Below are 72089 nucleotides of genomic sequence, written 5' to 3' on the forward strand. Positions count from 1 at the left end.
TTGCAGCTCTTTTGGGAATACAACTCAAGATGTGTTCCTTTATCAACCTCAGCCAACAAGTTATAGAGAGGATTAACGGTTTGCTCAAAAGTAAGTTGTCCAAACTGTGTGTTACACTGAAAAGGAACTGGGTCCATTGTCTCCCTTGGCCTTGTTCAGTTCGAGGACCTAGCCCTGTAAGGACCATCACCTCTTCCTTCATGAGATTGAGACGTGGAAATGTATGAACATACCACTAACTCCTGTGCGTAGTGCTTCAGATGCTCACAGGGCTGTGTCAATCCTGGGGCATGAATTCCATTCATATTTAACTCAGTTAACAAAATGTATTAAATTACTTTCTCAACAGATTGCTCCAAGGTGGTCAGAAGTTGACAACACTGCTGCATCGGAATCTGCAAGCTTGCCACCATTGCAATTGTTCCCAAATGATAAAGTATATGTAAAAAATGTTGATCATAGGTGGAGTTAACCCCGAAACAATGGTCCTTACACGGTGGTGTATGGTACTCCCCTTGCTGTCAAAGTGAAAAACTGCGATATTGGGTGCATTTGTATGATGTTAGAAAAACACAGCAAACTTTGCCCCCAACTTTAAGCATTTTGGCAGAGTGTTTTATTAATGGTATCATCAGGTGATTTTGTTTAAAGTGCTGACAGCAAGTACATAAACCTTTGAGAGGATATTTTTGACTGTTATCTGTGATTTTATATCTGTAAACATTTTTACTATGTATTTTCAAAAGACCATGTTAATGAACAACGTTAAATATATGTGTTCCAAATATAGTTGCAGTACAATTCTGCTTCCGCTCATGTGTGGGCTTTCTTTTGGTTTGTTTGTATATATGTCTAGTGAGATTATATGAGTAGGTTATGTAAAGGGGGTGGGAATGTAGTAACTCAAACGGGTGTACATATGTTCAACTTTTTTGACACATTTTTTGAAGCCACAACACCAAGTGATGAACCTAACCACAGTGGTTCATTTTAAGTGAATGAAAATACAGGATACTTTCCTATGGAATTAAAAAATGTGAGTGAGAAAGGGCTTGGAGGAAGAAAAGGAGTATGATCAATATAAAGGTTTAGTGTTTGATACAATGTCTAATGTGCACCACCCAGAATTTAACAACATGGAGTATAGAACTCAGTGGGTAAACAGAGATATAACAGGAGTTGTTATGTCTGCTCCCTAATCCCCCACATGTCGGAAGCATCCAAAATGTTAGTACCCCAGGAAATATTGCCCTCAGAGTCCCAGTGTTTGGTACACTTAGCACTGTGTCAGGTCTGTAGTCTATTCCAGGGGCATGCAGTACAAACTGTACTAATGTACAAAGACGGAGAGAAATGTGCAAAAGATAACAGTACCCTCCAATATAAGCCACGGCCCATGTATCTCTCCAGCTCTGAAATCTCTGCACTGGCTCCCTTTGGCTGCAGGAATCAAATTCAAGACCCTTTGCATCGTCCACAAGGCTTTCTGGGGCCTGGGACCGCACTTCTTCCAACTTTCTCTTTCTAAACATCTTCCTATTCGAGCTCTCTGTTCATCCACCTCCAATTCTCTGAGGGTCAGACACTTTTCCAAGCAGAGAATGTGGGACAAACCTCTTTCCTCGGCTGGGCCCTCCCTCTGAAACAGCCTCCATGCCTCTCTCAAACATGAACAGAGCCACCTCCGGTTCTGGGAGCAGCTCAAGACCTTCCTTTTGCTTCCACTTTCTCTCTTCCTCTCCACAGCTCATGTCCCTGATAGCTGCACACACTGGTCACCTGGCCGCCCCTGAACTTGGGCCAATGCTCCTGAATGTCCAGTTGTCCTTGCACTGCCTCTGGGCTATCTCAGCACTTGAGAGTCTGTATCTCTAACCCTACAGTCCTTTCTCTTTGCACTTAAGAGCCACCTTCTAGCAGCACTTTCATCTGCACTTCTCCGCATCCTCCCACCCCTCCTTAGCACTTCTTCCCTCCACTCTTCCCCGCATTTGCGCGATCTGAATTGACCCAAGCCCTAGTAAGATCACTGTTACTCCTCCTTCTGTTTCCCCCTCCTTGTCTTGGCACACCTAGAAACAAGTGTGTACAGATGTGTTATAAACGACTTACCATATCATATATATTATCATGTTAAAATTGGAAGGTGTGCTGTTCATATCAAACCGATGGGAGAAGGCAATGGTGAGCTGTGCAGCAGAGGGGTTGGCACGGTTTGGAGAAGAAGTTATATGGAACATTAACAAGAACTGTTTTGTGATATGGACTGCATATATACCTAAACTAACATGGATTGAAGCATGTGGGACTCCAGTAAAAGTACAACCAGGAGATGAATATCAGTTTTGTTTCTGAGGGCACAGAACTTTTCCAGTAGGCACTAACACGAAGTGTAACAAGACACTGTTAATTCCAGATTTTGCAAAAGGAGCCGCAGCATTAATGGACATGATTTGGGTATGTGGCCAACAAGTATACCTTAATCTTCCAGCTTCTTAGCGAAGTACGTTCACATTAACAACCTTGCACTAAGCTATCCCTGTGGTGCCAGAAGTACATTTCAGGATAGCATCTAAACCTGAGGTTTGGCAATCCATCTCTTCTTCTACCCTTCTCAACCCCCAAATGACAAAGGAGATGTGGTCGGCGAAGTTGAGAAGGAAGAGATCGAATTACCTGTCGGAAGAATCGTCTCACTTGCTCACAGCATTTCCAGATAAATACTGGTTGTACACTAATCCTGAAATATTCTTTATGCCCCTTTTCACCCCAGGAATACAGGCTGCTGTGAATGCAAAATGGTTGCTGATTTTTTGATGGGAGGGGATCCAGTTGGCAAATGACATTGAACAAGGCCACAATGCTATGAAAAGTGAACTGAGGGTAATTCGGTTGATGATGCTTCAAAACCGGAATGTCTTGGATCTCCTGATGCCGATGGAAGGGGGTGTGTTCAAAAGGATTGGTTTGTTATGTTGTACGTATATACCCCCAAATATTGTGGAGAACAGGTCCCTGACACACATCATATGGTATTTGCACAAGCTGAAGACTGGCAAGGAAAAGGAAGATGGTTTGCAGGCTGGGGATTGGTTCTACACATTGTTCTCATGGGTGCCGTCCTGGCTTGGGGCACTGATGAAGATACTGGTTCTGATCAAGGTATGCCTGTTAGTGTTGTTTTGCAATTGCCAGATGATGCTTCGATGTTGTGCCAAGACTATTCAGAGCAGTGCAAGAATGATGGCTACTATTGGCGTTGGGATGCCCGGGCACTAATCATGGGCAAGCTCAAACTGAGGATCCAAACATGTATGGTCAGAATTGAACAAACTATCCACCCCCCGACCCCCAAGTACATTTAACATCACCACCACCTGAAAACTACAATGAGCACTGAGTAGATTTAGCGGGTGATGGGGATTGTACATATCTTACCTGTACCCCAGAGAAATATGCACAGGATGGGGATAATTTGTGTCACGTGTGCAGGGCATTGGTTCGTAAGAACGAAGTGGTTAAAAAGAGTGAAAGGGAGAAGTTAGTTAATGAAGGGTTAACTAAAGGGGGGAATGTTGGGATGCAGGTTCAGATTGCAGTCCCTCCTAGACGATTTAGATTGCAAAAAATATACTGAAATAGGGAGAGTAAGTACAGGACGGTGTAGGGGGAAGGGAGTTGCTTCATGGGAATAATTGGCAGGAGTGGGAAATCACACAGGGACGAACTAATCAGTAGCTTCCCAATAGAATTAGGTAGGATAGAGTATATATTCATAATAGTCATAACATGAAGTAGTGCTGCATTTAATAGTAGGCCTAAATCCTCACAGGCCATGTTTGAAGACACAGCACAACATGGCCTCATCCAACACTTGACACTCACATCCGATCCCCAGGTGCAGCAAGGAATATGCACATACACCCACATCAGTTAGCCTTTGAACAAATTAGGCAGGAATTTTTGCAGCTGAGTAGGCGAATGGCAGCAGCCCAGTATGAAAGTCAGATTCCTGGGAGTGAGTCAGATGTCATGGGTTGCCAAAACACGAACCATGATTTAAGACACCAGCACCCCCCAGAATGTCAGTCATTCTATTTGAACTACCAGATGTGCAGAGAATTGGGTACAAAATCCTTTGCAAATTGGATTGATTAGTGGGACACTAGGTTTTCTCTTGGGGAGGATAACTGATAATGGGGAAAGCGGGGAACAAGATGATCTATGATTTTTGCTAGGGAGAGCTACAAATGATGCCCATACAGTGAGGGGGCATGATGGAGTCACCAAGGCTATTCATTCTGGTGTAACTGCATTGAGGTGTATAGAGGTTTGTTCATGCTTTGTTAAAGTACCACTGTGACTTGACCCCTGACAATCAGGGCAGTGTATAGAGAAATAGGACTGTGCAGAGCACCAGGGCAGAAGTTATCTGATTTGAGTTGACATTGGATGTGGCATTGTTTGTGGAAGTCAAGCAGAAAAAAGGTGAGATATTTGCCCTGTGCAGAGAAAGATTTACAAAGTTGCAAAAAGCAATTCGTAAAATGAGCAATATATGAGTTAGTGATGCCAAGAACCATCTCCTAGCTAAGTTATTAATTCAGGGTGAATGGACAGAAAAAGAAGCTGAGAGCTGGCAAACTTAAATGGTAATCACATTAGTACAAACTGGTATTTGACAGACTAATGGCCTTTTTCATCAAGCTTTAACAGAATTCTGTATGACCAAAACTATTTGGGACAAGCAGATTAAAAGGGCCGAACTCACATCTTATGTATATTTCCATTTGCAATTAGTGGAAGATCGATTTCAGAATAAAGAGGCTTGTGTGCAGAATCAGACTGAGGTCCTGAAAAGGGGCCAGAAAGCACTCAACAGCTAGAATATAGAGCACAGCAGAGTCAAATTGTTTAATTAAAAGATGAAAGCCTCATTGAGCAACTTCAAAATGATCTAAAAACACAGTAGAAGGAGACTGCAGAGCGAGACATAGAGTTTGCTGCATAGCAAGATACATGCAAAGAGAGTGCAGAAACTGTGAGCCACCTTCAACACAAACTGAAGGATCAGACTATTCACAATACAGTGCTGTTATATATGATTATGGTCTTTAAAAAGACCATACAAGAATTGAAACATGAAAACAGTCAGTTCATCATAAAAGAGATTGGGCCTCATTACGAGTCCGCCAGTCCGGATTTAACGTTGCCGGTAAAACCATACCAGCACCGTTTACCAGACCGGTTAATTCAGACCTGCGATCCCGGAAACACCATCAGCTCGGAGGCACTCCCGCAGTGAAAACGTACCCTGAACCAGCCTCGGCGGAAACAGCATCTCGATACACCGACACACCACTAGTTACAGGCAATGCGTAACACCATGCGAATTACGAGTAGCACAGACATGGAAAACCCACAAAATAAATGGCAGAAACACTGTGAACATCGTGGTGGTACCGCCGGCATCGCGGTTATGGCGTTAAACAGTGGCAGGTGAACTGAATCAGGCCACAGGTGCACAAAATGAGGCCAGCTGCAGCCTGCAGGCAACTGGGAGCCTACAACAGGGGCACACCCACACCTAGGCCACCTCCAAACACAACCATGCAGGCAGCCACTGTAGCAGCATTTGGCCTATTGAACCTACATGCAGCACTGCACATTGTGGCAGCAGTGGGGCAGAGGAGGAGGAGGTGGAGAAGGCACAGGCGGCAAATTGCAAACCCTGTACCCATATCAAACCCTAATGTGCAGCCGGCATAACCCCGCAGGCAGCCTGCAACCCCCCGCATCAAGACCTCACCGTGGAACCTGAACCCAGGGCAGATACTCACATTGTACCAGCATGACGGTCTAACTATCATGTCCATCCTCACCATGATAGAGGATAACATCAGCAGCCGCATTGGCATCTGGACTGCAACCCCTCCCCCTGCTGAAGGTGTTCTCGGTACTGCATTTCCTTGGAACTGGAACATATCAGCACACTGTCGGTGAGCTGCACGGGCTGTCACAACCCTGTCTCTCCAGAATACTAGACCAGGTACTGGATGCTCGGCTGCACCATGTGTCAGAACACATCACCCTCCCCCGTACCCTTGGCCAGGTCATTGCCACCAAGTTGGCCTTCCATGCCATTTCTGGCATACCAAATTGCATCGGTGCATTAGACTGCACCCACATAGAGCTGACAGTCCCACGTGCAATGGAGTTGGTGTACCGCAATAGGAAACAATACCACTCACTGAATGTTCAGATGGTATGTGACGCTGGACAAGTGATAACCCATTGCTGTGCATGTTTTCCGGGGTCAACACATGATTCGATGGTCCTGCGGAATTCGACATTGCCTGGCTACATGGAAGGCTATGCAGGACAAAGCACATGGCTATTGGGTAAGTACAACTGCCAATAGATGACCCCTGTGCAAGGTAGGTGGCAAATGCAATGTCCTGGACATTTGGGATGGTACAACTGCCAATGCATGACCCCTGTGCAAGGGGGGATGGCAAATGCAATGTCCTGGGCATTTGGGATGGTACAACTGCCAATGCACGACCCCTGTGCAAGGGGGTGGGGGTGGCAAATGCGATGTCCGGGGCATTTGGGATGGTACACTGCCAATGCATGACCCCTGGCCAATGGCATGGATTGTCACCACACCCCACACATTGTGTTGCTATACATAACGAAATGCCACAGTGTGCACGTACCCACCGTGCCAACGGAGAAGCACACCCTAGACATGTAGTTTCAGCACAAGCAAGGCCGACATGAGGAAGAGATTCCAACACCCGCCCAATGCTCCGGTGCTCCCACATTGCACATGATGTGTGCCTACCCAGCATTGTGAATTGACCACAAATTCACAGTGACCATTGACTGACAGCACCATGTGTGGACATCACTGTACAATGCCAAACTCACCAACCACACATGAACCCATGGGCATCAACCTGTGCACATCGAGCCGTTGCCCAATATCAAAGCACCAATTTGAACACCAATGGCCCTGGAATGGTATTGTCCTACAAGTCAGATCATAGGATGCCCATATGATCAATGCATGAACCAAACATGATTGTACTGCATCTGATTCACAAATGGAAACCACGAACACTAACATGCACCATTGCTTCAAATCCCATGTAGGTGATGCAGGATATGCACTCACACCAACACTGATGACGCTCATTCAAAGGCCAAGGAACAGGCATTAGGAGGCCTACAACAGGGCACACATTTGCATACGTGGCATGATAGAGAGAACAGTTGGATTACTCAAGGTCAGGTTCCGTTGCTTGAGCCGATCTGGTGGATCATTGCTGTACATGCCAAAAAAGATGGTTAAAATAGTGCTTTTATGTGCCATGTTGCACAATATGTGCATGATCAGGAACGTTCTTCTGCCCCAGACACAGAGGATGATGGTGATGACGATGATGGTGACGGTGATGAGGATGGGATGGGTACACTCCCTGGCAGGGGTGCCTAGGATGGACACCATGCATGGGCAGCACTCATTCACAATTTCTTCTGAGAAACTCTACATGCACATCATGGCAATATGTAATGTTGTACGACATTAAATGGAATGTATGCACATTGAATCAAGGATGTCCACTTGTCACGTCTTTTTCAACAATGCTTTATTTTCAACAATACAGGGATGAAGGTGAATTGGAAGGGAAAGATGTATACCTGTGCTCACCCACCTCCCCAACGTACCCACCCCCAACCAGGCCCAAAGCAACTAACCCCATTACAGACTTCTCCCACCTCCCCAACGTACCCACCCCCAACCAGGCCCAAATCAACTAACCCCATTACAGACCTCCCCCACCTCCCCAACGTACCCACCCCCAACCAGGCCCAAAGCAACTAATCCCATTACAGACCTCCCCCACCTCCCCAACGTACCCACCCCCATACAGCCAACCCATCCCAAATGTGCAGACGACAGTCAGATGATCATCCCACTTTTTACATCCATGCTTGTGTGCGGATGTGTCTTTCCCAGAGGGTCTGGCCAGCCGGCTTGAGCGCCTCCACGGGCTACTCGCAACAAAGCTCGTGGGGGTGGTGCTCATGGACGCAACTGGTGTTGTAACAGCTGGCGCATTGCCAAAATATGCCTGCTGCGCCACCAACATTGACTCCGCAATGGAGGACGTTATGTTATTCCCCTCCCTCACATGTCATGGCAGGTCACGTTTGTAGTGGGAAATCCGCCTATTGCCCTCGACAGCCGTCGCACAGAGGTGGTAGTACTCTCCCTCTGCAGCCTTGCCTCCTCGCGCTGCATCCTTGTCTCCTCCCGCTGCAGCCTTGCATCTTTGCGCTGCTGCCTAGACTCCTCCAATTGTTTTTCAATGAGCTGTGTGAGGCTGGCCTGGTGTTCCTCTATGCGCTGGAGGCATACGCTCATTTTGGCCATCAAGGGTGTAGGCGAATGCATTGGGCTGTGCATTGCTGAGGGGCTGAACACCAGGTCAGGTAGGGGACTGATGTCGGCCACGTCATCCTGCTGCTGTCGTGCAACATCCTATAATACAACCGGTGCACTGTTGCTGCTTGATTACTCCTCCGCCCTGGCAACAGGGCGGACACTGCTTCCTGCGGCCATTGTGGAAGCAGGTGTTACTACTGTGGCAACAGGCAGCACTGGGGTCTCTGCAGGGATGGAGGCATCCGTGCCCAATGTTGGTGGTGCTGGTGGCTTTCTAATGATGGAGCTTTCAGAGTGGACAAGGCCAAACACCTTACAGAAGTAGAGGTTGGCAACAAAGAGGGAACTATCGTAATAGATGTTCACAAAGAAGAGGAGGCATGAATAACCAATATAACTCAGGCCCACAACCTCAACAACAACAACCCTCCACATCCACTGTGTCTTTTTTGGATGAGCGCGGGACAGCGAACCAGTGGGAATGAGACGAACGCAGAACCCGGAGCAATCATCCTTATTAGTAAATCTGTCCAGCTACACTCCGAATTCCATAGAGGAGACAGTTTTGAACCATAGATTAGGTTTTGTACCCACTACGCATTATGACAAATTTCAGACGAGGTTAGAGATTGAACAATTACTGCGTAAAATTCACTTGAAACAGTTTTTTATGCACAAAGAGTTTGAGAAAACTGTCAATGAAAGCGGCCTAGAGAAAAAATCTAATTTTGATCCTCCAGTAACTAGTTACACTCCTGAGGCCATAGTATTTGCTAAGGGAGTATGGCATGATGTGCACAGCTTGGAAAAGGCAAGTAATCCTTCTAAATTTCAAAATTTGAGTAATGCTGAAAGGGATGCAATGACTTCTTTGGCTAGGAATCACAGTATCATTATACTCAAGGCTGGCAAAGGAGGCGCAGTGGTCATCCAAGACAGGGAAGCCTATATTGTGGAGTGTAAACGACAACTTGACGACAGTTCTTACTATCGCAGGCTAGTGGTTGACCCTACTGAAAAATTGGCGCCTGTCATCAAAGATAAAATTGAGAAGGCATTTGGAAGAGAATGGATCTTTAAACAGGAATATGAATATCTTATTGTGCCTAGACCTACTATCCCGAAGTTTTACACATTGCCTAAAATACATAAGTCATTGCTCAATCCTCCAGGGTGCCCGATTGTTTCGGGGACAGGGTCGCTGTTGGAACCACTGGCTAAATTTGCAGATAAATTCGTTAAACCGTTTGTTTTTAATATGTTCTCGTACATACAAGACACAACAGAGGTTATTAATTGCATTGAGCACATGACTTTTGATCATGAAACTCATGTATTAGTCAGCTTAGATGTAATAGTACGTTATACTTGCATACCACAACAGGACACACCAGAAGTGCTAGAAAATGTATTACTTGCCAAGAGACACACAGGGGTGACACCAAATAGTTTTATTCTTTGGTGTGTCGAAATGGCCCTAACGGAGAATTATTTTGTGTTTAACAATGAATTATACCATCAGATTCATGGGCTCTCCAGTGGCACCAAAATCAGCCAACCTTTATGTTGAAAACTTTGAGGTACAACACATTTATCAGACTACAAACCCATATTTTTCAAAGATCGCCTTATGGCGTAGATTTATTGATGATATCTTGATGATATGGGAAGGAACAGTGAGCTCTTTTTTGGAGTTCTTTGAATGGATTAACCAATGGAATCGATATTTAAAGTTTACTTGCACCTACAGTATGGAGAAATAGACTTTTTGGACATCACGATCTGGGTTGACAGAGTGAACAAAATATTGCAAGTGAAGCCTTTTCAACAAAGAAACAGATAAGAATGCTTTGCTGAGTTTTAACAGCTTCCATCCCAGGCATATACGAGAAAATTTGCCTTTTGGACAGTTCCTCCGGTTAAAGAGGAACAGTGCATTGAATTCCACTTTTCATGAGGAAGCTGAACAATTAAAAACAAAACTGATAGCAAGGAATTACCCAAAGAGAATTGTCAAAAGAGCATATAAAAGATCGATAAACAATCATCGTGATTGGAATACCACCCTAAAAATCAGAACAAAAACGATATGGTGTTTGTGAGTACTTTCAACGAGAGATCCAATGAAGTTATTAAAATCATTAAAAAGAATTGGCATATATTGACAGGCAGTGAAGGTCCATTGGAAACCCCACTGTGTGCCTACAAGAGAGCTCCTACTTTGAAAGAATTATTAACTAAGAATGATATTGCTTCTAAGTCTAAAGAACAAATCAGTATCACGTAATCATGGGGGCTACCCACAGTAGTAGGGCATGCCCCGTGTGGTAAATGCGTTAACTGTAAATATAACCGGAGAAGAAAGGAGGTGGATTTGGGACTTCCGAAACTGTGGCAACAGACTAGGTTCACCAATTGTGCTCATGCCCGAAAATATACATAGGCATGACTGAACGAAAAGTGACCACACGGATAGGTGAACATAGAAGCTGCATCCGTAAACAGAATATGTTGGCCCCAATGGCAAGTAATTTTGCCATGATGGAACATGATTTGGAAGCATTGAAATGGACAGTCCTGTGACAATTACAAAGAACTAGTAACAACGAGGCTGATTTAAAAAAACTACAGTATAAGGAACAATGGTTGATTTTTTTAACCGACTCTGCAACCAAGGGACTGAATGAACAGGTCAACTGGAAGCACTGATAGTGCACCCAATAATGATTGGACACAAGGTTGTGTGGCACTTACCCTTTGTACATGAGTCCTCCGTTGTCGAATGGTGAATAGTGGGGGTGCATAACAGGGAAGGATTTTACCTGTCTGAGCTCTCCCACTGGTTGTTTGGTGACTAGGTCCAAGGGACAGTAGGGCGTTGGGTCGAAAGTCTAGTACTGACAGATTGGCTGCCTCAGGCATAACTGTAGATGATATCCTGCGAGATCAAGGGCTCAATCGACAGCATGCACGACCAGCAGTAATTGTTGAAGCCCTGGACTGGATTGTGCAGCTTTAACACACGGTGGCGAGGGAGTCTAATACTTGGAACCCATGACAGGAGTCAGTGACGCGAGCCCCGGGAAGTATGGAGTTAATAATCCGGAGAAGCAAACAACACTTGATATTCAACACGTGTCCAATACGTAAGCGCTCACGTGATATAATATACGGGCTGAATACATTCCGGACCGAAAGAAGCTGTGACTGCAAAGGCGAACGGTGGAGGGACGCGGAAGACTAACATTGCGAAGTCGGTAAGTGTGTGTTTTTTCGTCACTGAACGGAGATTGCAGCACATCATGATTGAAAGCCGCGATTATGGATCCTGGATTTCTTTTGACTGCATCCAGTCAGTCATTTGAATGGTACGGCTACCGCGGGTGAACAGAACGAGTAAAGGAGGATGAAAGCCTCGAGTATGGCGGCAGTACAGATACTTTTCTGATGCATAGGAGTGACAAAGCACCTAAAAAGTGGAGGTAAAATTTGGTCTAGGCTATATGATGCAGACTATGGAATACAGCACATTAGACTGTGGAGTATGGTTATAATTTACATATACATAGAGAGATGGTGGTGTGCGAGTAGTGTGGCAGCTAGGCAGATGGCGCAGAGATGACATAGAAACAAAACAATGGTTTTGTTTACATTTTTTTTTAAAAAAATGTGAAATACCGTAGTATAGTAAAGGTAACAAACAAACGAGTTCTAATACAGGATGTTGACTACCTCCATTTCCGATTAGATACCATCTTAGTTGCCTCTCCCGTTTGTGTTTTTCAGAAATAGAGTGGTCCGACATAGGTGTTGTGACTCTCCCCTTGCACCGTTGTCAAGTGACTGTGTTGAATTGATATATGGTAAGCCTTAGCTTGGCAAACATAGGTGCTGGCTAAGTAGAACAACAGGAGAGATATATAGTACTGACTGTTGTTTCTTGTTTTCTTCCCCTGGTGTTTGTCTCCCCAGGTCGAGAGTTGTGCTTAGTAAATTCAGTTTTTACTGAACCAACAGCACACTGAGTTGTGTTACAAATAGTGTTGAATCACCCTTGCAATAAGAGAGAGAAATGAAGGGTACATATGGTCCTCCTGATGAAGTTCAGAAGAATTGTGTATAACAATATTGTGTTGAATGAAACATGTTGGGTTGTGAAGATAGAGTATTGTGAGTTATTAACAATACGATAGACTAACATATTGAGTTGAATTAAACCCCAGGGTAGCAAGAAATGGGGATGAGGTTTACTCTTCTCATGGTATGATTCAGATGAGGTATCCGAAATAGAAGGGAACCCATGAGCTACTGACCATTGTGTTCCTTTATGTACTACTAGTGTGGTGTCCATAAAGCTGCTGTATGATATGATATGATATTTTATTTATATTGCGCTGATACACAGGTGTTTCAGAGCGCGTACATCATTTAGTTTTGTATAGGCAGGGTATTATAGGGCTTTTGCACATCATAGGTTTTTTATAAAACTATAACAATTTTCTACTTTTCTACGTGGTGATGTATTTGAATTTTCGGAATATTTTGTAAAAGGTTTTAGAAATATTGAAATTTTACATTTTTTTATTCTAATGTATGAAATTGGTGTATGAGTAATTGTGATTTATATTAAATAAAATTGTGAATATATATTTGTGTTATGGTTATTGTTGTTTGATTTAGTACCTATTTGTTCAATGTACTTTGTTGACGCCTACAGAAGGGAGTAACAAGTGGACGTTTTTGACCTTTTGTTTAGGGGTTGTCCATAATTTGTTCTAAGGAGCTTGGTCAAAATGCCCTTAAATAGCTCCACGTCTCTGTTTGGTTTTTGTGCTGATGGCTGTGTACCAGAGGTGCTGTCAGTGGCATCCTGTGCAGTATGGCGATGTCGGGTATGTGCAGGAGGACGTGGCGTAGCCTGTTGCGTTATGTCACTGTCGGTTGACGTGCCTCTGGGGGAATAGAGGGCATGCTGTTAGATGTGTGGTGTGATGTGAATGGGTCAATCACATACATGCAATGCACTACACAATCTCTGTACACTTGCATGTACACACATTTGACGGGTGATACACTCAGGTGTGTGTGTGTCTCAGCTTGTCTGCATATGCAGGGGGCATGTCTCATGTGCGTTGTGGTTGTGGTCTGGGTCATTGGTGGATGCATTGGGTCAGTCCTGCCCTGGCTGGGGTGGTGAATTGGTCATTGGTGGATGCGTTGGGTCAGTCCTGCCCTGGCTTGGGGAGGAATGGGTCATTGGTGGATGTGTTTGGTCAGTCCTGCCCTGGCTGGAGGGGGAATGGGTCATTGGTGGATGCGTTGGGTCAGTCGTGCCCTGGCTGGGGGGGGGATGGGTCATTGGTGGATGTGTTGGGTCAGTCCTGCCCTGGCTAGGGGGGAATGGGACATTGGTGGATGCGTTGGGTCAGTCCTGCCCTGGCTGGGGGGGGGGGAATCGGTCATTGGTGGATGTGTTCGGTCAGTTTGCCCTGGCTGGGGAGGGATGGGTCATTGGTGGATGAATTGGGTCAGTCTTGCCCTGGCTGGGGGGGGGAGGGGTTGGGAATGGATCATTGGTGGATTTGTTGGGTCAGTCCTGCCCTGGCTGGGGGGGGGGCATTCACACTCATGGGGTTCATCTCTGTGTACTTACTAGCAATCGGCAGTTGGGCTGACTCCTGCCTCTTCATTGCCTACGCCTTGTATACCTTCGAGGTGCAGGACACTGCTACCCCTCTCCTCCCATGACTGTAGCCTCAGTGGCAATGCATGCTCTCCACCTATGCCAGTGCTGTGCTGGCGGTGTGCTGTAATCAGGTTGAGCACTCGCAGCCGTAGATCATCCCACCTTTTGTGGCAATCTTTGACCATGCGGCCGGTCACCCCGGCAGCGGTGCACTTCTGTGCTGTTTCCGCCCAGACCTCCTTCCACTGCTGCTAGGTGCTGTGCCTCTGGTCAGTGCTGAATAGCATGGGGGCATGTTTCACAATATGCTCAACTAGCACCATCAGCTCTGGCTTGCTGAAGTGTGGCTTCCACTGTCTGGTGGCAGGGATGCGAGATGCCATCATAGTAGTGGATTTTGGCTGTTCCCAGAGGTGATGTGTCCTGTGGTCTCAGAGGATGGCAGTGGATTGTAGTTTAAATAATGGCCCCTGCTCTGCTTCTGGTTTTCGCGATCACAGTGTTTCTGGATCCAGTATTTCCGTTTCTGTGGCCGCAAGGCAGATACGGATATACCACTGCTGTGGTTCATGGTGCATGCATGTCCGTGGGTGTTTTCGTGCCGGCAGAGTCGCCGTTTCCGTGATGGTCTGCTGTGTGCCACCGACAACCCATAATCGCACCTTATTTCCGCATGCTTGGGGACGCGGTAACAATGTCACCGCCGTCACGGAAACAACGGATTCTGGACCGGCGGACTCGTAATGAGGCCCATTGACTCACAACAGGAGTTTGATCAAAAGCGTCTGGATTTAAATATTCAGAAATGACAGCTGATCAAAGATGTTTCAGAAAAGGGTCAATCAGGTTCTCAGGAATTGACCAGAATTAGGGAAGAGAATATAGAGCATGTGGAGCATGTGAAGCAAGCAGAAGCTGTCCTGTCACTGGCCGTGCATTGTAGAGACACGCAAGAGAAAGAGCTTGGTCTTTTGAAAGAAAAGATCTTCTAATATGAATGCACAATGCAAGTCTCCCATAGAGAAAATGAAGCATTTCAGGATGAAGTATGGGAAATAAAGGATTGGTTAGTGACTCAGAGCAGGGTGCTCAAGACCAGTCAAGTCTTGGTGTCAGAGTTAAAAATTCACCTCTCTGAATACCAACAGGAAATAAGGACAGAGAGAAGCAGGTGGGAGAGTTTGACAAATAAAATTGAGAAATATAAACAGGCATTGAGGTACCCTGACCAAGCAGGGTATGGGAAAGGTCCCTCTAATCAAGATGAGATGTCCCTCCCATCAGGGACCTTGTGCCAGTTATCCACAACTACATATGTACAAATGGGAACTGACCTGAAGCAGAGAACAGGGAAACATAAGGCATCTAGATTTCCTCAGGCCTAGCCAATCTGATAAAGAAGGCCAGTTTATGTTGTGAAAAACCCCAGGGTCTTTTCGCCTTTTCTGTTGAGCTGAGGGGGAGCTCGCGACAGAAATTCAAAAGAGGAGAACACCATTAGGTGAGACAGGGTGTTCCCCCTGCTCTATTCAAATGTCCTTGCCTGATGTGCCCTCAGCCTTTGTAGGATGCTGTCGTTCTACCTCAACCTCATCCCAACCATGTCCTTCTTTGAAATGGAGAACCATCCCTACCAGACCTCTTGACAATAATCTACCTGACCTCTACCGTCTGAAAGTAACATCCACTGGAAGGAAGGAAAGACGATCAAGGAAAGGGAGAAAAACACAAAACCTCTCTACTTTGCAGTATACTTTCCCTTGCCTCTCTGATGCAACTACTTTTCTACCTACTGTACCCCCCAACTGTTTGCTTTGTTTAAGCACCATAGTCTGACTTTGCCAGAGGAGCACAGCCTTCTGCTGCACTCCTCTGGGCTTTTCGCTCACTTTGTTATGGGTAAACAGACATACCTTTAAAGACAGTCAGTAATGGGAGACTTTGTTTCGCTTTGTCCATGTCAATGTTGCAACTTTTCTGCAACATGTCACAAGTGAACAAAGTACCTTCCAGTGTAGTGCACTTGGGTCTTCCTATCTTTTCTAAAGTCCCTAGTTACTCTCGAAGAATGTTTTAGGAGCAGTGCAGATGTGCCTTGGACAGGGCTGGTGGCAGCTTATCTTTTCGTGTATTTTTAACCCTTTCCTGACAGGTAAACCACGGTTACTGGGTTTGGCGCAGTTAGGTGGCCTGGCTCCAAAATTGCCATGCCACGAGGTTCTTTGTCCTGTCCTTTGGCCATCTTGCCCTTTCACCTTCCCCAGGTCGGTCCTTATTTGGGCATGAATTCTCTGGCAAAGCGCCAAGCTTTCGCAGGCTTCTGGATGCCTTGAGTGTGCACCCCCAGGACGTGGACTGGACTGTATAGTTCCGATATAGATCTTGGGTGCGAGAGAGTCTGGTGTGCTGTGAATGCCTGGGACCACCGTGGTTCATGATGGGTCCACGTATGGTATGCCTGTATGTAAGCAGATCTTCCATTAGGTCCTCTTCGTTTTGGTGTGAAGGAGATTTTGGATAAGAGAAGGCTCCAAACACCAATACCATGTCAATCTCTGGAGTTCTCACTGAATGAAAGATGGGCTTCAGGTATCCTGAAACTAAGAAGCTAAGTAGAGAAACATCTGATGACCCGCTGGAAGGTTTTTCACTCTGTGCCCACTGTCGTTCTGTGGGACCCCTCTGCATCTGGTCCTAGAAGGTCTGCGAAGACGCTGCAACCCATTAGAATAGTGGAACAAACTATTCTCGGCAGCTTCATCAAAACCTGCAAAAAAGCCTTTTTGCGACTGTCCCTGGGCCAACCAGTGGACTGATCAGATTGCACAGGACCTTTGCCCTGATACAGCCGCCGTTTAGAGGAGGCCCTTGAAACTTGGTAAATCGCAAGCTCTGTGTTCACAGCACTCTCACACCGAATTTCATACACTTGCCATTCCCAGGTCTGGAATAAAGTGAGTGCGTCCGAACCAGCGTATACGCGGTTACTGTGTCGCCCTTTTCTAACTTTTCAAGTTCATTGCAGCTGGTCCCCTCTGTGCTTTGAAGCCTGCTACAGTGGAACTGGCCTGATCCATCTACCAGGAGTGGAGAAATCGCCACTGTCCCGTTTGGGAATGAACATTGTATCTTCATCGCTGAAAGCCACAGAGCCGCGAGATTGCCACATTTGAACCTGCAACCGAAGTGGACTCAACCTATGAAGTTTGGTCCGGAGTGCGCCGAGGGTCGGTGAGTAATTGCAACCCTAACCGATGGCCCCTAGCGCATCCATCCATTTTTACACACGAGTGGCCCCTGAGGGCCCCTTTCCTTTCCACTGCTAGTGTGAACTAGCAAACTATTCCCGAACTCTGGAACCTGCTCTGCCCAGTCGGGGAGACCCTCCATGAATAGTGGGAACTTATTCTGCATCATCCACCTTCCTTTGCTGCTACAGACCCTACAAAAGACCCCGTTTTGCCCATCTGCATTACCGCGTGCGCTTGCATTGCAAGTACATTTGAGCAATAGGCTCCACTCTTCTTAGGGATTAGACTGCCTTTCTGTTAGGATTGTGTTTGATGCAGAAGGGCCTAAAGACTATTTGCACTACCTGCTTCCTTCCTCCTTTTAAAGGTTGTGGACCCATTTCGTGCATTAACCCTTTAGACCCCATTGGTCTTGTATATATGTATATTGATAGGATTGTGTTGGCTAAGAAGTATTACTGTGATATTCTTTGTGTGTTGAAACTCAAAGGCCTTGAAATAAATGTATTCGTATTTTTAATATATCTACAACTGGCTGGGAGTGATTTGTAAGTGTCCTTTACTCTGTGTGTTCATTGTGGTCTTTCAGTCACCCTCACCCCTCCTGAGACCTATTCTTGACCGCCGCCAATGCTACCTTGATTGGTCTGGCTTGTCCAGAAGGTTACCCTGTTCCAAGAAACTAGGCTGGCCTTCTGAACCTCTGCCCACCAGGTCAGAGTTCCGAAATCTGTCTTAACAACACCCACATCCCAGTCATTCTTCTCCCCGTACCTCTGATTATTATTTTCCGAACTCCCAGTCTGCTTTTATAGAACACTACAGTTCCCACAATCCCCCTTATTCCTTTCATGACCCAGATCCAAAACCCTGAGACAAAGCTAAAAGAAATAACTCTGGCTTTTTTCTGTGAGCCTGTCCCGCTAATGAGATCAGGCAGAGTCAGGCACTACACCTTGACAACACACACCTGACTTCCATTTCTCTTCCCCACGGGGGATGAAAGGCAGAGCACCGAAGCACATGCAGAGCAAGGCAAAATGCACACGAAAGCAGTAATTTCGAGATGGCAGTTTAAACTGTGGAGAAGGGTGGCAAGACCAGAGAGGGCTGCAAGGAGGGAATTACCCATGACCTTTTCAACGAAGAATCGAGACTTTCAAGAGGCCTCTAGTAAACGAAACATAAGACCGTGAATTGCAGCTGAAGAATGGTGCAGTGTGTGTAGAAGGTAGACGGGCCTTCCTGCATTGATAGTCAATGCAGGGAGAAGTGATTGCTGCTGTGGTACTGTCCTTGTCTCCAACAAGAAAGCAGCACCAGTGAAGTCAGCCTAGCTGGTAAGTCGGAGAGACTGATAGCAGACAAGATTATGTCACACTCCAGGTTGTAAGCGGCAACATTGTATGAAGAAAGATGAGGTGTATGTCATTGAACTTTATGAAACAGAAATAGGTACCAGATACAGAGTGGTCTGGCACCACGTGGGTGCTCACTCTAAGGTCTCTGTTTGGTATCCAACTGAGTGTGCGAGAATGATTAAACTGTGAAATCAAAGTGGTCCTGCAGCGGGTCAAGCTAAATCCTGTGCACATTCAAAAGTCTTCGACAGCCCACAGACTGAAATTGGCCTGAGCCCAGCTGAGGGAGACTAATTGTATAAAGGGGATCTGAGCCTGGAAGAAGGGGATCCGGAGTAAATTGTGAGTCACCCGAGAAGATATTGCTGTCGCAAATGGGAACCCGAATGAGGGATGTCTGCAAACTAAACTTGGTGTGAGCCCATCTGAGGGAGGCTAATTGTATAAAAAGGATCTAAGCCCGGCTGAGGGGGATCCAGGGTGAAGAGTGAAGTGCCCGACCCGAATGTTTGGAAAGGATATTTTTTATTTTTGTTTTGGTACATCAGGCCCTCTGAATCAAGAGTCTTTGAACGTAAGAGACTTGGGCACAGAAGGCCCTGATGTTGGTAAAAGGGACTGTGTCCTCATGACGAAGAAGCCCAAGAGTGTGCTATGCTCGAGTGAACCGCCTTGTCCATTCTAAAAACGTGGGGAATGGGGGCCAATGGCCTGAACATCCTGACTTTTTTGTGAATGCTTCTTTCTTTTTCATGAACACTACCCCACACTATTTGTAACTTAACAGTAAGAATTGGCAATATTTTTTATCACACCCTTGAGAAAGTTCAACAAACACCCTTGAATTGTGGTCACTTGCATCTGTCTTACTTTGATGCCATGCCTTCCTTACAGTGTCTGACATGGAGGAGTAGTCATCTTTACCTAGGGAAGGTGGCAGGAACAATGCAAACCAAAAAGAATCCATGGAGTACTTCTGACACTGAAAACACCCATGGGAAGAAAATCAGGGAGTCATATTTGCAGAAGATGAGATTACAAAGACCAGTTAGCCTGCTACGCTGGAGGAGAAAAGCCAGAGCTTCAGCCTAAGAAGCGCATATTAAAAACCTCTGTATATTGAGTGGACAGGGGGGATTTCCCAAGATTACCTGGAAGGAGGGATAAAGAGTTCTATCCTGTGCCTAAGAGTGACAACAAGGAAAGTGACCCTGAGAGACTACCCAAGTACAGGCCGGAGGAGGCCAGATCATATGAGTCTGGGAGGTATTAACAATCTTACAGAGATAGGGAGCACCTAAAAAATAGGAAATTGAGTCCAAATAGCAGCTCTGAGTCTGAAGGTGAATGGACTCAGGTGAAGAGAGGAAGAAAGACAGCAAAACAGTGTAGGGTTTTGTTAAAGACACAATCAGACAATTCAAGGCCATATAGAGCTTTCCGATCCCATACCATAAGATTGGCAAGTATTCAGTGTCATCATCAAAAAATTAACATTCTTCCATGAGTACTCCAGATTCTTTGCAGAACTGGAGGACCAGGATTATTAGAAATGGTCCACCTACCAGGCGAATATAGTGAAACATTTTTCTACGCATAGGAACCCACAAGAGGACTACAAGGCTGCATATACCTTGCAATGTGTGGAAGATCAGGCGCTTAGGGTGTTTCTGAAGGAATTAAAACCTGCTTTTCACAGGCTTAGAGGCAGGTGAACACAAATAGTAGGGAATTTGTGACCACATATTTCTATGCGCTCCCCAAATACATAATTTCTCAAGTTAGTTTGTGGTGCCTCATGATTGCAGAACACTGGATTGGGCAATAGAGCAAGCCACTGGGATATAAGAGGTCCAGAAGCACAATGAAAATAAAAAATAACACAAAAACCACAAAGCCATCTACCACACCTGCAGCTGTGACAGTGGCAGAGGTGAGAACTACCTCTTCTTTGGACCTGGAGAGGGAGGCCTAAAAATATCCTCCTGCCAACAAGCAGAATGAAAGGCAGAGGGGACACCCGCACCGGCCCAATTGAACTGTAGTCAGGCAAGGTTCCAAAACAATGACCCCTCTGACCCTGCCATCTATGTGAGCCCTAGGCATAAGGGTACAAAATTGATCCTGGGGTTTGTGTACACACTACCAGCACAAAGGTGGGGGGCACACCAGGTAAGTACTTCCCCAGGAAGCTTTCCTCCAAAGTTCCCTCAGGAGAAAAGTACCACTCCACCTCCCAACCATAACTTTTCAACAACAGGTACCCTCCGATTCAGAACTTCCAGAACAATCCTCCTCTTTCAACCAGGTTCCAGGACAATAGATCCCTGAACAGAGGAGAACAGAGAATCAGGATAGATAATTATTGGGGAAATGTCCCATCCCTGAGCTACTCTGGGAGAAGGGACTGTTGCCCTTTTTGGGAGCAGCAAAGGTATGAAGAGAGAACTCCCTCCAACCTAAATAAAATTCTCACAGCTGGAGTGACAGATCCAGCAACTGACAGACAACCTGGGGTGCATGCTGAGGGCTCAATCAAACCCTGCTTCCCAGAATTCCCCAACCTCTGGTCTGAAGTTCGGACAAGCAACAGGTTCCTGAGGGTGAGGCCTAGGTGGAAGAGAGATGCAAAGCCCTAGAGGACGCTTCCTTTCTCAGCAGGACAAGTAGGAGAAGTCAAAGAAGAACCCACTTTTTGAAGGAACACACGATAATCCACTTTGAAAGAGAAGAATCCCATAAGGATTCAGTTAAGCAAATCTGCTCATTCAGGAATGGGGGGTCCCCTCCCAAAGAAAAAATGTGTCCCAAAAGACCCTGAGTTTGACAGGGTAAGTATGGAGACCGACCTAGAACAAGAAATTATTAGTTCTTAAAAATGCGAGCCAGATAATACAGAAACTGAAAGGGTCCTCCCAACAAACAGGTTCTGAGAACTGTCCTCAGGTAAAGGGGGACAGCCAAGAATCTGTGGAGAAAGAGGATCCCCCAACTAAGCAAACTGCCAAAGGTAAAGTTTTTCTTACAGATTCTTGATCTCTGATACAGAAAATTCACCCAAGAGTACACAGTGTCTGAGTCCATAATCAAAAAAATGACCACTGAGCTGGCAAATAACTCACACTTTCTTTGTACCTTTGAGGAGGTGTTATGCCCCTGTCAAGGTGCAGGGACAGTGTGAATTATCAGCTCTGATGGATACTGGATCACAGTGCAACCTCTGTCCAAAAAGGCCTTGACTAACTAATCTCAGGAAGGGGGGAGGTCACCAGATTCCTCTCATACCCCTTTCTGAACAACTCCAGAATTGCGATGGGAATGACATTTCTGTCGAAGGGACTGCCGGTCTGGAAATAAAAATTGGGTGGCATTGGTTAAAACATCCAGTGATATTCATGACTCCAGAGGGCACACTTTGTTTACTGAGGAGCAATCTCCTGAGGAGGGTATGACCTCTGATCAACTGTGTCAACAATGTCCTCTGGACCCAGATTAACCGGCCTAACAAATTAAAAATGAGTACCAATTATGTAAGTTTGAATGGTACCTATCATTTAATTGAACAACGGTCTGAGAAAGTGGAACTCCATTTACAGAATAACCAGGTCCAAGGCATTACTGTCATCTATGTAGGAGAACAAACAGGTGATGGGAACCCCTCTCAATTCTTAAAAATCAACCTTCCTCCCAGTTTTAAATGGCACTCCACCCTGAAGGGGGAACCCTGGAATGTTAGACTAGTCCAGAGTCAAAGGAAACTTGATGAATGGGAAGTAGGACTGGAAACCCCAAATTCCAAACATTTCCTGCAAAAAATGTCTATTTGCAGCAAAAGCATAGAATGAAATTGTTTGGTTGTGGGAGAGGGGCCTTCCACCTTCATTTAGATAGTGGCAATCTCAACCTATTTGCAATCAATTTGAATCTAATTAATAATAAATTCTGGTCACGACTGGGGGGTAACACATTGGGCTTTGGCAACAACGAAAAAGCATTCCCGTCAGCTCCGTTGCTGCCTTATGTGGTTGAAGTTCAAGTGTGAGAAGAGATTCTCATGCCAATTCACAATTACCCTCAAAATTAAGCAAGAACAGAACCTCAAACATCAGGACGCCTATATAAATTTGAATTCCCATCTCCAACAACAAGGTTTGTATATAAAGATGACACCTCTAGTGGATCTAGAACACAACACCATTTGATTATTGGTGCATAACAACAACGCTCAAAGAATCACTTTGAATGCAGGCCCTGTTATTGGAATAACAGTTGATGCTCAACATTATTCGATTGATTTAGGTAATGAAATCATCGGACCAATTCAAAACAACTGTTTCGACAAAAAATATGTTTACCCATCATGGGAGGAATTTCTTAGTGTACTCTTCATGCCTTGTGGTGGAAGAGGTGACCTGTGACATCAGGAAGGATGAGATGGTATTTAGAGTGAATAACAACTACCTTGAATTCATAGAACCACCTGTCCAGGTTAACAGCATAAAAAGAGATCTCTCCATCCAACTGGAGGATACCACTGAAATTTCCATGCCCAAGTTCTTTCAAGGTTTCAACAGATGTTCGAAGGATGGATCGATTCTGCGAATGCCTGTGAGACTAAGGTGTAGAGGTGGAGCCAAGTACCCCCACCTCAACCACTTCATCTACATCGCCTATGTTACCTATGGAGTGGAAACAAGAGTATGAGACCTAAACAGAGCAGTTGAATTGACAGAGGACAGACTATGGACTCTGTGCAGTACCAGTAAGAGTACCAATACCGAAGAGAATCTGGGTGACAAGGTTCCCATTAAGGAAGCCATACCTGCACACGAGAAAGTATGACAGTCGTCTAAATGAGATTCCTGAAGAAGTACAGCAGACAAATGACATGGGTGAATGGTGACCTCACACAGAGTCGAGCTGACGTGTATAGAAGAGATGCAAAGACCGAAGAATGCAGAAATTCTATAAGGCATCAAGAAAGTATCAAGGATAAGTGACATCTTGCGATCAAGGTGAAGAAGTTTATGCCACAGACACAATGAAGATATCGAGTTAGTTTACACATGTATAGATGCAAGAAACGCAAGAAGCAAAGTAATCATGAAGCTAGCCTTATGCTTTATAGATGAGTAGATTGTGGCAAACGCCAATATATTCATATATGTAGACAATTAAGAAAGGATGGATGTTTCCACTACGCATTATAGCAGTGCTGAACAGTAATGAGAAGGCCTCATTTAAAGTATGTCGCAGTAAAAAAGCAATTGAATTTACAAAATTAATCTCGGCAGACAAAGTCGGATGAGCCAAGGAAGCCAAGGTCTTATTAAACTGGAGTAAACTGACATTGGATACAAATCGTGTGAACGAACAGAACACCTGTTCAGAAGGCATGGACAAAAACAAAAGATGTCAGAGGTCTATTAAGAAAAAGTATTTTAAATCTATCAGAAGCCCGATTTCATGGTGCCTAGTCATGTGGAAGGATGAAGTTGGACGAACGAGGTAGTCACACCTACGCACGAAGACAGACTGTACTCTCACTCTAAGTACTCTAAGAACACTCTCAAGGATGAACTTCAAAGCCCTAATTGACACTGGACGATTGAGGTGATGAAGGATTGATATGCTAATTGGTGGAAAGCTGGTATGAAAATGAGCTCTCTAGCACCTGGATGTTCAGCCTGCCTGCTGCTAGACATAGGTGGAAAAGTACTAAAGGAGGGTAGAGTGCCAACCAATCTTAGGGGACTGCGCAATTAAGGGTCCTATAGTTTTGTAGCCAATGGGACGTCATACATTTAGGAACGTTCATGGTGACCATTTTGAGGGGAGGGCTTAGTTGCCCCACCTGAGGTTGAGTACCCAATTACTTTCATTCACTGGCGCATGTTAATATGGAATGTATACTTAGATACTCATTGAGAGCCTATCATTATGGGGCATCAGTTTTTGTAGTTTGCCATGTAGGATGATGTTGGCAGTACACAAGTTAGACGTCATTGATGATGCTTTTTCTGTATAAGAACCCAGTTTTTTATAAACTGCTTTGAGTTAGAGGATCGAGCAAGTACGCTGATGTTCGTTGTGCTCCCTGTTTTAGGCAATTGAAAATAAAACAGCGGACCGTTTGCCAAATTACCTGAGCTGTTTTGATTATTGATGTATGAATCAAATCTGCATCCCCATCCATCTCCAGGGTATTGCTACTCATCGTAAAGTGCTGGGGATTTACTCCAGCGCACTTGGTAATGGAGAGGATGGTTTTGTAAAAAATCCATTGCCATAAGTAAACTTTGGAGTCCCGGCAATATTGCACATCCTTAGCCATTCGGCTGACAGGATGTGAAGCTCTCCGTAGATAGTGGCTAGCATAATTACTAAAACCCTAAAAGGTAGGTGTGACGGGTCCCTTGCTTTCTCCCAGAATTCCCCTCCCACATCTAAGAGTAGCGGATCGGAAAGCAGTTTGAAGAGGCGTACGATCCTGAGAGTCGGAAGAGGACAAAATGCAAATGTGAGTAAAAACTAAGGAATATGGCAAATTGATGCATGCAAAGTGAGTGAAAGGAAGTATTAAGGAAAAATAAGAGTAACGGAAGGAGGCGGGATAAATATGACGTAAGAATTGAAACAAATAGAGTTATAGAATAGATAGTGACTCGAGTATTGCTGAGTAAGTAAAGAGTAATCGTGAGTGAGGCCATGATAAGAGGATACGCCCTGTTCATAAACTTTAAAGAGTGTTAGCAGAAACCTTTATCCAGAGTCCCACAGTGGAGCATTTAGTATACGGGACCGATTAAAGACGGTCCAGAAGAGATAGGTTTATGTTCCAATCGGAGCAATTTTAGAGGGCAAGGCAGACCTTTAGAGGGCAAGGAAGGGCTGTAGAGAGAGAATATATATGACCAGTCAAGTGGGTCTGTTCGTCTGTTTGTTTTTTGGATTTATGTGTTTGTGATGATGTTATAAGTGAAAAATTGGTAATAAAAGAGAAGCACGAAAGTGCAAAAGAAATTCATTGTTTTTAAAATGTTATTTGATGGTTGTTTTTTACCAAGATTAAAGTAAAAATTGTGATTTGAAGGAATTGGAGCTGTGACGATTGATGCACGCTCATGTTGTGTTAAGCATTGAAGCAATGCTTTATACCTTTGACACAAGTAAATGAAGTAATCAAGAGTTAAAGAGTGATGAGGTTAAGTATGGAGGAGACTACTCCACTTGTGCACTTCTGTAAAAAGATACCAGAGCATGTACATAAGCTTAGACAGTGCAGTACAGAATGGGTTAAAGGAAGGGCCACAAGAAGGGTCACTATCGAAGACAGTTTTTCATCACATGAAGATATATTTGCATGTTGCTTGCATTAGGAAGAAGCTAGGCAAGCGATTTGCCAGCTTAGAATTATTGAAAAGAGATGTTAACGTAAGACAGATGAGTAGCGTCCTTTTGAGTGTTCACGAGGTGTATGCAAAGAGGGGGGTGTAGAGCCCTCAGCTCCACCCTTCTTGAATGAACTAGGCAACGAGAGTCAGAAAGACAATGGGCCTCATTACGAGTTTGGAGGTAAGGGATAAACGATGCCGGTAAAGGGTGGTCAGTCAAAATGTCGAAAATAAAATGTAGAATGACAATAATGTCGAAAAAAAATGTAGAATAAAAAAATGTTGAATTCCCTTTTTTTAATTATATATTTATTTTGGGGTCCGGGAATAAAAAAAAAAAAGGGGGCTGGGGGGCAACCCCCCCATTTCGAATAGAAAACGTCATAAAATAAAATTCTACATTTTTTTTTTTCTACATTTATTTTTCGACATTTTGACTTTCTACATTTCGTCTTTCTACATTATCACTATAAACCCCGGTAAAGGATTACCGGCATCGTTTACCGCTTCGGGCCATTACGACCCACCAACCCGCTATTAGCAGCACCATAATTAACGGTGCCTCTAATAGTGCCATGGGCGCGGGCACGTGACCTCACATGCCGGCAATAGCGGCATGGTGTAAACAGGAGCCGAACACAAGTAATGCGGACATGCTAATAACGGCCTACAGAAGACAGAAAAGTACCTTACCGGCATGGAGCAAATACCGGCATCGCGGACCACCCGTAAACGGCCATGTGCAGTGTTCACAACTGCCACAGGTGCACACAATCAGCACAGGTGGAGGCAATATAGACTGGGCCAGCACAAAAGGAGCACACCCCAACCCTTCCCACACCCAATCACACACCAAAATGATTCCAATACTACTAGCAATACTGGGGCTGGAGGACATAATTGCAGTGGAACCTGAGCACCAAAAACTACAACAGGCAGCACAGACGAGACGCAGGAGGAGAAGGAGGGTGAGGCAGGCCCAGCATGCCCCACCAGTGCAGCCAGAGGTACCACGCAGGCAGCCCCCAATCCCTCGCATCAGAGCCAGTCCATTCAACCTAACCCCTGAGCAGATCCACACCCTGTACCGTCTGGACCGGGACACCATCACCACCATTGTGGACATGATACATGACGACATTGTCAGCCTGATTGAAATACGCACCGCCATCCCACCTCTACTGAAGGTAGTGTCTGTGCTCCACTTCCTGGCCACAGGCACCTACCAGCACACAGTGGGGCACATGCATGGCATATCACAACCATTATTCTCACGTACGCTGAACCAAGTGTTGAATGCCCTCCTGAAGCACACAGGCGACCCCATTTTCCTACCACAGACAGCCCAGGAGATCTCCAACACCAAAGTTGGTTTCCATTCACTAGCCGGCATCCCTGGTTGCATTGGCGCCATCGACTGCACCCATGTTGAATTGGTGGTCCCACATGCCATGGAGGTAGTGTACCGCAACCGTAAATTATACCACTCCATCAACGTGCAAATGGTACGTGACTCAAACAAGATCATCACACATTGTTTTGGCCGATTTCCTGGATCAACCCATGATTCAATGGTCATGCAGAACTCCACGATACCACGCTACATGGAGCGACATGCAGGGCTCAAATCCTGGCTTCTTGTGAGTTGCATGTCAGGCTCATGGCATCGCGATGTGGGTAGGTGATTGGGAGTGAGATACATACTTCACCTGGCTGAGATGGGGGGGAGGAGATGCATACTTCACCTGGCTGAGATGGGGGGGCAGGGAGAGAGATGCATACTTCACCTGGCTGAGATGGTGGGGGGGGAGATGCATACTTCACCTGGCTGAGAGTACCTGAGAGGATGGACCATGCTCATACCCCAAAGCAGGCCAGACCGGACCTGACACCTGACCCCAAAATGCAAGACGTGAGCTGCCCCACCATGAAAACGATGCAATGCTACAACCATTCCATAGCCATCAACATGTTCACTGTACAAAATCAGACCATAGCCCCGTAAACACAATGCAGCTACAAGCAAATAGTATGACCAATGCACAGCACCAAATACCATCAACAAAAAGGACAGTCCTCCATTACTGCGTACAAAGGAGTCACATGAGGGCAAAATACATTAAGACACTACTACACTAACACAGAGGTCCACCAAAACAGCATGTCACCATTTGTCGTGCACAGTGAGATCATCATGAGGCTGCCATCAACGGTGACAGAATGAAAGAATACAAATTACAGCACATCACCCAGATCATGGGAACAACCAGCGTGGACTACCACAGTGCATGAGCACTCACAAGGAATAGGACCCCCCTGCACCCACTAGACGATGGCACATACACCTGTCGATAAGAGCAATACACACATAGCAGTCACATCATGTGTCTTTATTCATGCATGGATATGTGGGTGCAAACAGGAAATAAATGCATGCTATGGTGTCATTGATACAGATCCCATATGATCTGATGACTCACACATAATCATTGTTGCCCACATACAGGTGATGCAGGCTATCCCTTGAAGAGGTGGCTCCTTACCCCAGTCCGGAACCCGCAGAACAGGCACGAGGAGGACTACAATCATGCGCATACACGTACACATGTGGTGATTGAGCAGACATTTGACCTCTTGAAGGCACGGTTTCGCTGCCTCAGCAGTTCTGGTGAGGCACTCCTGTATGGCCATGAGAAGGTGGCCAAGATCGTCATGGAATGTGTCATGCTACACAATATGTGCATCAGACGGAATGTGCCTCTGCCCCCTGACGCTGAACTGCAACCACCCGACGATGAGGATGAGGAGGGTGGAGATGGGGCTGCACTTCAGGGAGGCAGCGATGCACAGAAGGGATGTGCCATGCATCAGACTCTGATTAACCAATGTTTCTAGCACAACCAATGTTTCTAGCACACATGGATGGGGAGTGTGACATGGAGGTGGGCTCAGGGCACTGGGTGTGTCAGGGACATGGACACTGTAGACTGTTCACCAATAAAGCACACTTACACAATAAGTAATGTCTGCACATGTGAATTTTGATTTCACAACAGGTGTATTCAAGAAATGCAACATATCAAGTGCACAAGCCCTCCACCCCACACACCCTCTCTCCCCTCCCCCCTCAACTCCCCCACACACCCTCACCCCCCTTCCCCTCCCCCCTCAACTCCCCCTCCACTCTCTGCCCCCTCAACTCCTCCACACACCCTCTCTCCCCTCCCTCTCCCCCTTCAACTCCCCCACACATCCTCTCCCCCCTCCACTCACAACTCAACTCCCCCACACACCCTCTTCCCCTTCCCCCTTCAACTTCCCCACACATGGTGTGCACTGGCATGCACTATAAGTCTACATGAGTTCAGAATGCCTGGCTGAACCTACACCCCTTCTCCTCTTCCGGCATCAGGTGGACCCATGTCCAGACCTACGCAGGGGGCTTGACTTAGTGGAGCTGGCATTTGAGGATGTGCCTGGTTGTTCTACCACCTGTGCCGGACACATGGACTCCATTGCTGCCACCATTTGGGTGAGGACCTGCCTCACAGCTGCCAATTCACTGCATGTGTCTTTTGAGGTGGTCTCAATTGCAGATTTGAGGGATGCTGCGCATTCCCTTATTTCCCGCCTTGCCTGCCCACATTCGGAGATGTGCTGTGTCAACAGCCCTGTCAGCTCCTCCTGCCACTGTTGGATTGCCTTGATCCCCTCCTGGCTGTTCCGGACACTGGTGGATGTATTAGGTGCTACCGACATGGTTGGTTCCTCATGCATGCTTGGCGTGGGGCTTAACCTACAGGGCCATGACTCCCCAGGAGACAGCTCATGGCTGTTGCTGTTGTGTATGCTGGATGGGGAGAGGTGTGGTGACTGCGGAAGGCCTGTAGCGGTAGTTGTGCCATGTGCCAGACTATCTGCCTCGTCATCGGACATGGCTGCTGTGGCAGCTGTCTCCCCAACAGTACTGCTGGCAGCCGATACAGTGCCTTCAGCCACTGGCTCCTGTGTGTTGGTGGCTGGTGTGGGTGCTGTGGTGGTGGCCGTAGTGCACAATGGTGCTGTAGGTTCTTGGGTTGTCTTGCCCTTGCACGGTAGTCCAGGCTGCCCTCTTCCCCTTGATGTAGAGGGCCGGTTTCCTCCCTCCATGCCCCTGGCCTTCTAGTGTGGTGTTGCAGCATCCTCCCTGTGGTCCTGGTCATCGCTGTCTGATTGTGTGCCTGTGGGGGACCAAGAGAGGGAGAGCATTAGTGATGGGTCTACATGCATCAAGCATGCATTTGGGTAGCTGCATTTCTATGGAATGGCAGGTGATTTGCATTGGGGTAGTGACATACGGGTTGCTTGGCTTTTGGGTGGGTGATGCAGGGATGCGTCTGGGATGAAACATATATGGGGTGCATCATGCATGTGGACAAGATGGTGCTGTGCACTGCCTGTAGGCAGTCTTGCAGAAATGTGTCTGGTAGGCCCTGCTTTCCATCATTGCACTGTCAGTTCAGGGGGACATCATCGTGTAGTTCTTTACAGTGTTTCATTTGGGACACCTACTTGCATCAGCCGATGACGGGGCTCCTCGCTCCATGTCCCCCACTCCCTCGATAGCCTCCATCCCGATGGTGCTTGCACAGATCTCCTCCCAGGGTTGCATCTTAATGGGGGAGTCCGCACCACCACCTGTTGCCATCCCCTGGTTACAGTTGGCCGAGAGGATGTTTCGGACGCATAAGCGCAGGTCGTCCCAGCGCTTCTGGACATCTTTAGATGTGCGCGGTGTGGTGCCAACGGCACTCACTTTCTGCACCACCTCCGCCCATATCTCCTTCTTCCGCTGCACTGCAGGTCGAGACATGTTGGTGGAGAAGACGACATCCCCATTTTCTGCCAGCGTCTCGGCCAGCATGTTCAACTCTTCTGGTGAGAAGCGCTCCTTGAGCAAGCGCTCTGCACTTTTTTTGAGTGCCATGGACATTGTGATATGCTGCAGGTAGAGGTAGAGGTGTGGTAGATGTGTGGTGGTGATATGGGTCCTGGTTACAGAGGATGGCAATGGATTGTGTTTTTAAAGATGGCCACCGTGCTTTTTCCCATTCCTGTGCGATGACGCTACTTCCGCTTCCGCTTATTAGCGGTAACCGCCAATTACGGTTACCGCTAATAGCGGTCACCGCTAATGCCGATGGCTTGGATGGCAGTGGAGCTATCTGCGCTTCACACAATGCCGGTAAGGGCGATTTTTCGCCCTTTAACGGCAGGGCGGTAAGGTCGTTGCCGGCATGGCGCAAAGCTTGTGCCCGCGTACTCGGAATCGCCCTCTAATAGCGGCCTTGTAGCAACACGGACATGGTATTTGCTCCATGCCGGTAAGGACCGTAACTTACCTCCAAACTCGTAATGAGGGCCAATGGGTCATACCCATTGAGGGAGCTTAAAGCAGTGACAAAAGTTTGAAGAACAATACGAAGAGAGATGTAATCTCTAAGGTCCTGAGGGACTTGGAGAGACGCGAGAAGGAAAGGAACGATCTAGCAAGCGCCTCTCTAAAAATGTAGGAAGAGAAATAAAGAGATGGAAGGGAGAAGAATATGACTGACGAGTTAGCGATTATACAGAACAAATGGATGGGTGGTGAAATTCTGCTTAAACCCAATGGCAAAAGCATTAAGGATGGTAAGGCGAGGATCCAATTGAGATGGACAAGACAAAAAAAATAAAGAAAGGGAGCAAGTGCAACAAAGTGGAGATGAGTTTGCCCAGAGTCAAATGATGTAGCAGATGTAAACGCCGAGAACACGGCAAGGCTTGCAGATACAGCAAGGAGTGGTCAATCCGCCATAAAGGCAGTTGCAGTAGGTATTTATGCAACATCAACAAAACAAGAATACAGGATAGTTGCTAACTCCTAGGATGAGAGATGTGATGTCACTGTGATAAAGAGAATTTCTTTATGAATAACGAAATGGGGATGCACCCACAACAGGATAGTTTGTTAGGAGACCTGATGTGTTTGGCATTAGTCACAAAGCCAAGTCCTTGTAGGGAACCAAAGGGTGACGTCAGTATAGAAGATAAACGTTTTCTTGATTGTAATAATACTCGGGTGCAATGCGCTCAACTATACAAGAAGGAAAGCTTCAATGGTTGACGGAATCTATTGATATTTAGAGTTTTATATAAATTACAAGCAGAGTTCTTCTGTTTGAAGAGTTATTAATTTTTATAAAAGAATGTGATATATTAGTGCCATTGTTAGAATTGAAGTATTTCTTAAAAATGTTGGGTTGAGGTTTAATAAACAGAACTGAATGTGACACGTTTGGTTGTCAACCAAGATGTAGTGTGAAATATTGGGAATGCATTATTTAAATGTGTGTGAATTTGTTATGACGTCTGTAGGACAAGTTGCCATGAGAGAAACACCTATAGAACCAGAAGTTTTATTATGGAGTGTGAATTTTGTTTACATAACTGCCAGATTTAGTGGACAGTACAATAAGAATATTTGATGAATTTTTGTTTAGATTAAGAATAGCGTGGACTGAAGAGAGGGGACGAGTTTTGCCCTCAAAATTACAGAGCAGCCATAAAAATGTAAGGGACGGTGGTGTGTTTCAATGAAAGCAATGATGAAGGCAGATGGTATGCAGCAATCACCATTGGAGAGGATTATAGATTAGCTGATGTCAAAGATACAGAGATATTTAGAGATCATTCATCTAATGATGATGTGATGTTTTAAGATGAATATTATTCATGGGGTAACATTAACTAAGAGAGAAGCTTCTCTGAAGATGGTGATAGCACGACTGTATCTTGAATATTTTGATAAAAGATATGGCGGAAAGTGCCAGTTTCATTATGGACCACGAGCCCCCAAGACGTAGGCCTATTTACAAACGGTTCAATTGGAACTAGGAACAATTCTTTTTTGAGCACGATAAATATCGCATGTTGAATAAAAAGGTGTTGTACACAGGTCAATTGATTTCACGTGAAGGAAAGAGGATTCTTCTAAATGAGTGATGGTTATTTTCGGTGCAGGCAATTTTAAATTGCCGCCACGTTTGCCAAGGAGAAGGCTGGAAGTGTAGTGATGGAACGTTTTATGACCTTATGTATTGAATATGCATTATTTGCTATTTTGAAATAAACTAAAAGGCTTCTGCCTATAAGGTAGTTATGTTGAAATCCAGCAATCCAAACAGTTCAATGGAAAGACAGTGAAGTTTGCCATTTTTATGGCTGAGCAAATGACAGAGGGAGAGCTTGTGTATGATTGTGCAAATTATGAAGAGTTACATGATGAAATCCTTGGGGTAAAGGCAAACGCTTTAACAGGTGGAGAGATTGTTTTTATAACGGTTCTTTAAGGATCGATGAAAAGAATGAGTAGAGATATACAGGTGCCGCTGTGGTAAAGCACACGGCTAATGGGGAATTTTGGGTGCTTATAAGTACGTGATTACCATTTTATTATTTAGCACAGGTTGTAGGATTATTGACGTTGATATTCACAATCGAGAAACGTGCAAACTGGGATGTAACAGGATACCGCGGTTCTGTCTGTGTGATGTCAACAGTGCACGCAAGGCTGGTAAATTGAAAAAGGAGGGGCTACCTCCAAGCGGGCGGCGCTACAGTGCAGCACGCAGTTCTATTGGATACGTTCAGTAAGGCACTACAACTCCCAGTGGGCATAGCAGTCATCAAAATGCAGGGCTCACACTAAGGGAGCAGATTTTATTTCATGTGAGAATTAGGCAACAATTATAGACAAGGTAATAATGAGTGTGGAAGTATATGATATGTATAAAAAAGTGAATGTTATAAGAACTGTATTCGAGGGCTTTAATAGCTTGTTAAAAACATAGTTAGTGGAGATCCGAGGGGAAATACTTAAAAAATAAACAAATTTGTGGATATAAAGGGAGTGTTTTTAGACCCTTCTGAAGGATTATGGTGACGGAATAGCATTGATGAGCCAGTGATGCCTATAGCCTTATTAAGGATGGTTGCATTGCCTATCACTAGCATTGTATGCATTGAGAAATCAACCAGGTTTTTGGACTGCCCTCTTGTTTTTTATGAGATGAGTGACATGAAGGTGAATGAACATGGTTATAAAATGCCCTCATTTAGAGGTTAACGTGATATTCAGTTGATGTTGGAGCTAATAAAAAGATAAAATTACATGATTATTTGTATTTCATAAATTCAAGTATCTTTTTTATTTTTTTCTATCATTTTAGGTCGAATACGTTGAAGAGGGTGTGGGGCAGTGCAGAACACAGAAGGAGATGCTGCAACAAGTGAATCTTCACAATTATGTTTTTCCTAATTATTCTCCAGTGATGCGGTCCTAAGCCACAACAATCCAAGGAAGTGGGACAAATTCCTCTGCAAAAACTTATTCAGTTTGGAAGATATTGCACCGTCTGCAATCAGAGTTTAAGGCAGACGTATATGGACTTTTATAAGTAGCGTCAAAAGTCATACTAGAGAAACCCCACTGCCCCTCACACCCATCGGAAGCAAGTACAGGCTTCGGGCAAGAACCACAGCACATGCAGATAAGGTCCATGACGAGGAAGAAGGACGCAAAAGCTGACAATTGGACAGACTAAAGAGATTTGTTGAACTGTGGCTTGGTTCGGGACACTCCCTTTAAGTTATTCATAAAAGGGTTAATGAAAATGAATTTGAACACTCTGTGCATATCAGTTGCAGAGTTAAGGGAAGATCCACATTCATAAAGCCACAGAAGTATGATTGAGTTTGGACTGAGGTATGTTTAAGCCTTGATAAGAAGAGAAAGATTATGCCAGATTTTGATTGAGGTTTTGACAATTGGAAGAGAATACAGTATCCCGATTCCTTCCATACTGAGTTCCTTGTTCGATTTGCCCATGGTGTTACACAGTGACGACCGTTCTAGGATGGTGCTTACTTATTTCGAGTTGGTGTTGCGCACTTTCCCTTCGCTGGTGGAGAGAACTACTCGCATTTGAGCTTTTATACAAAATCCTAAAAATGAAGAAGTTATAAGAAGATCACTGAACAGTTCTTGCAGTTACCCGAATACAGTGAGGAGAATACAAATGCCCATATCAACTGATGCTGCATGCAGACTTATCAAAATAGTTCTCTTCCGTCTCATTAAGGGTTTCGTCCTTGATCAGCCAGGATGAAGGGCTGAGTCAAAGTTAACAGTTTTAAGAAAAGGATCAAAAATGGTGAAATAATAGAAACGTTTTTTCTTCCTTATATATTAAACAATGGGAATAGATAACAGCAATGTGGTTATACCTGATCGAGAGAGGCGTCCACGATGTTCGCAAAATAGATGCTATCGGTTTTCTTACTTATGCATAATCTACTTTGTATTCTATTCATATTTGTATTGCTTTCACTGACAGTGGGACATCATATTACATTGATGTATAAGGAGCTAAAACTACAGTGAATTATAGTGAATAGGTTATGACTGTGGCAACTACTAGGCAGCCGAGATCCTATGTAGTCATTCCTGTTCCAAAAAAAGATGATGCATTGTCTGAGTCTGGGATAAAGGATATTGATAGTTATTCACATGCAAAAAAGGTCTTGGAAGTTATTTTTGAGTTCCAGAAATAGGCCTTGCAGGAGAAACAAAGGTAAGAATTGTTAGAAAATAAGCCCACAAAAGCAATTAATGCAGACACACCTGGTCCTGTGATACATGATATTAGGTCAAACCCTAGAAGAAAGTCACATGGGGAGGTTTTACGAGACATTTTTATGCCTAAATGCGCTTTTGAGCAGATGAGACGCTTTGAACTTTCTCCTACTCAAATGATGCAGAAGAATACACCCAGACCAGTGATGGATGTTCCTATGATTGGTCCAATCAGAAAGAGCTATGCTGAAGTCAGGGCTTTAAGTGGGCCGGGGCCTGCTGGGGCTGGGACCCGGCAGGCTCCGAAATTTCGTTTTGAGGCGGGGTCCTGCCGGGGCCCACTAATCTCCCCTGGCAGCCCCGGCCACTACATGAAAAGGCATTTTTTTCTACAGCCTGAAGCTCTCACTCGTGAGCGAAAGCTTCAGGCTTCAGAAAAAAATGCCTTTTAGCCATAATGGTGGCGCCGCACCTGCGAGGCATCCCTTTAATCAAGTGATGCACGTAGGCTGGCACCACCATTATGGAGAAAACGTGAGGCCGCTGAAAGCAGAGGCCTTGCTTTCTAAATACTGAAGCTCCCGCGGATTCGCGGGAGTTTCAGTCTTTAGGAAAAAGGCCTCTGCTTCGAGTGGCCTCACCCTTTCAGCCTTAATGGTGACGCTGCCCCTCCCCAGCTGGCGAGGGGCAGCACCACCATTAAGGCTGAATAGGCGAGACGCTGTCCCCTACCAGGCAGGCCTATAAAAAATAAATGCAGAGATCAGCACCCTCTTCTCCATAGAGGAGAGGGTGCTAATCTCTACAAAAGGCTGCCTGGCAGGGGTGCCAGTAGCCCATTGAGCCGGGGCTCGTCAAGGGGGCATGGCCTAACGGGCCACGAAGACCCCCGTTGTTAGGCCACGCCCCCTCGATGAGCCCCGGCTCGATTTGTAGTGCCACTTAAGGCACTGGCTGAAGTTCTTGATAGAAGGTCATTGTAAAGACTGGAGGGGGGGTATCTGTACTCCTGCTCTCTATATGGCAGAGGAGAGGCATAGAGGACCCCAGCCAAGATTCTCTATTGTTGGTAGCAATGGATGAGCAATCAAGGCTTAGCTCTCGGGAGGTGATGCAGGCTGGTTCTTAAGTACAGTGTAGTCCCCAAGCACCCACAAAGGAATGTCCATACACTATGTTAGTGATAACACAGTCTTTATATAATTAAGGTTCAAGGTGATATACACAATCAAAATAACTCACTTTGTGCTCAGTTAATCTACAATGACAAATATATACACAGTTCTACGTGGTACCACAATTACTATCAGATTTTATTAATGCGTATCAACTGTATGGTGGTCAAATGTCGCACAAATAAATTAATAAAGGTAACCAACAATAGACATAGGAGGAAAGCAGTTGGTTAGAACAATAGGCAGAATACTGTGTCCCTACCGACCAGACACAGTTCTGTGTGGAGATCCAACCACCTGGGAAACTAGTAAAATAAAGATGTACTACAAGCCCAGTCCATATATTGTTCAATTTCCTTCTAAACATGTTTCAACCACCCCAATGTACTTGGAATAGCAGAGTTCCTCAAAGAGGTGTTGATGGATCCTTCTTGAGTGACTCCCTTTAAGGCAAGAGCCACGGATCATCGATGGGCCTCGAAGAAGGTGAACTTGGCATTGATGGACCTCGATGAAAAGTTCGATGGCATTGAGGTAGCATCTTCAGTCCTGGCAGTGGCATGCGGGGCACCTCGGTGTCGATAGTTCGGGACCGCAAAGAGTCCATGAAGAACTTTGGCCCAGCAAGGGCTTCGAGTCGTCCGGCGTCTCTGGGTAGCAGGAAACCCACTGGCGGATTCCCCTCTGTGTGTCAACGGTCTCGACTTTCTCCGGCGGGATTTATCCGGCGGGATAAAGCGGTCGGCGGGGCGGGTGAGAGATACCTTCATTTCAAAGTGTCTTAATCAGGGGAAGCGTTGCAGCTCCGATTGTCGGCTGCACAGAGTCAAGTCGTCCCTGCTTCTGGGCAACACGGCTTTGTTGGGCCTCCATCAGTTATAGCAAAACTGCGAACCCTGGTTGACGACGGTGGACGGAATGTCTGGTGCATCTCTTCGTTCTCCTCAGCATCCCTGTCTCCAGTCAGCAGCCTTTCGAGGGTCTGACTTCCAGGGAGCTCCGGCGAAGATTAGCGGTGCTCTATGGTCCCTCAAAGCTCGGGAAGAGGTCGCCTAACCAGGGCCCCTCTCAGATCGATGAACTCGACTGCTTCGGATCGGGTTGAAGCAAATGCAGCAGCAAGTCTTCTTCCAGCTGGGCTTCAAGGATAAGCTTCAAGTATCAACTTCAGCTTCTGAAAGGATTCAGTTACGATTCCAGTTTCAACTTCAGCTTCTGAACGAATTCTAGCAGTCAGAGGCCCCCAGATGTACTGTTCTGTCTCTCATTCATTCTGCTGGGTCACACTCAGGCAACCAATCGCTCAGAAGAGCATTCAGACAGTCAGGCAGCCAATCAGGCATAAAGTGCATTCAGGCCATTCTCCTCCCTCTCAGACACGCACAAAAATGAATGTGTATTGGGACAAGTATCCAGCCATTCAGCACTACACACTGCGTTCGTATCAGTTTTGGGCAGGGCTGTCTCAGTCATTGGGCCTCATTACGAGATTGGCCGTAATAATCAGCAATTACTGACATGGCGGTACGCATGTGTCTGTGTAGTACCGCCATCGTAATCAGCATCTGATTTCAAGTCAGCGTGCATGCGTGTACCAGCATGCCGGTAACAGACACACTGCCATGCCGGTAACGTCCGTAAACCCCCCTATAGCGGCATCAAGAAATGCGCTGTTATCTCCTCTGCCATTGTTGTCCCCTTTAATAACGGCACCATTCTTACCGGGTCCGGTATTACTTCCACCGGAATCAAAGTCATCGCGCCGGAACGGGAAATGCCCCGGTGGCCATCTTAAAAAACACAATCAATTGCAATCCTCTGCAGACAGGACCTATGCACTAAAAATCTCTACCCTTGCTGGAAGATAATGTTGAAGGCTAAAAGAAAAGGTACTGCTTGCCTGCACACACTGTGCTTCAGTGACCACAAACTCAATATGGCAGACATGCTTGTTGAGCAGGTTTATGTGGCTTTCTGTGAGGACCTGCGGCATGCAGCGCAATTGCAAAAGAAACAAATATGAGAGGAGGTCACAAGGAAGATCAGTGCGGTGGAAACAACACTGTGCACCGTCAAGGATTGCAGAAAGAGATGGGACGATCTGCGTCTGCGAGTCAGGAATATACTTTCTGCCAACCGCAGCCAGGGGCAGGCAACAGGCGGCGGTCCTAACTCACCCATCAGTTGGCCAAGTGGGAGGAAACATGTAGCTCCATCATGGACATGGAGGCAATAGAAGGAGTTGGACAAGCGGAGTATGGAGTTCCATCATCGGATGATGACAGTGAGTGACCTTTTGCGCACCACAGAAGTCCCCACACACCCCTGACATCACAAGTACAAAGTTGTCCACCAAATGTGAAGTCGATGAGAGCAAATACATGGCCCATTAGCCGCACACATTCCTAACCCAAGCGCCACATCCCTGCCACTAAAACACACAACCAACATATGCATGCACACACACACACACATCCCTGTCGAGATGCTGGCCTCACCACTGTCACATCAAAATACATGCTGCATACCTATCCAATACCAAATACACCCCCGATTCCCAGCCTAACAGCACATGGCACACAGCACGCAAGCCACAACACACCTGTAGGCCTCAAAATAGACACCATGGACATCATGGCTGCACCGGAGGGATGCCAATACAATCCCCCCCAATCTTGCAAGCACCATGTCCGCCACTCCAACCAGCACACAACGAAACACATGCCCCAAACTGCACCAACACTGATGCATGCAGGATGCAAGTTCTCCCATTACTGATGACCTGCCTCTCTATCCCTCGCAGGCATTAATTCAGACAGCAACGGCAATGATGCCGCAGCACAACCAAGAACACCTGCACAAAAGTCCAGGGGGTGAGGATGATGCCACCAGGCCATCCACATCCAGGGGTGCAGCACCAACCAAAGGGAGAGCCAAAGCACACACCAGTGCCCAACAGGGTACACAGCCCAATGCCAAATACACCCCCGATACCCAACCTAACAGCACAAGGCACACATCATGTAAGCCACAACACACCTGTAGGCCTCAGAATAGACACCATGGACATCATGGCTGCACCTGAGGGATGCCAATACAATCCCCCCCATTCTTGCAAGCACCATGTCCGCCACTCCAACCAGCACACAACAAAACAAATGCCCCAAACTGCACCAACACTGATGCACGCAGGATGCAAGTTCTCCCATTACTTATGACCTGCCTCTCTATCCCTCACAGGCATTAATTCAGACAGCAACGGGGATGATGCCGCAGAACAACCAAGAACACCTGCACAAAAGTCCAGGGGGTGAGGATGATGCCACCAGGTCATCCACATCCAGGGGTGCAGCACCAACCAAAGGGAGAGCCAAAGCACACACCACTGCCCAACAGTGTCCACAGGCTGAGCAGCCACCTGCCCCTGTCACGCTGGAGCACCATGACGGAGAACCCATGCCAGCAAGGCACACCTGCTAAAAGATGCTGCGGCCAGGAAGGTTGCCACATGCAACAATCGGACCCCCAGGAGACACCTCTTACCGAGGATGAGCCAACATCAGTGGCAAACGACATGGATGGCACACAGTCAGCAGCCATAAATTCTGTGGGCGAGGTTGCAGCATCGGCCCAACACAGTGCTGACGAGGACGAGGGGCCTGAGGAGGTTCCTAATGCAGGGTCAGCAAGTTGGGGGATGGCGGACACACGCCCAGCCCACAGGACACACCACAGGGCGCCCCTGAGCATGAGTCCGAAGGCCACTGCAGGCAGGAGGGGGTCGTCTCCATGAGAACACAGCCCTGTGTTGAGCATGTAACCACCAACCATGCAACCATCCTGACCATATTAATCAGGGACCTAGAGGGACGGTTGACCCGCACGGAGGGGAGACAAGAATCAATGCACGAAATGGTAAAGCAGTATTTGGCTGATGGGGAAGCAACGCGCAAGGCCAACAGAGACAACACTGTGGCCATCATCAATGCTGTCAACCGTGTTGCAAAGCGGTTCCATGGGGGATTCATATCTGTTGCACAAACCCGTGATTGCATTGCCAACAACATGGAACAGCGCCGTCCTGCCGCACCCGAACCACAACAAACTGCATCAACGAGCACAACGCAAACGCCACACAAACTAGCCCTGTGTGCAGGTCCAGGCGCAGCATGCACCTTCCAGAAATGCAACCACCTCCATCAGAAAAGGGGCAGCAATAGCAGGGGACCCCTTGGACATGTTGGTTTGCAGTCCATTTTGATACATATTGAGCTGTGGGTGTGTGGGGCTGTTGGGGGGTGGGTGGCGTGGGTGTGTGGGGCTGTTGGGGCATGGGGCGTGGGTGTGTGGGGCTGTAGGGGGGGGAGGGTGTGTGGGGCTGTTGGGGGTGGGGTCGTGGTTATGTGGGGCTGTTGGTGTGTGGGTGGCGTGGTTGTGTGGGGCTGTTGGGGGGTGTGGGGCGTGGGTGTGTGGGGCTGTTGACGGAGGGTGTGTGTGTGTGTGGGGCTTTTGGGGGATGGGTGTGTGGGGCTGTTGGGGCTTGGGGGGTGGGTAGACTTTGACGTACTGCGGGTGGAGGGTTCATTTATGTAAATAGTTTCACCAGATCGATACACCTGTTGTGTCAAAAACATCACATGACTGGACATTGCTTATTGAGTGTGTGTCAATTTATTGTACAACAGTGTCCAGTGCCCAGAGTCACACAATCCTAGTGCCCAGAGTTCCACATTTCAAGCACCCTCTGCATCCCAGTGCATCAGAAATAACGAGCAATCAATGATTGGCGGACAACACATCCCTCATGTGCATCGTAACCTGGCCGATGTACAGCATCTTCTTCTTCACCATCTTTATCCTCACCCGGTGGTGGCTGGTCCATGTCAGGTGGCAGTGGTACGTTGCGCAGGATGCACATGGTGTGCAGCATGGCACATACCAATATGATTTTGCCCACCTTCTCGGGCCCGTAGATGAGTGTGCCAACTACCTGTTGAGGCAGCAAAACGGTGCCTTCAACAGGCCAAAGGTCTGCTCTATCACCACACAAGTGTGTGTACGAGCACGATTGTAGTCCTCCTCATGCCTGTTCTGTGGATTCCGGACTGGGGTGAGGAGCCATGGCTTCAGGGGATAGCCAGCATCACCTGCATGGGAGCACAATAATGTATGTGTGTGAGTATTTATTCCATTCCATTTGTGCACCGCATGTACATTGTTCATGTTCATATGAAGTGGGTCTTCAACGGCAGCTGTTGACAACGCATCTGCGCAAATATCGGGACTGTGTACTACTTGGCAATCCATGATGGGGTCATAGGTGACGTACACGATATAGGGGCATTAACATCAGATTCATCACTCACCTAGATGAGGTGCAAAGGCCCATGATGTACTAACATGTGAGCGCTGTGTGTGCATTGGGCTGATGTCCAACATGTTACAGGTGGTTTTGCAAATCATGCTTTCTAATGATTGATGACGCCATGCACATGTCTCTCAACATCTTCACACATGAGACAATGGCACAATGTGGTTGTTGGTATGTTCCGCCAATGTAGGGATACGTTCCTTGGATGAGGCTTGGTGTCGACTGGCATGCTTAAGTTCTGTAGATTGTCACTGCACAAATCGCACACACATTGGTGATGTTCACTACTTGATGGATTCCATTTTCGAAACCTTGTGGCATGGTATTTTTGAGTTTGCCTTCATGTGCACATGTTGGCATGGTGGTATGTGGTGTTACTTTCAGGGAGGGGCAGTGATGGGGGATTCCATGAGTGACATTTTATCTTGCCCAGTCATGGATGCATAGGCTTATGTGTATTTGGCTTTGTGACTGCAGGATGGTGCATTGTGGTACCTGTGGCTGCGGTCTGATGATATCCAGTGGACATGTGCAGGGGTGGGCGCTGATTTGTATCTAACATTTGCACAATGGGGTACAGCCATGGCATATCTGCATCCATTGTCAGTGTCATGCATCAAGTTGGATTGCACAAGGGCACAGTGTTTGCCACCAAAGGCAGTGTCCAGACACCCCAAAAAAAAAACATTGCCAGTAAAGCAGACCAGTTGCATATGCATATCGACCCCCGCCCCCCCAAAAAAAACATTGTCAGGAAAGCAGACAGGTTGCATATGCAGGTCACACCCACTGGCCCCGAAAAAATAAACCACTGCCAGGAAAGCAGACAGGGCGCATATGCATGTCACCCCCCCCCCAAACAAAAAAAACATTGCCAGGAAAGCAGACAGGTTGCATATGCATGTCACCCCCCAACTCCAGCCAAAAAACACCCCCATGGCCCTGTGATCAGACTTACCCAGCAGCCAAGCACGTTGTGCAGCATGTTGTTCCATGTAGTGGGAAGCGAGGAGTTCTGCAGCACCATTGCATCATGTGTTGGTTCCTGGGCATCTGGCACTGCAATGTGTTATCATCTTGCTTGCATCACACACCATCTGCACATTGATTGAGTGGTATAGCTTCCAATTGCGGTAAACCACCTCCACGGCATGCCGGACTCCCAACTCCACGTGGGTCCAGTCGAGGGCACCAATGAGGCATGCCTGCCAGTGCATGAAATGCAATTTTGGTGTCATTCACCTCCTGTGCTGTCCGTGGTAGGGATATGTAGGCCCTTGTGTGCTTTAGGAGTGCATCCAGCACTTGGTTTAGCACACCGGAAAAACATGGTTGCAAGATGCCATGTAGCTGCCCCACTGTGTGCTGGTAGGTGCCTGTGGCCAGGAAGTGGAGCACAGACACAACCTTCAGCAGAGGGGGGATGGCGGAGCGGATGTTGATCAGGCTGACTATGTCATCATGTATTAGATCCACAATGGTGGTGATGGTGTCCCTGTCCAGGCGGTACAGGGTGTGGATCTGTGCTAGAGTTAAGTCGAATGGACTGACCCTTATGCGAGGGATTGGTGGCTGCCTGCAGGGAACCACTGCCTGCACTGGTGTGATTTGATGGGACAGTCTCACCCTCCTTTTCTTCTGGTGTACTGCGTGTTCAAGGAGCAACAGTGCAGGCATGTCCTCCAGCTCCTGTATCGCAACTGCAAGAGGAATCATTTTGGTCTTGGAAGGGGTGTGGTGTGTGGGTGTGCTCCTTTTGTGCAGGGCCAGGCTCAATTGCCTCCACCTGTGCTGATTGTGTGCACCTGTGGCAGTTGGAAACATAGCAGATTGCTATTAATGGGTGATCCGCGATGCCAGTGGTAGTCACATTGGGTCCCTGTCGATGCCAGTAAGACCGGCATTGCAGGTCGTGATGGCCCGGTTCGGTAAACAATGCCGGTAATGCCTTACCGGTATCGTTATTACTGGACCGCTAACCTCGTAATGAGGCCCATTGTGTTTCATACCAGAAGCCAGACATCCACAACAAGAAGTGCATATTGGTCACACACTCCATTCACCCAGGTCCCACCCCAAGGGTGTACCCACAGCATACAGTCACTCAGAAGGCCCCAGCCAGTCTGGCCTGGACTTCCACACAATACCATATATGGAGCTTCCACCCAACAGCCAGTCAGGAGGCACTATCATATAGGGAAATTCCACCCAACAGCCAGTCAGGGAGAAGGAACAGAGTCAGGGCTTCCCAGGACTTTGGGAATACAAGGTGACCGGCAATAGAAAGCAAGAGACCACAGGGGCCCTCTTTCCTGTCAGGAATCAACTGATTCCAATGGCTGGGCCTGGGTATCCCAAAATTGAGGATACTCATAGCACCTGTTAAATTCAGCATGGAGCTGCCACCAACCCATACCCTGCTCTGTGGGCCACCCACAGGTGCCCAAAAAACATACACTAGGGGTAGAGGGCTGTACTCCCACCCATGGGTGCCATAAGGGTATCCCATGGGTCTGTTCACCAAACCAAAAAGAGGAAGAGCTGCACTGCCAGGAGTCCCACATGGACTCCTGTGCAGAAATTATCACAGAACACATAAGAAAAAGGACTACAGGACAAGGACAGGGAGGCCCTGTCCCGCCAATGCATTTCCAGCATCACATTCGCTCCCCCCCAGACTGAGGTTAGGGCATCTAATCTCCCATGGGATTGACACCCTCATCTAGATGGTCAACATACCTTCTGGAAAGGCCATTTGCATTATCGTGACTCTGGTCTGTGCTCAATAGTGAAGTCTAGCCCTTGCAGGCTAATGGACCACCGGAGCAGTTTCGGGTTTTCACCCTTCATCTGCATAAGCCACTTCAGGGGATTATGGTCTGTTTGGACCTTGAAGTTAGATCCTGTAAGGTAGGGCCTAAAATGCCTAAGGCTCCAAACTATACTAAAACATTCCTTTTCAACAGTAGCCCACCTACGTTCTCTACCCTTGAGTTGTCTACTGATGAATATGATCGGATGTTCTCTTCCTTTGTCATCTAACTTCGGACAAGACAGCTCCAATTCCGGTGTTACAGGCATCAGTTTGAACGATAAAGGGTCTGCTGTAGTCAGGTGCACACACCACAGGTGCCCTGCACAGACATTCATTCAAGCCAGTAAAGGCCCTCTGACAGTCTTCAGTCCAATTAACCTTCCTTGGTTGCTTGGGTGAAGTCAGAGCTGTCAGAGGTACAGCTATGGTTCCATACTCTGCTATGAAGTTGCAGTAATACCCAGTGAGGCCCAAAAAGGCTCTCACCTGGGTTTGAGTAGTGGGAGTCTCCCAGTCATGTACATCCTGTAACTTACTGGGGAGAGGTTGGATTTGACCCCCTCCTACCTCATGACCAAGATAAGTGACTTTCCCCTGAGCTATCTGGCACTTGGTGGTCTTCATAGTGAGGTTAGTGCGTTTTAAGGCCTGCAACACCTTATCTAGATGTGTCAAATGCTCTTCCCAGGTGGAACTATAGACTGCAATGTCCTCTAAGTAGGTCACACAAAAGGCTTCCAGCCCACTGAGAGCATGATTGACCAATCTCTGGAGGGTGGCAGGGGCATTCTTCAACCCAAAAGGCATGACCCTAAACTGGTAGAGTCCCTCAGGTGTTGAGAATGCCGTCTTTTCCTTGGCATAGTCCGTCAGAGCTATTTGCCAATAGCCTGAAGTAAGGTCAAAGGTGCTCACAAATTTGGCAGCACCTATGGTGTCCACGAGCTCATCAGCCCAGAAGCAAGTCTTCTTTCAACTGGGCTTCAAAGATAAGCTTTAAGTATCAACTTCAGCTTCTGAAAGGATTCAGTTACGATTCCAGTTTCAACTTCAGCTTCTGAATGAATTCTAGCAGTCAGAGGCCCCCAGATGTACTGTTCTTTCTCTCATTCATTATGCAGGGTCACACTCAGGCAACCAATCACTCAGAAGAGCATTCAGACAGTCAGGCAGCCAACCAGGCATATAGTGCATTCAGGCAATTCTCCTCCCTTTCAGACACTCACAAAAATAAATGTGTATTGGGACAAGTACCCAGCCATTCAGCACTACACACTGCGTTCATATCAGTTTCGGGCAGGGCTGTCTCAGTCATTGGGCCTCATTACGAGATTGGCCGTAATAATCAGCAATTACTGGCATGGTGGTACGAATGTGCCTGTGTAGTACTGCCGCCGTAATCTGCGTCTGATTTCAAGTCAGCATGCACGCTTGTACCGGCATGCCGTTAACAGACGCACCGCTATGCCGGTAACATCCCTAAACCCCCCTATAGCGGCATCAAGAAATGCGCTGTTATCTCCTCCGCCATTGTTGTCCCCTTTAATAACGGTACCATTCTTACCGGGTCCGGTATTACCTCCACCGGAAGCAAAATCATTGCCCCGGAACGGGAAATGCCCCAGTGGCCATCTTGAAAAACACCATCAATTGCAATCCTCTGCAGACAGGACCTGTGCACTAAAAATCTCTACCCTTGCTGGAAGATAATGTCGAAGGCTACAAGAAAAGGTACTGCTCGCCTGCACAAACCGCGCTTCAGTGACAACAAACTCAATATGGCAGACATGCTTGTCGAGCAGGCTTATGTGGTGTTCTGTGCGGACCTGCGGCGTGCAGCGCAATTGCAAAATAAACAAATATGGGAGGAAGTCAAAAGGAAGATCAGTTCGGTGGGAACAACACTGTGCACCGTCAAGGATTGCAGAAAGAGATGGGATGATCTGCATCTGCGAGTCAGGAATATACTTTCTGCCAACCGCAGCCAGGGGCAGGCAACAAGCGGCGGTCCTAACTCCCCCATCAAGTTGGCCAGGTGGGAGGAAACATGTAGCTCCATCATGGACATGGAGGCAATAGAAGGAGTCGGACAAGCGGAGTATGGAGTTCCATCATCGGATGATGACACTGAGTGACCCTTTGCACACCACAGAAGTCCCCACACACGCCTGACGTCCCAAGTACAAAGTTGTCCACCAAATGTGAAGTCAATGAGAGCAAATACATGGCCCATTAGCCACACACATTCCTAACCCAAAAGCCACATCCCTGCCACTAAAACACACAACTAACATATGCATGCACACACACACACATCCCTGTCGAGATGCTGGCCTGACCACTGTCACATCAAAATGCATGCTGCATGCCTATCCAATACCAAATACACCCCTGATACCCAACCTAACAGCACATGGCACACAGCACGCAAGCCACAACACATCTGTAGGCCTCAAAATAGACACCATGGACATCATGGCTGCACCTGAGGGATGCCAATACAATCCCCACAATCTTGCAAGCACCATGTCTGCCACTCCAACCAGCACACAACGAAGCACATGCCCCAAACTGCACCAACACTGATGCATGCAGGATGCAAGTTCTCCCATTACTGATGCCCCGCCTCTCTATCCCTCACAGGCATTAATTCAGACAGCAATGGCGATGATGCCGCAGCACAACCAAGAACACCTGCACAAAAGTCCAGGGGGTGAGGACGATGCCACCAGGCCATCCACATCCAGGGGTGCAGCACCAACCAAAGGGAGAGCTAAAGCACACACCAGTGCCCAACAGGGTACACAGCCCCTAACACAGGCTGAGCAGCCACCTACCCCTGTCTCCCTGGAGCACCATGACGGAGAACCTGTGCCAGCAAGGCACACCTGCTAAAAGATGCTGTGGCCAGGAAGGTTGCCACATGCATCAATCGGCCCCCCAGGAGACACCTCTTACTGAGGATGAGCCAACATCAGTGGCAAATGACATGGATGGCACACAGTCAGCAGCCACCAGTTCCATGGGCGAGGTTGCAGCATCGGCCCAACACAGTGCTGACGAGGACGAGGGGCCTGGGGAGGATCCTAATGCAGGGTCAGCAAGTTGGGGGATGGCGGACATATGCCCAGCCCGCAGGACACACCACAGGGCACCCCTGAGCATGAGTCCGAAGGCCACTGCAGGCAGGAGGAGTCGTCTCCACAAGAACACAGCCTTGTGTTGAGCATGTAACCACCAACCATGCAACCATCCCGACCACATTAATCAGGGACCTAGAGGGACGGTTGACCCGCATGGAGGGGAGACAAGAATCAATGCACGATATGGTAAAGCAGTATTTGGCTGATGGAGAGGCAACCCGCAAGGCCAACAGAGACAACACTGTGGCCATCATCCATGCTGTCAACCGTGTTGCAAAGCGGTTCCATCGGGGCTTCACATCTGTTGCACAGACCCTTGATTGCATCGCCAAAAACATGGAACAACGCCGTCCTGCCGCACCCGAACCACAACCAACTACATCAACGAACACAACGCAACCTCCACACAAACTAGCCCTGTGTGCAGGTCCAGGCGCAGCATGCACCTTCCAGAAATGCAACCACCTGCATCAAAAAAGGGGCAGCTATAGCAGGGGACCCCTTGGGCATGTTGGTTTGCATTCCATTTTGATACATATTGAGCTGTGGGTGTGTGGGGCTGTTGGGGGGTGGGTGGCGTGGGTGTGCGGGGCTGTTGGCGGTGGGTGGTGGTTTTCTGGGGCTGTTGAGGGGCATGGGTGTGTGGGGCTGTTGGGGTGGGGTTGTGGGTATGTGGGACTGTTGGGGTGTGGGTGGCGTGGGTGTGTGGGGCTGTTGGGGGGTGTGGGGCGTGGGTGTGTGGGGCTGTTGGGGGAGGGTGTGTGTGTGGGGGGCTTTTGGGGGGTGGGGCGGGGGTGTGTGGGGTTGTATAGGGCTTTGGGGGTGGGTAGACTTTGACATACTGCGGGTGGAGGGTTCATTCATGTAAATAGTTTCACCAGATCGATACACCTGTAGTGTGAAAAAAATCACATGACTGGACATTGCTTATTGAGTGTGTGTCAATTGCTTGTACAACAGTGTCCAGTGCCCAGAGTCCCACAATCCTAGTGCCCAGATGTCCACATTTCAAGCACCCTCTGCATCCCAGTGCATCAGAAATAATGAACAATCAATGATTGGCGGACAACACGTCCCTCATGTGCATCACAACATGGCTGATGTACAGCATCTTCTTCTTCATCATCTTTATCCTCACCCGGTGGTGGCTGGTCCATGTCAGGTGGCAGCGGTACATGGTGTGCAGCATGGCACATACCAATATGATTTTGCCCACCTTCTCAGGCCCGTAGATGAGTGTGCCACCTACCTGTTGAGACAGCAAAACCGTGCCTTCAACAGGCCAAAGGTCTGCTCTATCACCACAATAGTGTGTGTACAAGCACGATTGTAGTCCTCCTCATGCCTGTTCTGCGGATTCCGGACTGGGGTGAGGAGCCATGGCTTCAGGGGATAGCCAGCATCACCTGCATGGGAGCACACTAATGTATGTGTGTGAGTATTTATTCCATTCCATTTGTGAACAGCATGTACATTGTTCATGTTCATATGCAGTGGGTCTTCAACGGCAGCTATTGTCAACGCATCTGCGCAAATATCGGGAATGTGTACTACTTGGCAATCCATGATGGGGGGCATGGGTGACGTACACGACTTAGGGGCATTAACATCCGATTCATCACTGACCTAGATGAGGTGCGAAGGCCCATGATGTACTCACATGTGAGGGCTGTGTGGCAGAGGATGTTACCATATGCATGTTGGGAAATGTTTTATGCATTGGGCTGATGTCCAACATGTCACAGGTGGTTTTGCAAATCATGCTTTCTAATGATTGATGACGCCATGCATATGTCTCACAACATCTTCACACATGAGACAATGGCACAATGTGGTTGTTGGTATGGTCCGCCAATTCAGGGATACGTTCCTTTTGAGTTTGCCTTCATGTGCACATGTTGGCATGGTGTTATGCGGTGTTACTGTCGGGGAGGGGCAGTTATGGGGGATTCCATGAGTGACATTTTGTCTTGCCCACTCATGGGTGCAAGGCCTGTGAGGTCCTTTGATAGGCTCATGTGTATTTGGCTTTGTGACTGCATGATGGTGCACTGTGGTACCTGTGGCTGCGGTCTGATGATATCCTGTGGACATGTGCAGGGGTGGGTGCTGATTTGTATCTAACATTTGCACAATGAGGTACAGCCATGGCATATCTGCATCCATTGTCAGTGTCATGCATCAAGTTGGAATGCACAAGGGCACAGTGTTTGACACCAAGGGCAGTGTCCAGACACCCAAAAAGAAACATTGCCAATAAAGCAGACAGGTTGCATATGCACATCACCCCCTGGCCCCTGCAGCACTATTGCATCATGTATGGAACCTGGGAATCTGGCAAAGCAATGTGTTATCATCTTGCTTGCATCACACACCATCTGCACATTGATGGAGTGGTATAGCTTCCGTTTGCGGTACACCACCTCCACGGCATGCCGGACTACCAACTCCACGTGGGTCAAGTCGAAGGCACCAATGAGGCATGCCTGCCAGTGCATGAAATGCAATTTTGGTGTCATCCACCTCCTGTGCTTCCGTGGTAGGGATATGTAGGCCCTTGCGTGCTTTAGGAGTGCATCCAGCACTTGGTTTAGCACACCGGAAAAACATGGTTGCGATATGCCATGCAGCTGCCCCACTGTGTGCTGGTAGGTGCCTGTGCACAGGAAGTGGAGCACAGGCACCACCTTCAGCAGAGGGGGGATGGCGGAGCGGATGTTGATCAGGCTGACTAAGTCATCAAGTATTAGATCCAGTGTTATGGGCACCTGGATGCCGGTATGTGTATGTCTGTGTTACTCGTAATGTCCTCTTTCTTGCGGCATGCCGGTGTTACTGGCACGGCTTCCTCGCGCAAGCCGGTACAGTGGTGCACGGTCACAGTGGGTCCCTGCCGATGCCAGTAAGACCGGCATTTCAGATTGTGATGGCCCGGTTCGTTAAACGATGCCGGTAATGCCTTACCGGTATCATTATTACTAGACCGCTAACCTCGTAATGAGGCCCATTGTGTTTCATACCGGAAACCAGACATCCACAAGAAGTGCATATTGGTCACACACTCCATTCACCCAGGTCCCAGCCGAAGGGTGTACCCACAGCATACAGTCACTGAGAAGGCCCCAGACAGTCTGGCCTGGACTTCCCCACAGTACCATATATGGAGCTTCCACCCAACAGCCAGTCAGGGGGCACTACCATATAGGGAAATTCCACCCAACAACCAGTCAGGGGGAAAGAACAGAGTCAGGGCTTCCCAGGACTTTGGGAATACAAGGTAACCGGCAATAAAAAGCAAGAGGCCTCAGGGGCCATCTTCTTTCCTGTCAGGAATCAACTGATTCCAATGGCTCGGCCTGGGTATCCCAAAATTGAGGATACTCATAGCACCTGTCAAATTCAGCATGGAGCTGCCACCAACCCATACCCTGCTCTGTGGGCCACCCACAGGTGCCCCAAAAACATACACTAGGGGCAGAGGGTTGTACTCCCACCCATGGGTGCCATAAGGGTATCCCATGGGTCTGTTCATCAAACCAAAAACAGGAAGAGCTGCACTGCTGTGCAGAAAATATCACAGAACACATATGAAAAAGGACTACAGGACAAGGACAGGGAGGCCCTGTCCCGCCAATGCATTTCCAGCATCACAGTCGCTCCCCCCCAGACTGAGGTTAGAGCATCTAATCTCCCACGGGATTGACACCCTCATCTAGATGGTCAACATACCTTCTGGAAAGGCCATTTGCATTATCGTGACTCTTCCCTGGTCTGTGCTCAATAGTGAAGTCTAGCCCTTGCAGGCTAATGGACCACCTGAGCAGTTTCGGGTTTTCACCCTTCATCTGCATAAGCCACTTCAGGGGCTTATGGTCTGTTTGGACCTTGAAGTTAGATCCTGTAAGGTAGGTCCTAAAAAGCCTAAGGCTCCAAACTATACTAAAACATTCATTTTCAACAGTAGCCCACCTAAGTTCTCTACCCTTGAGTTGTCTACTGATGAATATGATCGGATGTTCTCTTCCTTTGTCATCAAACTCGGACAAGACAGGTCCAATCCCGGTTTTACAGGCGTCCGTTTGAACGATAAATGGTCTGCTGTAGTCCGGTGCACACACCACAGGTGCCCTGCACAAACATTCCTTCAAGCCAGTAAAGGCCCTCCCTCTGACAGTCTTCAGTCCAATTAACCTTCCTTGGTTGCTTGGGTGAAGTCAGAGCTGTCAGAGGTGCAGCTATGGTTCCATACTCTGCCATGAAGTTGCAGTAATTCCCAGTGAGGCCCAAAAAGGCTCTCACCTGGGTTTGAGTAGTGGGAGTCTCCCAGTCATGTATATCCTGTACCTTACTGGGGAGAGTTTGGATTTGACCCCCCTCCTACCTCATGACCAAGATAAGTGACTTTCCCCTGAGCTATCTGGCACTTGGTGGCCTTAATAGTGAGGTTAGTACGTGTTAAGGCCTGCAACACCTTATCCAGATGTGTCAAATGCTCTTCCCAGGTGGAACTGTAGACTGCAATGTCCTCTAAGTAGGTCACACAAAAGGCCTCCAGCCCACTGAGAGCATGATTGACCAATCTCTGGAAGGTGTCAGGGGCATTCTTCAACCCAAAAGGCATGACCCTAAATTGGTATAGTCCCTCAGGTGTTGAGAACGTCGTCTTTTCCTTGGCATAGTCCGTCAGAGCTATTTGCCAATAGCTTGAGGTAAGGTCAAAGGTGCTCACAAATTTGGCAACACCTATGGTGTCCACAAGCTCATCAGCTCTGTGCAATGGGTTCGCGCCAGTTTTGGTGACAGTATTGACTCCTCTGTAGTCCACACAGAACCTCCAATACTTGGTACCTGCCTGGGAACCTGCCTTGGGACAAGGACCACTAGACTGTACCAGGGATTGGTTGAGGATTCAATAACACCCAGATCCAACATCTTGGCGACCTCAGCCTGGATGTGGTTCTTTACTGTGTCTGACATCCTGTAGCATCTGCTTTTGACAGGCACGCTGTCACCGCTGTCAATTTTGTGCCTGCACCATGGAGTGAGGTCTGGTGTCAGCGAGAACAGAGGGGCCTACTACCAGAGCAAAGCCCTGCAGGCCCTCTGCTGCTATGGTGTCAGATCTGGAGAGATCTGCACTACCTCCACTGAGCCATCCTGGGGGTTGCTATGTAGAAAATCTGGAAGGGGCTCACTCTCATCCTCTTCTTGCTCTGAAGCCAGCAAGAGGCATGAGACTTCTGCTCGCCTATGGAAAGGCTTGAGCCTGTTAACATGGAATACCTGAGGGGCTACCCCAGGGACTCCCATGTCAAACCAGATAATTGACTTCGCTCAATCTTGGAGATGATCCTGGAGGGTCCAGTCCACTTGTCTGCCAAAGGTCTAGTCTTGGTAGGCTCCATTACAAGGCTCTCCTGTCCTGGAGTCCAATCCACTTGCGAGTCTTTAAGGTCATGCCAATATTTGCTAAATTCCTGGCTTGTCTTGAGATTTGCTGTCGCCTGACCCATCATCTGTGTCAACCTCCATCTGAGGCCTAACACATAGTCCCCCACTTGCGTGGCAGGACATGGAGGGGTCCTTCCAAACCTTCTCCGATCAAGGCAAGGGGCCTCCTTACGGGATGTCCAAAGAGTAACTCAAAGGGGCTGAAACCAACACCATCTTGAGGTACCTCTAAGTACGCGAACAGCAGGCATGGCAGGAGGACATCCCATTTCCTCCTTAGGGGCTCTCCCAAAGCACCTAGCATGCCCTTGAGAGTTTTGTTAAATCTCTCAACCAGACCATTGGTCTGGGGATGGTAAGAGGTGGAGAACCTTTAGGTTACCCCACACTCTTTCCACATCGCCTTCATGTAACTCGACATGAAGTTGGATCCTCTGTCAGGGACAACTTCCTTAGGGAATCCAACACGGGTAGAAATGCCCAGGAGAGCCCTGTCAACCACCTTGGCAGTAACTGTCCAGAGTGGTATAGCCTCAGGGTACCTGGTGGCATGATATACCAAGACCAGGATGAACCGATGTCCACCTGAAGTGGGAGGGTCAAGGGGACCGACAATGTTGATGCCAACCCTCTCAAATGGTGTGCCAACCACTGGCAACGGCCGCAGTGGGGCAATGACACTGCCTCCAGTCTTGCCAGACAACTGACAAGTTGAGCAGGTCTTGCAGTGGGATTCTACTTCCGCTCCCATCCGGGGCCACTAGAAATGTGACGAGAGCCTCTGCCTAGTCTTCTTGGTACCAAGATGACCAGCTAAGGGCACCTCATGTGCCAACTGCAACAGGAAGTGCCTGTAAACCTGGGGTACCACCAACCTCTTGAGGGCACCAGTTTGAGGCTTAGTGGGCCCACTAACAATAAATCTGAAATGACCGAGGCACTTCACCTTGTGCCTGGGCCAGGGCCTGTTTCATCAGACCCTCGAGAGAGAGTGGCACTCTCTCTGACCCTTACAGAAGTCTGCCCGGGAGGGTCCCCCTTCAGCCAACAGGCACTGAAGGTTGGGGTGGTCCTATGGGTTGAGCACCTCTCCCGCAAGAGGGTCTTCTGCCTCTTCTCCCTCAGGAGTTGAGTTTGGGTTTGCCAGTGGACCCAGCCCGTCCGGAGCATCAATCCCAATGGGTGCTGCAGGAGCAGCAGGAAGAGAAGGGCTCCCTCCACAGAGGTGGCCTTCTTACTTTTCTGTCTTCTTGCATTAGGCCTCGCCTTTGGCTCGGGTACCTGACTCACAGTCAGACCCTGTGGTACCTGTGACCTAGTGACTGCTGCAGCAGACGGGGGAGACCATCAGATCAACACCAATTCCACTAGATCATTGTCTAACAAATTGTTAGCAGGCACATTGTCCTGAACCAGGACAGGAAGCTTTGCTGTCTTGTCTCCAATCATGATTCTGACTAAGGCTACAAGTGATAATTTGGGAGGCCTACCAGCTAACCTGGTAGTTCTCAGAGGAGCACCTACATAGTTCTCTGGCATGAGCAGGGTCCTGTCCACCACTGTCATGCTTGCCCCAGTGTCTCTTAAGCCAGTTGAAGGCTGGCCATTCAAGAGGACACTTCTCAAAAACCTATGGGTGTTTTGTGGAATTGTAGCCAGTACTTTTGCATACTGGTCCCAGGCCCCAATGGACACTAGGGAAATCTCAGCGTGATCGCCAAATGTGTTTCCAGCAGAGGAGGGGAGGACAGTGGTCTCCACCTCAGACATGGGGTAAGGGTAGGTCAGGCTGCAGCCTAGACTCCAAGTGTCTTACCTTTACACTTGGGGTCACCCCTCTTGTGGTCCAGAGCCCCACAGTCCCAACAAGTGCCAGGAATGTGGGGTATGGTACTGGAACCACTGGGACCCTGCTTTGCAGCAGGCGGACCATTACCCTTACTCCCACCCACAAAAGATGTATCCCCACTAGGTTTTTGGGTCTTAGGAGAGGAAGGTTTTGGTTTGCTCAACTGACTGCTTCTGGGACTCCTCAGCCTTCTGAGAGGTCCCCTTCTCTTTGTCCTTGTCCTTCCGACTGGAGTCCTTAGGGGACACCCGGTGGGAGATCCACTTGTCAGCCAGCCTGCCAAGCTTAAAGGGATCCAACATTTTCTGGTCAACAACATACTGACGCAGCTCTGGTGAACAGGCTTCAGAAAAATACTCAAAAAACAAAAGGTGAGACAATTCAACAAATGTTTTCACTTTGTAACCATAAATTCACCTCATCATGTTCATATGTACAGTGCTTACCAAGTCAACCCAAGACACATTCTCTCTTTTCTTAAATTCCCTGAACCTTTTAAGGTATTGGGTAGGTGGCTTGCCAAACTTGGCAATCAAAGCAGATTTCATACACTAATGATGACTCCTTTGTTTCCACACTCAGTTTCAGAATACAGTAATATCCAGACTGAGGCACTCTGCTTAACAAACACTTAGCCCAATCTCTTTTATCAACATCATGGTTTCCAAAAGCCATTTCAAATGCTTCAGTCTCCTGGAGGATATCAGAACCCTCCACATACACACCAACCAAATGTTTCATAAACTTGGTGGCTGGGGACCTGACACTCTCAACTGGTTTAGCTGAAGTCTCCACTCTAACTTTCTCTGGATGGATTCATTGACATTCAGTGTCCTTGTCTTTGAGTTCAAGATCCCTATTCTTGAGTTCCAGTACTTGCTTTGCCAACTCCTCTTTCTTAAGTTCAGCTTTCATTTCCAACTTTCGGTATTCACAGGCCAATTTCATCCTTAATAATCCAAGTTCCAAGGAATTCCCTGAAGAAACATTGCTGAGGTTTGGAATAGAGGAAGCAGGAGTGGTGGCACTCCCCGAAACAGATTCAGTAACAACCCCAGGTCTAGGGTCCTCATTGATTACATCACCCCATTTTCAAGAGCTTCACAATCAGTCTGGTAGTCCACCTGGGCAGCTAACAGCTCAGCTCTAGACTTATCCTCAAAGTCTAACTCCCTCGTTCACACGCACTCTGTAGAGCTTCTAACCTCATCCTAGTCAATTTACCATTGGCAATAGATTCTATTGCTTGTAATGTAGTTATCTAGTGCAGAACCAAAAACCTCAAATTCACAAAGTGTAGTTATTTTGTAAGTGGCAAGGTTACACACTGATTCTTAAAACCATAACCATCCCACCACTGCCACCAGTTTAAAGACTGGAGGGCCTGTATCTGTAACTCCTGCTCTCTATATGGCAGAGAAGAGGCACAGAGGACCCCAGCCAAGATTCTCTATTGTTGGTAGCAATGGTCGAGCAATCAAGGCTTAGCTCTCGGGAGGTGATGCAGCCTGGTTCTTAAGTACAGTGTAGTCCCCAAGCACCCACAAAGGAAATCCACACACTATGTTAGTGATAACGCAGTCTTTATATAATTAAGGTTCAAGGTTATATACACAATCACTCACTTTGTGCTCAGTTATTGTACAATGGAAAATATATACACAGTTCTACGTGGTACCACAATTACTATCAGATTTCATTAAAGTGCATCAATTGTACGGTGGTCAAATGTCACGCAAATCAATTAATACAGATAACCAACAATAGAAATAGGAGGAAAGCAGTTGGTTAGAACAATAGGTAGAATACTGGGTCCCTACCGACCAGACACAGTTCTCTGTGCCAATCCCCCCACCTGAGCAACCTGTAAGATAAAGATGTAATACAAGCCCAGTCCATATATTGTTCAATTAGTCTTATTTCCTTCTAAAATGTTTCAACCACCTCAGTGTACCTGGAATAGCAGAGTTCCTCGAAGAGGCATTGATGGATACTTCTTGAATGACTCCCTTAAAGGCAGGAGCTACAGATCTTCGATGGGCTTTGAAGAAGGTGAACTTGAGGTCGATGGTCCTCGATGAAAAGTTAGATGGCATCAAGGTAGCAGCTACGGTCCTGGCGGTGCTCGTCAACGATGAGTCGAAGACGTCCTGCAAAGATAAGGCCTGTGGGGCACCTCAGTGTCAATAGTTCGGAACTGCAAAAAGAGTCTATGAAGAACTTTGGCCCAGCAAGAGCGTTGAGTCATCCGGCGTCTCTCCGGTCTTCGGGTGGCGGGGAACTCACAGTCGGATTCTCCTTGGCATGTTGACAGCGTCGTCTTTCTCCAGCGGGACAAAGCAGTTGGCGGGGCAGCGAGAGATTCCGTTGTTTCAAAGTGTCTTAATCCGGTGGAGCGTTGCGGCTCCGGTCGTCAGCGGCACGGTGTCAAGCGGTCCCCGCTTCTGGGCAAATGGCTTCGACATGCCTCCAGCAGTTATAGCAAACCTGCGAACCCTGGTCGACGACAGTGGACGGAATGTCTTGTGCTTCTCTTCGTTCTCCTCGGAAGTCCCTGTCTCCGGTCGACAGCCTGTCGAGGGTCTAACTTCCGGGGAGCTTCGGCGAAGGTTAGGGGTGCTCGATGGTCCCTCTGAGCTCAGGAAAACGGTGCCTAACCAGCTCCTCTCTCAGATCAGTCCTCGATGAACTCGACAGCTTTTGGATCGGGTCAAAGCCAATGCAGCAGCATGTCTTCTTCTTCCAGCTGGCCTTCAAGGACAAGCTTCAAGTATAAACTTCAGCTTCTGAACGGCTTCAGTTACGTTTCCAGTTTCAACCTCAGCTTCTGAACGAATTCTAGCAGTGAGATATACTGTTCTGTCTCTCAGTCATTCTGCTGGGTCACACTCAGGCAACCAATCACTCAGAAGGGCATTCAGGCAGCCAATCAGGCACACAGTGAATTCAGGCCATTCTCCTCCCTCTCAGACACTCACAACAATGAATGTGTATTGGGACAAGTACCGAGCCATTCAGCACTACATACTGCATTAATACCAGTTTCAGACAGGGCTGTCTCAGTCATTGTGTTTCATACCAGAAACCAGGCATCCACAACAAGAAGTGCATATTGGTCACACACTCCATTCACCCAGGTCCCACCCCAAGGGTGTACCCACAACATACAGTCACCGGGAAGGCTCCAGCCAGTCTTGCCTGGACTTCCCCACAAAACCATATAGCAGAAGTCTTCAAACTGTGAGGCATGCCCCCCCCCCCAGGGGGCATGGCCGCATCCCAGTGGGTGGGGGGGGGGGTTGTGAGATCAAATTGTGTTATTTAAAGAATATTTATTCAGCAACAATGGTCAAAATTACTAGCTGCATAGTGAAGTAACTCATCAAACCGGCCCACATTGGCCAAAAAAGTGACCAATTTTGACTGGCTACACTAGAATTTTGCATTTTTGTTACAGGCATTGCCCTATATTCCAGTCCGAGCCTGGCAGCTCATCCATAATTGGTGAGGGGGCATCCACCCAGTGGCTCCCTCACCCATAATGGAGGAGACAGCCCAGCTAAACAGTGAGCACTCCCTCAGCTGCTTTTTCCAGCTGAGGGAGTGCCCCTGGGCTGGCTGAACTGTAAAGGGAAACACTGTTTCACTTTGACAGTTCAGTTCCCCAGCCGCACATGCTCACTGAGCAATACAAGACTGGGGGTGTTTTGCTTTGCCAGCCTTGCATAGCTCATTTGAAATGGTGGCTGGGGAACTGCATGTCTGTATGTGTGAGGGATCGCTCCTGCGCCTCCTTGCACATATGGACAGAGCAACCTGGAGTGGGGCATTTCAGCACCCACGTGTAGGCCCCTGCATAAGGTACGTTTATGTTTAATTATTTGTTATTTACATATGTGTATGGATGCGTGTATGCTTGTGTTATGAATGAGTGTATGGTGATGGGTGCTCATATGAATGATAGAGTAAATGTTGTGTGAATGTGTGTGTGTTTGTTTTGGTCCGTTGAGCTAATTTTGGCACGTGGGAGGTGAGGGCGGAAGGAGGGTTTTACAACAAAGGCATTTTAAACATGCCCTTGTTGCACAATCCCCCTACCCACCAGCCAAAATTAGCTCTCCTTCTGAGGCGCTGTGGAGCCCAGGGGACAGGGATGGTATTTATTTTACTGGCTATCTATCATAGATGTCCAGTCAAAAATACCATGCTTTTCCCCTTGGGCGCCCAGCACCATTTGCAAACTGTTTGGCTTTTTACTCATTTAAAAAAAATAAAGTATACTGTAAAATGCAACATTTGAACCCATTATTTAAAAAAAATTCACAGGAGGATAAACCCCCAAACCCGCCTTGTTTGGTTCGAGCTCCCTCGCTACCTTCTGTCGCTATGGCATTTTTGTGGAGAATATTTATGCCCCTCCACTTAAAAAAATCACCTGCTTTCACTGGCCCTCAGACTCTGTTGGGAATGGGCTGGTGGGAGCCCAGGGACTGTGGTGGGAGCAGGATGGGTGAGAGCACTGGAATAGTGGTGGGAACAGGCAGGGGAGAGCCCAGGGTCTGTGATGGGGTGGGGAGAGCCCAGGTAGTGGGTAGAAGATGGATGAGAGAGCCCAGTGACTGTGATGGGAGCAGATGGGTGCGGTAACGGCGCACAATAATTCATAGCCATTTGTACATACTGTCGTTTGAACATTTTGGGGGGGGGCTGCCCAAACATTGCCCTGGAGGGGCCCAGCCAAAAACGTTTGAAGACCACTTCCATATATGAAGCTTCCACCCAACAGCCAGTCTCGGGGCACTACCATTGGTCAGGGGAAAGGAACAGAGTCAGGGCTTCCCAGGACTTTGGGGATACAAGGTAACAGGCAATAGAAAGCAAGAGGTCACAGGGGCCATCTTGTTTCTTATCAGGAATCAACTGATTCCAATGGCAGGGCCTGGGAATCCCAAAATGGAGGATACTCAAAGCACCTGTCAAATTCAGCATGGAGCTGCCACCAGCCCATACCCTGCTATGTGGGCCACCCACAGGTGCCCCAAAAACATACCCTAGGGGTACAGGTTTGTACCCCCACCAATGGGTACCATAAGGGTATCCCATGGGTCTGTTCACAAAACCAAAAAGAGGAGGAGCTGCACTGCCAGGAGTACCACATGGACTCCTGTGCAAAACATATTACAGAACACATATGAAAAAGGACTACAGGACATGGACAGGGAGGCCCTGTCCCTCCAATGCATGTCCAGCATCACAGTCATGAGAGAAGGATGAGACCTAAGAGAAATACCGATGAAGCTGAATGATTATTTGGACAGCACAGCACATTTGGGAAATAACATCTGGTATCAGCATATGAAGGAAGCAGGAAGAAGGGCCTCCAAGGAAGAATGCTTTGTATGTGCACTCCTGCCATACAGTATGGGGAAAGCTAAGATCTTCATAGTCATCGAAATAGATGTTCAGACAGCACATTGACTATCACACAAAGCACTTTGCAGAACCAGAGGCCTGTTTATGGGACTAGATTAATTGAATGGACAGAACCAGAGGAAGATGATTATGTGCAAGATTCAAAGACAAGAGACAGAGAACACACTAAGAATCATGTGATCAGATATGAAAAGCCTGGAGAAAGAGGAGCGGATATCAGATGGGAAGTGAACAAAAAACTGGATAGTCAATTAAAACTGAAGAAAGCATTCGATACTGGAATTATAGAGGGCAGATGCAGATCTGGGATCAGTGTTGTCTCCAGATGGCTGGGAAGAAGAAGTAGTTATCTGCAGAGCATGGATGGTGTATGATTGGATTGAATCATCTATGTGGAACTTACAAGTACTATGCAAGCCGCTTTGGAAAAGCATTGCCAAGTTATTGACATGGGTTGGAGATAGAGGAGGACCCTTGCAGATAGTTCCACTGGAAAGTCCAAAGTTGTGCTTCAGAAATAATGGCACAAGAAAATTGGGAGAAAATCAAGTGTGAACGAATTTTTGATGCACCAAGAATGAACGTTGGGACAGCAGTGATAATGGATCACTACTGGGCCTGTGGAGTCAGAGCCTATATAAGGTTGCCTGAAGATTGGGAGAAGTATGCTCAATAGTGAATGTCCATGTTCCAGCTTTGGTGATTTCAAAGAGTGACCTGAATCTTGACAGCTTCCCGAAAGCAGATGCCCACCTGAGTAAGAAGAGATCTGTGGAGCTGCTAGGAAGAATGAAGAGAGAGAACTACTTGTCAGAGAAATCAATGGAAGCCTTTGATGCCATTCCATATGAGCACAGACTGTTCAGCCAGACTGCTTCAGTGTTCACATTGATCTTCATGCCAGCTATCCAGGTTGGAGCAAATACAAAATGTTTACAGATTACTTGCCGGGAATTGCTACAGATGATCAACATGACCATAAAAGGATTCAGTGCAATCAGAGAAGAAATGAGAGACATAAGACTGATGACTCTCCAGAATAGATATCTCCTGAATATGATTACAGCTATGGATAGAGGTGTTTGTGCAAAAATTGGAGAATCATGTTGCACATTCATATCTTCTCACGATGACGAGAATGGAACCCTGACAGGGGCCATAGACATGTTGACTACGCTTCATGGTCAGATGATAGATGAAGTTGAAGACATTGCTGATGACAGCTGGTTTGGATCAATCTTTTCATGGATTCCACAGTGGATGGCAGACATCTTCAAATTCCTTGGAGTTCTGATAGTGATGATATTGCTTGGATTCTTTGTGATCAAGCTGATAATCTCGCAATGCAGGAAGACAGCAAAGAAAGCAATAGTAATGAAGATCATGATCGATGTTGAGCAAGGATGGAAGGCCAAAGAATTAACAGATGAAGAAATCAGAGACTATGTGAAGGCCAGTATCCATGCACCTGAAGGAACGAAGTTCCTGAATCCAAAGAAACATATGAAGTATGTGGGAGGATGGGTTTATTGCAGCCCAAATGGACAATGTCAACACACAACAAGGACCAAAGTTAAGCATGTCAAAACAGCAGGCTGCCTGAAGGGAGTCATCAAGATATGGATCGCAAACAAGCTATTTTTCAGGAGAGAATGCCTGGATGTAAAGGATGATGAAAGAGGGGTCGATGAATCGACCGGAAGGGGGAAGTGTAGAGGAGGAGCCAAGTACCTCCACCTCAACCACTTCACCTACATCGCCTATGTTACCTATGGAGTGTAAACAAGACTATGAGACGTATACGGAGCAGTTAAATCAACAGAGGACAGAGTATGGCCTCTGTGCAGTACCAGTTAGAGTACCAATACCCAAGAGAATCTGGGAGACAAGAGTCCCATTAAGGAAGCGATATCTGTACACGAGAAAGTATGACAGTCGTCTAAATGAGATTCCTGAAGAAGCAGAGCAGACAAACGACAAGGGTGAATGGTGACGTCACACTGACGTGTATAGAAGAGATGCAGAGACCAGAGTATGCAGATATTCTATAAGGCATCAAGAAAGTATCAAGGATAAGTGACTTATTGGTATCAAAGTGAAGAAGCTTATGCCACAGACACAATGAAGATATCAAGTTAGTTTAGATGTGTACAGATGCAAGAAACGCAAGAAGCAAAGTAATCATGAAGCTTGGCTTATGCTTTATAGATGAGTAGATTGTGGCAAGGGCCAATATATACATATATGTAGACGATTAAATAAAGGGATTAAGTAAAGGATGGATGTTTCCAATACGCATTATAGCAGTGCTGAACAGTAGCGAGAAGGCCTCATTTAAAGTATGTCGCAGTTAAAAAGAATTTGAATTTACGAAATGAATCTCGGCAGCAAAGTCGGATGAGCCAAAGAAGCCACGGTCTTATCAAACTTGAGTAAACTGACATTGGATACAAATCGTGTGAAAGAACAGAACTCCTGTTCAGAAGGCATGGACAAAAACGAAAGAGGTCAGAGGTCTATTAAGGAAAAGTATTTTAAATGCACCAGAAGCCCGATTTCATGGTGTCTAGTCACATGGAAGGATGAAGTTGGACGAACAAGGTGGTCACACCTACGCACGAAGACAGACTGTACTTTCACTCCCTGAATTTCTCAGAGTTAAGAACACTCTCAAGGACGAACTTCAAAGCCCTAATTGACACTGGACCATTGAGTTGATGATGGATTGATATGCTAATTGGTGGGAAGCTGGTATTAAAATGAGCTCACTAGCACCTGGATGTTCAGCCTGCCTGCTGCTAGACGTAGGTGGAAAAGTACTAAAGGATGGTAGCGTGCCAACCAATCTTAGGGGACCGGTTAATTAACGGTCCTATAGTTTTGTAGCCAATGGGACGTCATACATTTAGTGATGTTCATGGTGACCATTTTGACGGGAGGGCTTAGTTGCCCGACCTGATGTTAAGTACCCAATTATTTTCATTCACTGACGTATGCTAATATGGAATGTATACTTAGATACTCACTGAGTGCCGATCATTATGGGGCATAGGTTTTTGTAGTTTGCCACGTAGAATGAAGTTGGTAGTAGGCAAGTTAGACGTCACTGATGATGTTTTTTCTGTACAAGAACCTTGTTTTTCACAAACTGCTTTGAGTTACAGGATCGAGCAAGTACGCTGATGTTCGTTATGCTCCCTGTTTTAGACAATTGAAAAAAAAACAGCTTACCTTTTGCCAAATTACCTGAGTCATTTTGATTACTGATGTATGAATAAAATCTGCATCCCCATCCATCTCCAGGGTATTACTACTCGTCTTAAAGAGCTGGGGATTTACTCCAGCTCAAAGGAGCAAAGACAAAAGCTGAAACAGATGTTCCTAGACTTCCAGGATATCTTTTTCAGTGGACTCAGATGACTGGCGACGCACATCTATTCATTCAAACCCCATACACATGGACCCAGAGATGGCTCGAGTATTTGTAAAACATTACTGGTTACCTCTCGTGTCTATGGAGTCACTCACAGAGATTTTTAAGAACTTAAAATCCCATGGGATAATTCGACCGATCCACAGTACCTTTAACAACCCGGTACTGGGGATGCTAAAAGCCAAACGGCCAATAGAGACTAGGTGCATACCTGAGGAAGTTGAACAAACACATCGATCAAGGGCTGGCACAGATCCAAGGGTCAAAAGTGTACACAGCCATCGACTTGACAAATGGTTACTGGGCGGTACCAGTAAGTGAGGAAGACCAATACAAGCTTGCCTTTACCTTCAGTGGGCAGCAATATGCATGGAGCTGAATCCCCTTTGGATACATAAACTCCAGCAATGAGTTCAATATCTTTCTGCATAAGGCCATGTCCAATTTTGAGGAAAGGGGAAACCTGCCCTATATATATGATGTTCAAGAGTGGAACTGTGGAGGAACATATAGCGAAATCCAGTATTTTCTGTCCCAATTGCAGAAAGCCAGAGCAATCCTGTCCTTTCAGAAGGCACAGTGGTGTAAGACCCAAGTAAACTTAGGGCACGAAAACACCCTTGAGGGTCTAGACCCCCAGGAAAAGAAGAATTATTGAAATGAATAGCCCCTACGACTCTGCTTAAGTTAGGAAGTCTTCTTGGACTCACTAATTATAGTCAAAGGTCCATTTATCAAGGCCTGAGTCAAGTGGGAGTGGTTTCCAGAACAATCAGAGGAAGTTAAACAACTGAAAAGAAGAATTTTCCATGCTCCTTGTTTGGCTTACCCCATCAAGAATAAGGAGTTGTTGCTGGAGACGGGGTTCTCAGATGCCTGCCTGACAGCAGAATTGTACTAAAAGCAGGACAAGACCAACAAAGTCATCTCATACGTGAGCAAAACTTTGTCCTCTGTGGAGGAAAAATTCGAATACTGTGAAAAAGGAACTGCGGGCAGCAGTGTGGACATTGAAAAACTACCACCCATGCATCGAGGGGGAGCACATAATTATTGAGACTCCTCACCAACCCTTCGAATACTTACAAAGTGACAGAATCCAGGTGAGGCATGTAAGCAATTCCAGAATTACTTCCTGGATTTGGTCCATACAAGGCTTTCCTGTGGAGGTCAGATATGGCCAAAACAAGAAGAGTACTCTAGCACAAGGATTGGCTAACTTGCATGATTGTGCTCAAGATAACTTTGAGGATGAAAGTTGGATGACCAAAAACAATATAGAGGTGTGCCTAAATTCCCTGCATAAGGTCTATGAAGAAGGCACATGCCAGGGGATACCCACAGTTTATGTTGATTGGTGCTCCTGCCATGTTGGTAATAACAGGGAAAAATAGCCAGTGTCTGGCATTGTGAATGCCTGGTTGAATAATACCCCAGAGCCCTCTGCTGGTTACAAAATGTTACCCTGAAGTAGTCAGGTGGCAGAGCTGATGGCCGTTCATCAAACCATCCTCACTGCAGTACACCAACAACTCAAAGAATTGGTCATAATCACTGACTCTGATTATGGGCCTTATTGCAAGTTTGCCGGTTTGCTAGTAACGGCGACGGTAAGCTACCAGCGCCGCAACTACCGGACCGGCAAACTACGAGTTCTGCTCACGGGTGCCTTACTGCCCGCCAGCTCTGATCTGGCAGGTGTACTGGCACCCGTGAGCAGAGCATGTCGGATGCACCACCACCATTCACGAATGGTGCCGGTGCATCCGGCTTCCCCAATCCCATTGAGCCCCCTCTGGCTCAAATGGGAATGGGGAGTAATTTTTACTGGCATCCAGCAATGGGATGTACCGGGTCCGCCGGGGCTGGAATGCCCCAGTACATCCTCATTGCCGGGTGCCGGTAAAAAAACAAATCTGGCAGAAGGCGTGCCGGTAATTACCACCAACGTCGTAATGAGGCCCTATGACATGAATGGATTCATAGAACTCCTTATTAACTCGAACAATCTTGGCATCCTTTGTGGCAACAACAAACCCTTAAAGCATGGGAAACTGATCCAGTCTATTGATGATCTGGTGACCTCCAATGAGATGACCATCTATTGGAAGAAGATAAGCGGTCATTCCAAAATAGAGGGGCTAGGTAAGACATGGAATGACCTGGCTGACCAGCTGGCTAAATCTGGAACTCTGCAGGGGGATTTCATATAGACAGAATACTTGCTGGGTGAAATCCAAGTCACAGCTGTCACCAGGTCACAAACTCGAGCCAACAGTGAACTCGCGACTGCCCAATATAGAAAAGATACCCCGGATGCAGATTTGATCACTGCACAGGAAGAGGACCCGATTATTGAAAAATTCTAGCGACTCATTGAAGACCCTGTGAGTTTACCTGTAACAAAATTGGATTATACTGGTAAAGAGGATCTCTGGGTATTGATGAAGTTTTCCATAATGTTCCGGATCCAAGACGGTTTGTTGGTATGGAGATCCATATCTGGATGCGACCAGTGGGTGGTACCTACCTCATTCTGGAGCCTGATATTGAATCACACCCATGACGTGGCCACTGATGGTCAGAGAGGGTTTCATATGAAATTGTAAATCTTGCACAAGGTTTCATACTGGCCACACCTGTTCCAGGACTGCAACATTTATTTAAAAGGGTGTCTTGTGTGTGCTCAGTTTCAATCCAGTTCACTCACACCCAAAGCTCCCTACAGAAAAGGGCAATGAACCTGCCTTGGTGAGATGTGCAAGTCAATTTCATCGGGCCAGTGATTTGCGCCTCTAGAGGAAACAAGTACATGTTGACTGTAACTAGCTTGTTTACAAAGTGGGTAGAATGTCTTCCTGCCCTGAATTGTAAGGCAGTAACAGCTGCTGCACTAGTGATCAACCACATCTTCTCTCGTTTTGGCGCACTAGTGATCAACCACATCTTCTCTCATTTTGGCCTCCCTCAAAGGAAATAGTCAGACCGAGGAAGTAATTTTACGAGTGAGGTGATGGCGAAGATGTGGGAGATTCTAGGGGTAAAAAGAAAACTCCACCTTGCCTACCACCTAGCCTCAAGTGGGGGGGGGGGTTGAGGGACACAAGACAATTGTTAACATCGTGAAGATCATTTTTAGTAGACTCTGGGCCCAATTGGGACATTTGATTACCGCTTGTCCTGATGACTATTAGGTCTACACCATCTTCTACAACTAAAATGTCTCCATTTCAGCTTATAACTGGATAGAAAATAGTGTTACCTCAGTATCTGCTCTACAGAACTCAGAAGCAGACACTGATTAATGCATCCACCACTCATGAGTACGTTGAAAATCTAAGGAAGCACCACCAGCATGCTTTTGCTTTTGCTCAGCGCAATTTGGAGAAGTCGGCTGACGGAATGAAAATATACTATGACCTAAACACCACAAAGAAGGAGTAAGAGGTAGGCGATAGGGTATACCTGTACATTTTTCAGCATAATTAGATAAAGGAAGAGAAATGTGTTCCGTCTTTATCAGGACTCAGGCGGGAGCAAGGGTAAGGAGGGTCGTAGGCAGGACAGGAAGGGTGGTAGCGGCCCTTGCAGGGCACAGGCAGCCTTCTACCAAGTATCCCAGGCGTGTTCTCCATCCCTTTCACAGAACTGAGGCCGTGGGACGGAGAACAGCCCGGATACTACGTTTCCCAGCAGGCCGTGTGCAACACAAGCCTTCTGGAGCGAGGATAGCCATGCCCCCGACCACGCCTGCACCAATGCGCATGCGCGAGCCGCGCCCAAGGAACGCAGCTCGCAATTCTGACCAGCAAAGAGGAAGGACGTGTAGTTACGGAGCTCCTGTGGCAAGCCTTCCGCGGGGCACCCGCCCACCGTCTGCAGAGACCCCAGGCCCCGCGTACACATTAAGATAAGTGTCGCTTGCTAAGGACGCGCGCAGCCCGCTCCCTAATCAGAAAGGGGCTGGTTTGAAAGGGCTGGTTCCAGAAGGCATCCGCATTCCGGAACAGCGGAAAGCATGAAAAGGGGAAGCTAGGCTCTCCCGAATTAACCCCGCATGGGAACGAAACCTTTGGCTCACACAAATTAACCCGCATGAGAGTGGAACAGATATCAACCGCATGTGTCCATAGAGACGTGTTATAACTTGCATGAGCCCGAGCTAAGACACTAACGAAGTTAGAGTCACGCTGGCGAATGCGCGCCCATACTGACGTTCTCATTGCTCCTTTCAGAGGAAAACACACCAGAGGTGCTGCCGAAGCTTGACTGCTCCAAGGGGACCTGAAGGGACGTTGACTAGAATTGAAGACCGAAGCTAAGTGTTGGGTTTAATACCTAGGGTATTGCATGGGGTAATGTGTTATTCACTGAGTGCATGAAGTAAATGCGGAACTCTTAAACTGAATGGTAAAGTTACGCCCTGAACAACCTTGCATGAAGTAATGTAGGGAAGTGCACAGATCATACGAGAGGCAGAAGAATAGGATGCAAAGTATCCTGGTTAAGGGCTCCAGCACAAAGGCCCACTACAGACTTGGGGGAATATTGTATGAATGAGAGAGTGCAAGGGCGGAGTACTGCAGAGCCAGGAGCAGGAGCCAAGGAGCATGTGAACCTAATCTCCCCCAACCCATCCACAACACCTCCCTAAACCTCTTTCCGGTGTACCTAACTCCCCCTACCTATCCACTCTACGGACCCTAACCCTTTTTCCCCCGAAGGGTCAAGGAGGCCTGCGTTTCCCTCTCCCAGGTGCAAAGACCTAACGGGGAGGGAGGTGTTTGTGCTGCCTCTGCACCAGGAAGAACCAGGACCTGACAGTCTTGGTGTGGTAGCTTTGAAATTGTAGACACAATATCACCTGTTGCATATAAGACCCACATATCAAAAGGAGAACAGACGAAAGAGAAATGGGTTCATATCAATCAGTTGAAAATCAATCTGTCATCCCAGTCAAGCTTTATGAGTGATTGAGGGGCCTAATGAAGGTAGTGCCGAGAAACCATCCGAGGAATGAAAGGTAAAAATGAAAACCCTGGATGGAATCTAAACTAGATATACAGGATTAATTTTAATAGAATATGTGAAAAGAAAATATGGTTGTATAATTCTATTAAATATGTTGTATTATGATTATGTGATGTTGTCCCATAATTGTTTAATGTTTTCCGGGGGAATTAATTTTGTACAAAATACTTAACCTCTCTTTTTACTCCTGTCTGTAGAACAATTAATCTCCTTCGCATCTAGCCTGGGGAACAGAGGTATTGGGGCCTGGGGAGAACCGCAGGGACTCAGGAAAGAAGCCAAAGGAAAATATAAGTGAGGGAGGGGTTCCATGAACATACCACAGAACACAAAAACACCCTAAGGAAGGAAAAGGAGCAGGATGTGATCCATAAAAGAGTGATCAGTGAGGAAAACCCTACACTCCCCTGCTTTTCCCAAGAGTAATGAGGGAAAAGAGCTGGGGAGCGTGATCTGTGGGGTTTACTGATTGCCAGGAAAATGAACCAAAAGGCCATGTTAGGCCTCTAATGTGAAATACATTCTTCTTATGGAAAGGCACACTGGCAGAATGAAAAGCCAGACATCAAATGTTAACACAACCAAGGTCTCTAGTGAATGCGGAGTGTGTGCTTTTCTGCAGTTGAAACAAGCAGCATGTGAAAAGAAACACAGACTGCAGAAAGGAATTGAAAATTCACAAAATGAACAGCAGCGTTTCACTTTCAGTTGCCCCACTAAAAATAAATAAAAGGCTTTACATGAAAACTAAATTACAACAGATTGAAAAGACTATATTTTCTTTAAGAGGCAACATGTAAAGCCCTAATGGGCCCAGGAAATGTATGACTGTAAGTTTCGATTTCCCGAGAAGGAGTCAGTGCTATGCAGGACACTCAAGCAGTGATTAAGGAATTCATGTGGGGTCTGGTCTCTGAGATAAACAGCAGGATGACCCTTAGCCATGAGAGAACAAAGGCTGATGGGATAATTGCAGGAAAAGCCAACATTGAGAGAGCAGAGGCCTGGACACATGTTTCAAGAGAAATGAAACAGAGAGGACAAACTAACTGAAAAATATGCATATAATTAAGAGATGTCAATATAAGTGTATGCAGAATCGTACTTTAGGGATTTTCTTAGCATCGATAAATCGCACATAGGCCATTCAGGTGTCATTTTAAAACTTATTCCAAGGCAGTTGTGTTACCACATTGTTCATAAAAATGAATTATAGGACTTTAGTTACAATCCAAAATGTGATGGTAGCTTCTCAGAAAATGTGACGAGACAGAAACTCGGGAAGGTAGTAGATTTGGGAATCATGTTAATGTTTGTAAAGTTTGGTGACACACATTTTAATAATTGTGTGTAAATGACACAAAAACACAGCTTGCACATAAAATATCTGATGATTATGTGTAAAATGAAGAAACATTGTCGCTTAGGACTTTTTGAGTGCAAAAACAACATGTGTAACTAAATGAAATGTAAATGCTAGAAGATGTGTATTTCTGTCCCATCAATTCAGTTTCAGATTTCCAAGGGCCTATCGGTAGAGAGGGGTTGAAACTTGGAGGAGGAGAGGACCGTAAATGTTAAATTGAAATTGAGTGCTAATAATTTATCTCCTCTTGATCTCAATATTTCAGGGGGGGGGCTTAAGGTTTAAAAAGTGGCTGTACAAGCCAAAAGGGGGCACTGCCTAAAGATCTTCAAGGAGACTTACCTAAAGACCATCTGGGTGAATCCATAACTGCCTAAATATTTGGGTTGAAGGCCTACAAAATGGCACAGGAACAACTTTGCCTAGGGAGACACCAATTGGAAAATACTGAAGGTGTCCCATAACAGGAAAGGAGACAGAGGCTGAGTAGAGCTACTGAGCCTGGAAAATATCCCTGCGTGATGGTGGATTCTGATGTCCCTTGCCTGTCCATGTGTCACGACCCTCACCCAAAACCCCCTCTGGCAAACCCATTGGCCAGGTGGAGTCAGGACTCGGGCCTCTAGAGCCTGGCATCCTCTTCAAAAGCCCTCATTGGGCCAGTCCTGGTGCCCATGGTGCCAGGCTCATACACCATGAACAACAATGTGCTTGGGAACTACTTTATTGTATTGTCAGCCAACATGGAGGCATCCACATAGCTTGGTTCCTAAGAACCAAGCTATGCGGTCTAGTGTTTTGGGTGTGGCAGGCCTGGAACTACTTTCCCTGGTACTACTTTATCTGGGCTATATAAACCACACCCTGACTGTAGAACATGCTTCATGTTACTTTGCAGCTTGCAACGTGACGCTCACCGTGTCCAGCTATTCCCTCGAACCTCGGAGAAGCAGAACCTGCAAGGAGACAAAAGGAACATCATTAGCAGCAGCATCTTACCTGCAGTCTTCATCTTTAAACACTCGCAGCTACTGAGAACAGCTTCCTTGAATCTGCACGCGTCCCGGACAGAACAACCTGAAAGAGGAAGATAGAGGCAACATTAAAGAAATCTGTAGAGACATTTACAAATTACGAACTGCTCCAAAGGCTTACCTGGCTGGTCGCCTCTCGGCTGGCACCACTCCGGACATTCCACTCGCGCTGAAGAAAACTGCGAC

This window comes from Ambystoma mexicanum, chromosome 5p, assembly GCF_040938575.1.
Source record: "Ambystoma mexicanum isolate Mex_15411 chromosome 5p, UKY_AmexF1_1, whole genome shotgun sequence".
Lineage (NCBI taxonomy): Eukaryota > Metazoa > Chordata > Amphibia > Caudata > Ambystomatidae > Ambystoma > Ambystoma mexicanum.